We start from the raw sequence: 71,978 nt of genomic DNA, 5'->3' as shown, positions 1-71,978 counted from the left end.
TACTAACAAGTTTATTTTTATCTTTGCAAAAACTAATAATCTATGGTTTAATATGAAATCAGTAGCTCAATCAAAGGAAAGCATAGTCCTGCTTTCATCAGCAAAAACAAATGTCACGAAGTCAGACTGCAGTCTTAAAGCGTAACTCTCGCCAAAATGTATCCTAGGGTATTTTTGTGAATGCGTGAGTCAAGCTTTGGATTTAAAAGCATATTTAAAGACGAATGCATGCACTTTTAAGATTCACCAGGCTGGACTGGCCATCTGGCATACGGGCATTTTTCCTGGTGGGTGTACTTTGGGCGAATGCGATAAATTGGCGTTACGTTTTGGCGGCCGCCAAAGGCTCCACAGCGGCCCATTGGTTAATTTTCTTTATTGGCACTGGCTGGTAATCGAATCAGGAACCCTTCCCCTCCGGCCGCAAATTTCACGAAGATCCCACTATGGCCGCAGCGTCCGACCCTGAGACGCGAGCTCTAATGGTTTGCTGGAAGTTAAGCAACCAAGTTAAAATGGACAGCGACCACCAAAGCAAAGGGAGGTGCAGAGTGAGTGGGGTCGAGTGAGGGAAAGATGGAAGAGAGAGTAGATGACGATATTATGGTAAGGAGTAGGTTGAAATTAACAGGGACTCTCAGGAAGGGAGGGAGGGTGTATTGTGTGTGTGTGTGTGTGTGTGTGTGTGTGTGGTGTGTGTGTGTGTGTGTGTGTGTGTGTGTGTGTGTGTGTGTTATTATTTATTATTAGCGAGATGTTGTCAATGCTTTCCCCTTCATGTGTAGAGACCCCTGGTGATACTAGAGGCATAGTTTCGTATGTTGTAGCTAGGAGCCTTCTTGAGTATTTGAAAATAGCTATTTTGAGACTAGCATAAAAGTGCCTAGCACTCCCATTCAAAGAGCCGAACTGACCCAAAAGCGAGAGTACGGTTGAAGATCTTAGAAAGTGGCGATTGGTCCCTAAATATGCTTTTAAACTAAACTTTGAAGCTCCACGATACATTCCTACAAAATACCCTAGGATGCATTTTGGTGATGAGGATTATCGCTTTACTTCGATTTTTGACCAAGGGTGTCAGGGGCGCTCAACTCAGAAGAAATGCTATATGGGTCCAAGCCTTAGAGAAGGATTGCAGGTTGTTGAGGGCAGAAGAGGCCAACAACTAATCCTGTTAGCTTTTAGGGTTAATGAGAGACTAGGTATGTGAAGACAGAGAATAGTAAACAGAGATAGAGACAGAGATAATGTAGTAGAAGCAGAGGGAGGGTGTTGTGTTTTATACCTGCCGGATAATCTTTTCTTCTATAAAAATACAAATTGCTTTTAATAGAGTTTTTCTTTTTTTTTTTTTTTAGCAATTGCCTGTATTGTATCATTCAGTTTCAACATTTAAGTTAGTATGTTTTTATTATGTTAGCTGTTTCCTCTATCCTGCATGTCTAAAATGCTAACAGTTAGCTTGTGAACCTGCTATGTTAGCCCAAATATCAAAAGTTACAACTGGGGCCAACTGGTAATTTGACCTGCTGTTTGAGATTAAAGTCAGAGGATCATCAAAGTCCATTATTATTCATCTCTTAGGGAGCATGAATATCTTCTAAAATAAATGTTTGTTTTGAATTCTATAAGAATAAGAAAAAGGCCACTTATGTCTGAAAACTAAGATGGCAAACTAAAGGCTTCAAAATGTAGTCCACAAAGAAAGGGTGGCATAACTTTTTGCTACATCCACTTCTTTTTATACAGGATATATTGTGTGCCACTGCACCACCAGCTAAAATTGTCTGAAATCACAGTAAGCGTGAAACTATTCCCCTTCCGGTGGACCCCATGGACCTTATTTCAGACAAACAATATGTACAGTGAGTGAGGGGGAGGGAACCAAAATAATGATTTCTGTTTATGTTGTAGCCATAATTACACATATGATGTTTGTCTCGAAGTTGTAATTCCACTGCGCGTGCTTGGCGTGGGCTGTAAACTGAAGCGTTACCGAAGAAAGTTTGTCGTAAGTTTGTCGGAGTATCACTTAGTTTTGTGTGAAACCGCTCAGTGAGCTACATCTCTCATCTCACACAATATACGGCACCTTGCTCGCTAGCTAGCTAGCTAGCTAGCTAGCTAGCTTAGCTCTGTTCCACAACACACGTAACGTTATTTTACCTGTTTTTCATCCAGCATCTTCTAAAAACCAGGAAGCGAAAGGACTTCTTTCAACTTCTTTCTTTCAACTTTATTTTTGTCTCCAGAGGGGCAGTTGGTTTTGCAGCAAGGTACAATACATGAAAAAACAACATAGTCATTTACAATTCAGAAGGAGATGGGGCTGTACCAGTGGGCTAGAAGATCAACAATTGTTACTGGTGACTGGCTTTGGCATTTCAAGTGTACAAAGCACAGCATCAATAACATCTAAAAAAAGTGGCAGAATGAGGACACAGCCACAAATACCCACAGTATTTGGCGTTTTTCCATTACATGGTACCTGCTTTCGACTTCGCTCTCAAACTCTCTTGCGCCTTTTGTTTTCCATTATGAAAAAAGTCCCTGGAACTAACTGACGGGTACTTTTTAGTATCCCACTCATCAACGTCCCAAAGCGAGCTGAGGTTGATACCAAAAGGTGACGATGAAAACCACCAGACTACTGATTGGTGGGGGAGAATGCGTCACTAATCACTGCGTCATCATTGCTAGCGACAGGCGAGGGGGTGTTCTGAACAAACCCCGCCATTTTTTAATAGTTGAGCCAGCTGTGTTTTAGATTTTGCTGCCTCCAGCTTCTTTTGAAACAAAATTTGTCTTCTGGCAAACGCCACGTATAGAATCAAAAACAACACACCTTTGATGTTCTGTGTGTGTGTTGCGTCCAGGTCACTGCAGTTTCCTGCCGTGTCACTATGACGACCAGCCTACATTTCGACTCACGCGTGGTACTAAATCGCGATGTGGAAAATGGAGGGGGGCACCCGCGGCCGAGTCGGAAGCGAGCCGAGCAGAGCTGGAACTAGCAGTGGGTAAAGCACCATAAAGTGCAAAGTGAAGTTTGAATACATGATCAACATCTCTTCCATCGTAACACAAATTGGCCCCATCAGCAGCATAGACATCATCATTATCATCATCATCATCCCACCACCATTGTCACCGTCCACACAAACCACATCATATCAACTAAACTACACACTTTGCCAAGAGTGAATGAGGGTTACTACCTCACTCCGGCCGAGTTTACAAATTGAAATGGCTGTAGGAATGAAGGGGAGCTTGTACCTTTACCGTCCATTGCTTGTATAGTAGCGTAACATCCCGTACAAAACACACGGGATACGGTAGCTTCATCCGAGACATATCTTATTTCGTTTGGGCGAGTAGTCTTTTTAATTCGTTATTTTCACAGGCTTATACTTTTTGTGACTTGCAAAATTACCTTTTAAATTGACGAACATCATATTTGTAATTCATGGCTCAAATCAGGGGGGGATCAAATCATTATTTGTCTCTCCCTCTTCACTACTTTACATATTCTTTCCGAAAAAAGGTCCCAATGTGGTCCACATGAAGAGGACTTCTCCTCTCTATAGAAAACTACCACCAACAGTTGTACCTGCTCCTCCAGGGTTGCGATTCGATGGCCGTGGTTCCTCAGCTCTTCCTGCAGCTCTGACATTGTTTCGTCAAATTCGTCCAGCTGCTCTTTTCTGTTCTGGTTCACGTGGAGCCAATTTGAGATGTCGTCTGTGTGCGGAACATATCCGGGCAGCGTTTCTCGCGAGATTCCCACTGGCACGGAGGGGAAGCGTTACCATCAATCGGCAATGGCCGCTTGGCGTCAGATGGCTGCTGTACTCACCGCTTTCGCTGACAAAGGACCAATCTCTGGGGACAGGTCCGGTGTGTTTCGAGGGAGGAAGGAGGAGGAGGGGGGTGCCAGTCCTGGGTCCTCAAAGTTGTCCTTGTTTATATCCCAGTTTGTTTCAAAGTTTGTGTTCCGGTACATCCCTGCTTGTTTGGATGTTCATGTCCAGTTACATCTCCGTTTGTTTCTGTGAGGGTGTTGGGGTGTACATCCTCATCGTATCCAACGTCTGGACGTTCATCAGAGAGCATAAAGTCACCGGTGACAGGCTGGTGTAACCGGCGAGTCAGAAAGACAAAGTTAGTAAAATGAATCTCCACTTCATCATGAACATTCAGTAACTCACCCTCCCTGGTTATTGTTGACTTTTGTCCATGGCAACTTCAAGTGAAGTTCGCCATTAGGCTCCCTTTCAATTAGCGGATCAACATCAGGGTCACACGTCATAGCAGAAAGATGAGGTCCAGACTCCGCCCAAAGTTAGACTTGAGTTGTAGGCTTTGATTCAGGTTTGGAAAGAACTGCCAAAAACAAAGTCGGGATAAAGTTCATGGACCGACTGGACTGTTCTCAAACTCTGCAACATCCCGGCCAGGTTTCTGTAAAGTTGATCACCCTGGTCCAAGGGCAGGAGGGCTGGTGACCATTTATTGGATTGAAAGTGGAAGAGATCACTGAAGTTCTTGTGAACGTTTAACCTAGAAAACTTCTAGAAGTTCTGAAAAAATAAACTTGCTGGACTTTGTACCACCCGGTATCCTGCAAAGGTCCCAGCCAGGAAAGTTTCAGACCTTCTGGTTGGATCTACCATTTGGTTGGAAACAAAGCTGAAAACAAAGTCCAGATGATGTTTACACAAACTTTTGTCCACTTTTCAGAATAATTCCATATAAACATTCTTCTCTGGCAATATTGTTTTCACAATGTTTACGTCTTTTGTTCCTTATCTTTTAATGCGCCTTCAACAGTCCCTGCTTTCCAATGTATCACCACACGATGGCAATGCAACAAAACTAAAAAGGTGATTAAGTGTCTAGCACTGGCAATGAAACCAATGAGCTAAGACATTAAAAACGATCCTTTGCTTAACATAATTTTAAATTCAAGTTGAAACACACAGGGTATATTTGAATCATACATTCCTACCTGTCGCCGGATGTTCCATCATCACAGCTTAATCGCCTCAATGGAAAAGCATCGGGACATCCAGGAGCATGTTTGTTTGTGTGTATGTGAGTGTGTGTGTGTGTGTTCAGCACCGGTTATGACATCTTATCCTGATAATCCTCTAATGGGATTGGCAGCCTTTGGCCTGGAACGTAATAGATTACATATATTGGGATTACAATAATGTGTCCAAGTTACAGTAACTGAAATAACACGGCAGATGAAAGAGACAGAATGAATAACGATATGATTTTAACAATGTGTCTGAAGGTAATCACCACCTGAAGCACTAATCTGTTGATTTCATGATCAAATAGTAAATCAGGTTTAATAATATAAAATATGTATGTCAAAACTGTGGTAGACCTGTGGATTCCGGGATACAACAATGGATTTAAGCAGAGATAGCAGTAAAATTAGCGGTTCACAAGATAATGTAAGAGTTAGCAATTAGCAGAAGCAATATACAGGCTAATCAAAGTGTTAACAGATGCAATTTACAGTCAGTTAGAGTCAGTTAAGCCCAATAAAATGTTATAATAATGTAGTCCAACTCCAGCATCATATGGTGTTATTTTATAGTTTTTACTGTGACTTATTATCAGTGTTGTTAACATGCTAACAGACAGGAAGCTAGATGCTACCTGCATCAAAACAGAAAGGAAGTGGTAAAGCCCGCTTCTTGAACGTTTACTTGAACGTGCAATGGACTAAGAAGCGCATATAAAAAAAAAAAAAACACTAGAAAAACAGAACGTGCAGTGGAAGAACGAAGCGCATGCCAGGTGCGCTGTACCATAGAAAAACAATGGTTTTGCTGGCAATGCATTACTAATGACTCTTCTCGGTTTAATCGGCCCTTAGTCTCACAGCTGTGGAGGAGGGTCTGGCTAGTCCACACAACATTCTGTGATGGGAGAAAAACGTGCTCTGGTTTATTGGCATTTCTTTGAAACCAAACACAATCATCTTGGGCTAAGCCCTGATACAATGACGGTTACCTCTGCAAGATAGCCTCGGGAAGGAACTTGTTTTGGTGGAACATGTGTACGTTGTTTTAGTAGTGCAACAGAAATCTCAGATTGGACAGATATTCTAGCTAGCTGTCTGGATTTACCCGCAGAGATCTGAGGAGCAGTTAACCGTAGTCCTCATGAATCTACGGGTTTAAAATGCCAACACAAAGCGGATGACGGACATCGGCCTAAGAAGAGGGACATCCGACAGAATTTCAGGCGGCACCAGAACAATCCCCGATTGGAACGATATGAATATGGACTAATCGGGGCCTTAAGGTAACATGTAACTTGTTGTAGGATTAGCATCAATACTAATCCCTCTCCATGTTTATTACACCCTATATTGTGAAAATGTTGAACAGAACAAACCATATACTGATGAAATTGTTGAAATGTAAAGTTTGTCAAAAGAGTTGGACGAAATAGTCATTAAATCAAAGTGTTCTTTGAATTTACATATGTGGAACACTTGGCTTGCATACGTGAAGAACTGTGAATCTGTGAGTATTTATTCCAAGGTAATTAAACTTAATATAAAACATTATTTTTGTTCAGTGTAGACAAAAAAACAGAGACTGTGAATTTAATTGCAGGAGTTGGGGATAAAGTGCCTCCAGTTCTACGGTGACAATAATGTTTGGCTCGTCTGACTCTTGTGTCATTGGGCCATAACCTCTTTGTATTCTTCCCGAATATACTAAGAGGAAGAGTGTGTCTGTAATGGGCTGAATGGAGGCTCAAGGCTGTGTGAGGTGCTCTAATGGGTTTATATTTACCTGCCTGCCTCCACAAGCTGCTCTGTTTGTTCCATTAGAAAAACAGAAAAACAGAGCGCCAGTCAAGTCTTTGTCGAGGTATGAAACAGGCTTGAGACCAATAACCGACCATTACTTGAGTTTTTCCCTCAAGAACAACCTTATAATTTGAAACAAAAAATGAATGTCCTGCAACTAAGTTCTTTAGCTGTTTTCACATCTCTTCACATTTTGAGAACAAGGAAATATGAATACTTGTGGCCAGTTGGTCCTGGTATATTGACAGAATAATGTACCTGGAAACAAAGACAAAGTAATGTTTTTAGTTTTAATACAGAAGTAACAAAAGGCTCCTGGTGGATCAGCCTGTCCTCATTTGTTTAAAAATTTTTTAAACTGCGACTCCGTGTATCTGTGATGTGCACAGGACTCCAGCGAAATTGTTGTCACAACATGATACCAACGATGTACGCGTTTGCTAACAATTTGATGTTGGTGTTTATATATGTTTCTCTTTGCTGCTTTAAAGTGTGTTTTAGTTTAGTTCAAATAACGTGATGTACTGGTAGCAACCACCTAAATATATATAAAATATATATAAAAATTCAACAGGTATACCAACTGCCTGAAACCTTCCGCCAAGCTAGCGGTTAACATCCCTATAGTCACGACATTATCATAAAGTAGGCTGTATGAAGTTGCAATCTTTTAATTTGCATGGGATTTTAAATATAGCATGCGTGTGTACACAGGAGAATATATTGGAGGCATGTTTGCAAGTCTGCCCCCTCTTTTTTTTTTTAAAGGTTTTTTTTGTTTTATAGTGGTCTGAAAAAAAAAAGGAGAACCTTTTGAAAGGGCAGTCTAAGAGTCTAAGGTCGCTTTCACACATGAGCCGGTTTGGTTTGTTTTAACCGAATCTGGAGCATTTTGGTCGACGCCGATTCGTTTGGGGGTGTGAGAAACTCATCGAACTCTGGTGCGAGTACCAAAACAACCAAACTCTGGTCCGCTTGAACCACGGGGGCCCCGGGTTGAACTGGAGTTTGGTTCACTTCAGGTGAGAACGCGATCCGACCCAAATACAGGAAGTGAATCAAAACACGTGAATTTACTAGCCTGCAATTTCAACTTTTCACACAATTCACAGACTTATATATGATTTAAGGGATGATAACTTTCAGATCCATAACCTAATATGCCCATACATTGCTGATCGTCCGTGGGACAACACATGGTCATCATCTCTCTCCTTCACTTTCGCTGTCTGTCAGCTGCTCATATTGTTACGCCTTCCTTTAAAATATTAGAAACACTAAAGCAGAACCAGAAAACCCAAGACGTTGTTTTCTGAGACCAGAAATGTCGGAGGAGTTCCACTTTCGGATATTCTTGTCAATAGACCATCGACCGTTTCAACCGCGCTGACATTTGTTTTACGTATTTGGTGTTGTTTACAAAGTGCGAGTGTGAGCGCTAACCGAAACAAATGAAAAATGCAACAATGCTGCAGCTGCACCCTGAACCGCACCGAGTCCCCAGAACTATAGTTGTGAAAGCGCCCTTAACGAGAGGCGGGTGTTTGAGGCCCGGTTATTCCTCTTCTCCTTTTCCCCGGGGCCCGGTTACCAGTCCCTCCCCTTCAGCTTCATCATTAGTCATACAGAGGGCTCAGTCAATGGAAAGATGCTGCAGCAGGTGATTGTGTGTAACTGTAGACTCTGACCCACAGGTTTGAATCCCCTCTTTCCCCCCTGTGACGACATGTCGGTTTGGTGTTAATCTGCCAGATAGGTTGGCTGACATTTAACACTCGGCTGCAGCAAGATGGATGAATGGAGAGTTGCATGGCGTTTCTTTCTGTTGACTACGTTTTTTTGCCCTTGTTTTTGTCGTCTTGTTTCTGTCGTTGAGTCTCCAGTTTGACAGCTAATATGAACCTGCTGTGGTCACAAGGTGAAAACAGACTAATAAGATAAAACTATTCTACATACTAAGGAGACTGCCACATAAGTTGTTTGTTCAAGCAGCAATTACGACTTATATTTACATTTATAGTGGCAGCGCCCTCTAGTGGCTGTAGTAATTTTGACGGTAAGTAAGGTGACAAAGTATAAGAGCGCAAATCAAACAAGCACAGGACTTTCACCCAGGAGACCAGGGTTCATGTCCCAATTGTACATAAAAGTAAATGGCAAGGTATTTTTTTAACGGAAGAATCTGAGCTGTGCGTCAAGTGCATAACAACAAGTAATGTCGGCTTTGAACCCAAACCACGATCTTTTTCTAAACTTAACCAAGTAGTTTTGATGCCTGAACCAAATCAAACCGCGATCGTTTCACAACGTTAACGTGTTTAAAACTGCGTTCTCGGTCTACTGTCCTGCTAGTGTTCAACAAAATGTTTGCTGTCCTGGCTCCTAAATGGTGGAACGAGCTCTCCATTGACATCAGGACAGCTGAAAGACTACTCATCTCCTGCCTTATGTTAAAAATATTTTCCGGCTGCACCTTGGTTAAGAAGCTGATGTTTCTAAAAAATAATAATAATAATAATAATTGCAGTAGTTTGTCTTTTTAAAGCTAATGTACTTCTTCTATATGATTCTTGCTGTTCCGAGTGTGTACCTTCAAGTTGCTTTGGATAAAATTCAATGTAATGTTATGTAATGGCACTGCAAGACATTGAGCTAAATGCTCACAATGATAAGGCTTGACTATTGATGTTTAGCAGGAACACATTTCACTATGTTCACCATCCATCATGGAGGTGAGTGCCAGGCAACAGGGAGTGGACAAGCAAGTACAGGTTTCAGGGTAAAGGATTTAGGGTTTTAGGGGTTCCTGTGCAGTTTGCAGACGGCTGGAAAGCAAGGCACGTCCAGGAGCAATGGGAGGCTAGGTGGAGATGGGCTGGTATAAATACTGTGGCACTAATGAGGTCAATGGAGAACAGGTGAGCATGTGGGCGGGGAATGTCAGGTGATGGAGGGCGTGGCTGAATATGGGAGTCAGGGGCACGTTCAGCCCCGACAAAACGCAACACGTTTATTGGAACGTAAAGGAATTGAAATAAATTGGTAAGGTAGTCAGAGTTGTGTTTATATATTTAACGTTTTGTTTAAATTTCAAATAACTCATTCTTTATTAACCATTGAGCCCTGTGCCGCCCAAAATGTCTGTGCATGTTCCCTGCCAGTGAATACTAAAGAAGACCATGGTCTTTCTGTGAACTGATTATTTTTATAGAAAGAGTATTAAACAATTTCATGATTGTGAGGGAATTAAAATAAATTGGCAAGGTAGTCAGATTTGTGTTAATATATTTAACGTTTCGTTTAAAAAAAATTTTAAATTAATAATAATTTATAAATTATTTGCCCTTCACTTGAGCCCCTGCCCTCCAAAATGTCAATGCACGTCCCTGGTTGTAAGATGGATAGATGTCAGGCTCGATGGTGAACAATACAACTTCCTCACAATTTAGAACGACCAAACTCAAACAGATCGCAGTAATAAAAATGTCTGTCTTATATGTATATGTATTGGAACTGAAACAGGGGGTCGTTGAACAGCCTGTAATGTGTGCAAGCGCACTCCCTTTTCAATATCACAAGTTTACATATAGACACAGCTGATGGGGTATCACCTCTGATACACCCACCAAACGAGAGAAAACATACCCCAGTATCTGTTGTCACACCGCTTCCCACCGTTCTCTGGAACGATGCACACTGTGGAACGATGCACACTGTTTGAGGTTGAAGGCGTTACCCCAGGTGACTGGGACAGGTGGAAAGGTTATTAAGTAAAGCTTTAATTATATAGCACTTTTCAAACAGAGTTACAAAGTGCTTCACAGACGCACAATCATATAAATGAATAAACAAATGAGTAGATTTGAAATTTGAGTGAAAGTTGGCCCATAAACTGCTCAAGTGCAGAGGTCTTATTAAAAGAATTCAGGGCTTAAGAGGAGGGAATTAAGAGACAGATCAAGTCTGCAAAGGATCTGGTGTGCAAGTGGGAATGTGGCAGACAGGAGGGAAAGAGCGGCAGAATGAGCCAGAAAAAACAACAACACATTTTCGTTGCCTCACAGCCGGCCGGCCTTGTTTTTATAAGGAGTTATAAACAATTTGCACAAAAATGTACATGCCTGCAGTAAAAACTAGGGTTTGTGAGAATGTATTTTACAGACATTTGTATTGTCCCTCAGACAGCCAGTTTGTGTGTGTGTGTGTGTGTGTGTGTGTGTGTGTGTGTGTGTGTGTGTGTGTGTGTGTGTGTGTGTGTGTGTGCGGCATGTATGTGTGTAACAGGGGATGATATTTCATTGAATGTCCATTTTCATGCAGCTTTGTGTTTACAAGCATGAATGGAGAATGATGGGGAGATTTCAGGTAAAGACGTCATCATCTCTGTGTGTGTGTGTGTGTGTGTGTGTGTGTGTGTGTGTGTTTTTGTCCTTGGCTGACAGGCTATAAAGTCGTCTGGGTCAGTTGGAGGAACAAAAGTGGAGAGGAACAACAGAAAGCTCTGTCCAACGGCCAAACAACAAGAAAACAGCTGAGAGAAAGAGACAAGACAGTGTGGTGAGTTTCTTCATTATCTGTTTTATTATTATTAATATTATTATTATTTATTTATTTTTAAACCCCATCTTCATTTAAATGAGGCTATATTACAGATGTCTTGCCTGTGTTCTACTTGTTAAAAATAATATTAATTGATTTCGTACTCATACAAAAAAGTGCTTTATAAAAGGCAAATATAAGATAATAACTAAAAAGCAAGAAAGCAAAGATGGAATGATGAAAATGAAAACATTCAAAGAATTAAAACCTTGAGATGAGACATGACAATGTAGGTGTGAATACGTGAACTATAAAATAAATAAAAGAGTAAATACTTATTGCTAAATAAGTCAAACTTAAATGATAAAAAAGAAACATATATGCAAATAACATCATCTTCACAAAGAAGACCCTAAAACAGTTTTTCCTTGTTTAAAATATTAATATTGTCAATCGCGTTACGCAGCGTGTCAGATGTTCGAAATCTTTTCTATTCGATTCACTTTTGTATATTTTTCCATATACTTCTATCTATTATCATTATCTTAAATCTATCATTTTTTGTCGGTTATTAAGTCTATAAAATGTTTAAGCGGTGGGCCTTTGTTTGTTTGAGAAGTGCTTTACAAATAAAGATACATTATTCTCATGATTATTATTGTAGTTGTAGGTCTAATGGTAGAATTTGTAGAATATTTTGGATGATTCATTTCTGCACATAACTTTTAAAACCATTGTTTTGGGGCTTGGCTATGCAAATGAAAGCCAAAGAACTCATGTTATTTCTGCAGCAGTGATAAAAATATATTTTGTGTGTTGCATTAATTTGCTATTGAATCATATTACTCTCAAATTCATTGGGCAAAATCCCTTCACACAAAATAGAGCAAGCAACAATCTCAATAACCTGTCACACATACATTAGATAGATAACAGTTATGGGGTATTGTTGTAAACAGGCATGTGCACTAGAGCTGCAAAGATGAATCGATTAATCAATTAGTTGTCAACTCTTAAATTAATCGGCAACTATTTTGATAATCAATTAGTCGGTTTGAGTAATTTTTTAAGACAAAAGTAAAAATTCTCTGATTCCAGCTTCTTAAATGTGAATATGTTCTAGTTTCTTCTCTCCTCTGTTGCAGTAAAGTGAATATCTTTGAGTTAGGGACAAAACGAGACATTTTGAGGACGTCATCTTGGGCTTTTAGGAAACATTGGTCGACATTTTTCAACATTTTTTTAACATTTTATAAACCAGAATACTAGGGCTGGGAATCATTCAAACATTTTGGCTACCTGTACCGATACCAATACCTTGACTTTGATACCGGTTCCTGAACAGTCAATACTCATTTTATAGAATCCATTTAAACAGAAAGAAATGTCAACATTACGGTAGAAATCTTTTTATTTTATAGACCAAACAACTAATCGAATAATCGAGAAAACAATCAACAGATGAATCGACTATGAAAATAATCGTCAGTTGCAACCCTAACGTGCACACATAGACATGAGCACCTGCCCTTTTCTTCCTTGAGAAAAAGTGCCCTTTCTTTCTGCTTGGCTTAGACCAAAATCTCTGAATTGATCACAACATGAAAAAAGTGTCCAGCCTTACACAGGCTCCTCATCTAATGACAATGTTTTTTCATTATTGGTGCAATGGGGTTTCCTGTAAAATTAACAAAATTGCAGCAATGCCCTTTCTTTTAGTTTAGTGTGAAGATTTCTGTTGAGATTTTTCAACAAGATTTTTGGAAGTGTTATTTATTCCAATAACACCATAACAATTAAAATCCTGTATTTCCACTGGCAAAATAAACCAAACTATGTCCCTCTCCTTGATGCAGTCACTTATGCTAAATATATACTTGAAACTAGTAGCATAGAAAACAGTTTCCTTTGCTGTTTGTGATTATCCTGTTGAACACTAAGAAGCATCTGTGTGTGTGAACTGATTATTTTGTTGAGTACTATTGAGTATTAAATTGAGTATTAAATCTGTTGAACAAACGGTAAGGGAATTGAAATAAATTGGTAAGGTAGTCAGAGTTGTGTTCATATATTTAACATTTGGTTTAAATTTCAAATAACTCATTCTTTATTAACTATTGAGCCCCGTACGCCCAAAATGTCTGTGCACGTCCCGCCAGTGAATACTAAAGAGACCAACGGTCTTTCTGTGAACTGATTATTTTTATAGAAAGAGTATTAAACAATTTCATGAGGGAATTTTCGTATATGCGCCCTGGTTGTTAAAGTTGTCAGATGGATAGATGTCAGGCTCGATGGTGAACAATACAACTTCCTCACAATCTAGAGAGACCAAACTCAAACAGATCGCAGTAATAAAATGTCTGTTTATATGTGTGCCGCTGTCTCTGATTGGCCCGGCAGGAGAATGTGTCCTGCGTGGCTATTGGTCGCCGGTGAGCGATGGTGGGCGCGTGGCCAGAGGAGCTGCCAGCCAGTGCTGGGAACATCCGAGCTGTCAGGAGGTGAACTCTGAGAGCAGCATACTGGTAACACACACACACACACACACACACACACACACACACACACACACACACACACACACACACACGATGATGACGTCTTTACCTGAAATCTCCCCATCATTCATGTTTGTAAAGCTGCATGAAAATGGACATTCAATGAACTATCTTCCCCTGTTACACACAAACATGCGACGAACGTGTTGGAAGTATATTGTTTTAATTTTAATTATTATATTATAAATGTATTTATTTTTCAGCTCCTACTACATGAGCCCCCGTCTCTGTGTAACGTAAGTTTTTCCTGCATGTCTCTACAACGTGTAACGTTAGACAGCCAATCACAGACATTATGAGATCTTGGTAGAGCATGCTGCATGCTGATTGGCTCACTGATGCTGATAGGGATTTACTCCTTAGGTATTGAAATTGGGTAGAATGACAACTATTCTTTTCGATACTCAACCTAACCCTAACCCTTTAGGAGGAATTCAGTTGGTTGCCTAAAAGTATCAAATTCAATATCCAGCCCTAGATATCAGTGTCGAGGAAAAGCCTCCGATAACGCACAAAATAGGCTACTGGTATGGGCATTGGGTTTATGCGACACATCCTATCATGATTCAGCCCAGACGAAAATCTACTAAAAGTAGTTTATTTCTGTTCTTTTTCCTGACAAAACTGGATAATAAAAGAAAGTTCTGTGGCGTCATTGTTTATTTTTGTTCATGTTTCACAAAGAGTTTAACTTTAGCCAGGCCGACAACAACGATAGGAATCATATCGATCCATACAGGGGATAGTGGTACGGCTTGCGGCGATACACAAGTTCAGGTATTGGATTCCGGTATCGGGAAGCAAAAATTATACGCAGGTATACCGCGGTATACCCACTAAAAGACTCCAGGATTTCCATATACCCACTTAAAAATGCCAAATGACACGCAACAACATACTTTCTATTATATTTTTGATATATTTTGCATTGTCACCTCTGTTTTTCTTCTTCGCAAGACTTAATAAAGAGTTATTTCCAACGTAATTTGGTGCATAAAAAGTGTATCCGGATGCAGGAAATGAAGTCTTTGATGCTCAAAATAACCATGGGGGGGGAGGACACCCAGACCTCCCACTATGATATGCCCCCGTCTCCCCAAAAGGCAGATTCTGGCCCATATATATAGGCCAATATATTTATATACAGTACAGTATACCCACTACAATACACTAGACTACACCACTGACTTTATGTACATTTTCCTGATGATACTTACATCATTTTACTTAAGTAACATTTTCAATGCAGGACTATTTCTTGTAACAGAGTATTTTTGACAGTGTGGTATTAGTACTTTACTTAAGTAAAAGGACCTGAAAACTACTTCCACCCCCCTGCAGGAGTTTATCCAGCTCTGTCGCTCCGCCCTCACTGCCGAGGGCCCTGTCATCCCGAGGCGTGCCCACCTCCAGCCTCCCTCCTCCAGACACCGGTCTCTGCCTCCCCTCTCTCTTTTATCCCCCTCCTCCCTCCTTCCTCTCCCTCTCCTCAGGCCAAAACGCTCCTACTCCATGGAGCACCCCACTGCGCGAAGCCCGGTGAGCGCCCGCGGGGCAAAGTCTCCAGCCTCGACGGCGTGGAGGAAGAGGTCCGCCGAGCTGTTCCGAAGAGATGAGGAGGGCGGGAACTCGCCCGGCAAGATGACAGCGACAGAGGAGGAGGGGGAGAGGAAGAGGCAGGGGAGGTGGCGGAAGAGGAGCAGGACCAGCTGCCGGGCAACGTCCACGAGAAGAAAGACGGCACGTACAAGATGAAGCACTTCCGCTGGGGCAGCCCGCCGACCAGCAAGCGCTACGGCGGCTTCATGAAGAGCTGGGACGAGCGCAGCCAGAGGCCGCTGCTCACGCTCTTCAAAAACGTCATCAACAAAAGACGGACGGCAGCAGGAGAGCCGAAGCAGTGAGGGAGGACAGAAGAGAGAGAGAGGGAGGAGACAGACAGAAGAGGAGCACACGGATTGGCCAACAAGTCCTCCAAACTGAATACAAAGTCGTTTATCATTGCCTTCAAAGTATGACCCATGTGAGCGTTTTCAGCTCGATGGTATTTTAAGCCCCCAAAGTCGACTTCAAGGCAGCGCTGCGACTGTCGACTTCAAGGCACCTAACCCTAACCTTAACCCTAACCATTGCCTAATCCTAGTGCCTTCCAGGGAGCGCTGCCTGGAAGACGACGTTGGGGGCTTAAAACAGGCAAACACCACGGCTTTTTCCTCCTCTATCGGCGGAGGCAACCCTGTCTCCTAGAGATTACATTTATATTTTATGCATCAATTATTGTCATTATGATTAATTGGCAGATTATTGCCTTAATTGTTTCCCATTTTTTCCAGAGCCTTAATTGAGCCTAAGGTCTTTTTTTCTGTTCAACTAACTGTCCAAAACCGAAAGATATCCAGTTTGCAATGATTAAAGCAGTGATATTAGCAGTGAAATTAGGTTTAGGCAAAAGAAAGTATTATGGTCAAGTTTATAGGAAAAGATCATAGTTTGAGTTGAGTGAGTCTCACGGTCATGTCCCTAAACCCCTACGGGCCCTCTCAACCAGCTTCTTACTAGGAGTGAAGGGGGGTGGGTCCCCTATATGAAAACACACTTTTCTACTTCTCACTAGTTTGAAGTGGACAGGGTTCAATTGGAAAAAAATAGGTGATGTCATATACATCTTTGCACTAATCACAATTAAGCAGTGGAGTGTTAAACTCAATAAGTAACACCTATGCTACAAGTACAAAAAGTTAATATCTCATGAACGGCTCATCCGATTTTTATGGAATTTGGAGGGTACCATCTAGGGCCACTCCTGAGGCAGTGGGGGTACTGATTGGTCAAAGTGGGTGTGGCCTATGGGACCTACGTTTGGATTCACCACTTATACTAATGAGAGCAACTTTCAATTCATGTCTTTAACTTTGATTGTTGCTTATTTATGAATATACTGTAAAGTTACAAAGGCACACTTCAGATTTGGGCTTTGACTGTGTTGCCAATAAAAAAATAAAAAAAAATGTTTGAGCATGCTCTAATTGCTATGAATTTAGAGTGTAAAATTGTCAGTGAAAGTTTTGCAGATGCACTATCAGCAACGTTTTCTCATTATTTTGGCATAAAATGTAATCCAGGCGCCATTCTGTCACTTTTACAACATATTTTCTGTTATAATAAACTGTATAAAAGTCATTTCTAAGAGACAGGGTTAGAGCAGGGCGGCATTGTTTGTCAGTGTCTTCCAGAAACAGTTGTCATATATGAGTGTTTTCTTACTCTGCCACCTCTAAGGTTGAGGTTTGGTTAGTTTTAGGCAACTACTGTAAAACTCACAAATTTTTAAATGTTTACCGTCAGAAGGAAACAGTATTTTTAATGACCAATACAAAGCTCCATTCTTCTGCCTGTCTGAACTACCTAACCTGAGAGAAAAAGACATAGAGAGATATACAGAGAGAGAAAAGATGAAAGAACTTTTTTTTTCATATTGATTCATGTAAATAACTGTAAATGACAAGAAAACAAAGTTATTTGCAAGCAAAAGACATGAGTGTTGGTTCTTTTTACCATCCATCCATCCATCCTGCAAACCTTTGATGTAAATTCACAGCTAGAATCTCACAGTATCTTACTGTATTAATGTTATACAGCATCCTACTGTAAATGGCAATGCATTCTAGGTGAAAATAATAAGGTTACAGGACTTTCTGTTAATACCAATGCATCTTAGGAAAATAAAGGAAAAGGTGGAAATTACACTGCAGCCAGTATATTACTGTAAATTCAAATAATACAGTAAGAAACGGTAAAATACAAAAAAGAACAGTAACTGTACAGTATGCTTACTGTAAATAAACAGTAGTTTACTGGTGAAGCTGCTGCCAGTTTAAAAAAGTTGTACAGTCTATCTATCTATCTATCTATCTATCTATCTATCTATCTATCTATCTATCTATCTATAATCACTGAGTCTTTTTCTGCTCTGCAGGAGGAAAGAGCCTACATTAGTGACTCTAAAACTGGAAACGTGTGCTACTATAACTATTCCACAAGAGAGCAGCACTGTTACATCTGTAAGGACACTACACAGAGGGACATCCAAAAGGTGCCCATTGTTTTAGTTCTAAGTCTGTCATAAGTGTGTGAAAAAAAACTCTGTCTTTGTGGAGTATAAAAATATTTTTGGGGCTTATTTTGGCCTTTATTTTATAGGACAGCTGCAGACAGGAAAGGGGGGAGAGAGAGGTGGGGGGTGACATTCGCATGCACATGCTGTAAGGTGTTAAGCCAGGGTTGTCAAACTCAACTTCACTAAGGGCCACCATTGAAAATGAGAACCACATCAAGAGCCAGACGTTTGACGTTTGTTGCATTCTTCGTCATTTTTGTTGCTTTCTCCAGCGCTTTTTGTCTCGCATATTTGTTGATATTAAAGCCCTAGGAATGTCAGCAAAAAAGTTCCTTTGACGTCATGGAGCTTAGCAAACCAAGCAAAACAATGACTACATTTTTAAAAGCAGGCTACCACACATCTGACACACAGCCACCTGCTTCACAGCCTGAATATGAAAACTCTCTCCTTCTGGGGGAATTTCTGAGCCCTAAAGTCAGATCATCTGCCAAATTCTGCTTTGAGAGTTGTGCGTAATTGCAGTTTAAAAAAAAAGTTCCCGTCCATTTCGTTTGGCGCACAACTAGATTAAATTTATTGTGAACCTAAATTAATATGCGGGCCACATTAAAACATGCGAGGGGCCGGGTTCAGCCCGCGGGCCTTGAGTTTGACACGTGCAGGTTAATAAGCCACAGTAGATGGGGCGCACGCTCAACCAGGTTATGCCAAGTCTTTGTGGATTTAATGAATCTTTTGTTTTTCAATTAAAGAACAAATCTGGCACAAAATGAACCAAGGGGTTAATAACATGTCTACCGAGTTGACCGTTCTCTGAGATTTGCTTTCATGATCGAATGTGACCAGTTTTAGCGCAAACCTAATTAACCTAATATATATAGATATATATATAAACCTAATTAGCTTATAACGCTAGTTGTCGGAGCATGGGTAAAGTAAAAAAATCGCTCGAACGACGAACAGCGTGCAACCAGTAACATAGCTCAAGCACGGTGTTCATCGTTCGTCTGGTCGTGACTGTTTTCCCAAGATGGCGGGCCTGTATAGCTGAACGCTACTGTCTTTCTAATCTATCTTTTTAATAAACTGTCTGTACACTTACAAAGTTCTCAATGCTTCGGTTTACATGTAGGGACCCTCATTATGCTACCGTGGAAGTGTGGTGATATTTTGAGCCTTGTTAGTGGTGTAGAAATAGAGATTTCTTTTTACTTTACCCGTGCCCTGACGACTAGCGTTATAAGCTAATTAGCGTTTTGCGCTAAAACTGGTCACATTAGATTCGCATGAAAACATATCCCAGAGAACAGTCGACTTGGTACACGTGTTATTGACCCCTAGGTTCATTTTGCGCCAGATTTGTCCTTTAAGACAGCAACATATCACATCAGTTATTTGATGTTTCTTATTATGTTATTTATAGAAGATGGTCCGATATCATTTTTTGCTTCCCGATATCGATTCCGAGCCCTGAACTTGCTTATCGGCTGACACTGAGTACTGATCCGATACCAGTGTGTCATATCTTTTATGTTTTAAAGCAACATTATGTAACTTTTAGCTGCAGCTGTAGTTCCAATGAGACAACCTATAGGGGGACCGAAGCGTGAAAAGTTACATAGTGTTGCTTTAACAGCTGTATACTACTATCCCTGAATGGATTTGATATGTTTGCTTTCATTGTTGTACGGCCTGAGTCAGGATAAACTTTTTGTGAAACATGAACAAACACAAACAACGAATGCCATAGAACAGAGGACCCCCTTAGCTGAAAGAGAGATGATGTAAGGACCCCCTACTATATACACTATTTAAAATATAGTTGCATAATAAACAGAGCCAGATTAATGAAGATTAATGGATATCGTTTATACATCATGTTTTAATGTTAAACATACGTGTGGAAAGCACGGTGGATCCCTTAGCTGAACTGTGTGGCTACCTAGCTACCTTACCTATAGTAAGTGTATCTTCAATGTGTAAATCACATTTTTTCATTTTTATTATTAATAAGTTGAATTCATATTGATGTATATGTTGAAAAAAAACTATTAACTATTAAAAACATGTTTTTTTTGACATAATTTGGCACCCCCCGCCCCCTGTACTAACTCTGAGGACCTCCTAGGGGTCACGGACCCCCTGTTGAAGATCTCTACCGTTGAGCTTTCTTTTAATATCCAATTTGACAGTGAGTTATAATGGAAAAATAACACCAATAAACTACTTTAAAGTAGATTTTCTTCAGGGCTACATTGCGTGGTATTCAGTGGTGTAGTCTACGTGATAAGTAGGTTTACACAGTATACCCACTAAGAAAGCTCCAGGATTTCCATATACCCACTTAAAAATGCCCAATGACATGCAACAACATACTTTCTATTATATTTTTGATATATTTTTAATCATCATCTGTATTTTTATTCATCAAATATGCTAAATAAAAGGTATTTCCACCGTAAATTGGTGCATAAAAGTGTATCCAAATACCTGAAATGAAGACATTGATGCTCAGAACCCCCAAAAAGGTAGATTCTGGCCTATATATATATATATATATATATATATATATATATATATATATATATATATATATATATATATATATAAAGTACAGTATACCCACTACAATACATTAGACTACACCACTGTTGCATTTCTACAAGCAACGCAAAATGAACTTTCAAATTGTGATGAATCTGAGAAAAGAAAAGTTGCACAGTGCAGACTGAGATCAGGATCAGAGTGAAAGCAGTGAGTCAGGTCAGGACTGGGAAACACTCAGTGTCAGATTGGATGAAACTGGTTTTTAAACATTTCACTTCCCTCTCTCGGCTCAGTGACCATGGCAACAGATGTGCATCACTGCTTAACCATGACAACTGACAGGTTTCAATACTAAAGATAAAGATATATAAAAATGGCATTTTGTCACTGTGATGTGTTAACGTTTAATCCGCAACATTACCAGTGATCAGTTTTCAGTTTTTTTTTCACATTTTAGGAAAAATGTCAGGTTTGTTTTTACAGTAGGCCTTTCTTAGGCTACTGAGACAAACCTACAACATAACTGACTTTCTTTACTTGCAAAATTATCTTTTAAATTGACAAAACACCATGTACAGTGCCTTGCGAAAGTATTCGGCCCCCTTGAACGTTTCCACCTTTTGCCACATTTCAGGCCTCAAACATAAAGATATAAAACTGTAATTTTTTGTGAAGAATCAACAACAAGTGGGTCCCAATTATGAAGTGGAACGAAATTCATTGGCTATTTCAAACTTTTTTAACAAATAAAAAACTGAAAAAGTGGGCGTGCAAAATTATTCAGCCCCTTTACTTTCAGTGCAGCAAACTCTCTCCAGAAGTTCAGTGAGGATCTCTGAATGATCCAATGTTGACCTAAATGACTAATGATGATAAATAGAATCCAGCTGTGTGTAATCAAGTCTCCGTATAAATGCACCTGCTCTGTGATAGTCTCAGAGGTCCGTGTAAAGCGCAGAGAGCATCATGAAGAACAAGGAACACACCAGGCAGGTCCGAGATACTGTTGTGGAGAAGTTTAAAGCCGGATTTGGATACAAAAAGATTTCCCAAGCTTTAAACATCCCAAGGAGCACTGTGCAAGCGATAATATTGAAATGGAAGGAGTATCAGACCACTACAAATCTACGGAACACCCGGCCGTCCCTCTAAACTTTCAGCTCATACAATGAGAAGACTGATCAGAGATGCAGCCAAGAGGCCCATGATCACTCTGGATGAACTGCAGAGATCTACAGCTGAGGTGGGAGACTCTGTCCATAGGACAACAATCAGTCGTATACTGCACAAATCTGGCCTTTATGGAAGAGTGGCAAGAAGAAAGCCATTTCTTAAAGATATCCATAAAAAGTGTCGTTTAAAGTTTGCCAAAAGCCACCTGGGAGACACACCAAACGTGGAAGAAGGTGCTGTGGTCAGATGAAACCAAAATCGAACTTTTTGGCAACAATGCAAAAAGCAATATAAAAATAACACCGCTCAACACAACCATCCCCAGTGTCAAACATGGTGGTGGCAGCATCATGGTTTGGGCCTGCTTTTCTTCAGCAGGAACAGGGAAGATGGTTAAAATTGATGGGAAGATGGATGGAGCCAAATACAGGACCATTCTGGAAGAAAACCTGATGGAGTCTGCAAAAGACCTGAGACGACGGAGATTTGTCTTCCAACAAGACAATGATCCAAAACATAAAGCAAAATCTACAATGGAATGGTTCACAAATAAACATATCCAGGTGTTAGAATGGCCAAGTCAAAGTCCAGACCTGAATCCAATCGAGAATCTGTGGAAAGAACTGAAAACTGCTGTTCACAAACGCTCTCCATCCAACCTCACTGAGCTCGAGCTGTTTTGCCAGGAGGAATGGGCAAAAATGTCAGTCTCTCGATGTGCAAAACTGATAGAGACATACCCCAAGCGAATTTACAGCTGTAATCGCAGCAAAAGGTGGCACTACAAAGTATTAACTTAAGGGGGCTGGAATAATTTTGCACGCCAATATTTCAGTTTTTTATTTGTTTAAAAGGTTTGAAATATCCAATAAATTTCGTTCCATTTCATGATTGTGTCCCACTTGTTGTTGATTCTTCACAAAAAATTACAGTTTTATATCTTTATGTTTGAAGCCTGAAATGTGGCAAAAGGTCGAAAAGTTCAAGGGGGCCGAATACTTTCGCAAGGCACTGTATGTGTAATCCATGGTTTAATTCAAACAGGATCAAAAAAGATAAAAGAAAAATGTTTTTTGTTTCTCCCCATTCACAACCGTATGCTACATGTTTGTTTTCTGAAATAAGGGCCCATGGGGACACAACCCTCGCAAAATGACTTTCACTATCAGAATTTGATCTATATTGTCCGATAACATTTGAAAAGTCTAGAAGAGCTCTGCTGCTGCTTCACAGGTAAAGTCCAGAGAATCAAACTCCTCTCCTCTATCAACATCCGTCCCTCTGAAATGAAGCCGACTAAACTGTGAAGCTGCTTTATGTTTTTGTCTCTGTATCCTCAGAGTACAGAGGCCTGAGGCCTGTACTACAAAGCAAGATCAACATGGCCTGGATTTCTTTCAGTAATCCGTCTTCACCTAACCTAACAACCGTGGTCCCGAATAACCTGTACTACGACGCTGGTTATCAACTAGTTCAATCAAGCCAGGTTTGTCCAATCTAGAGACGCGCGCGTTCACATAAAAGGGGCGGCGATCACGCCGTATCCACTCGCAAACATGGACAAAACTAGAGCTGCATATTTTACTCAGGAGGAACAGACAATAATTCTACAGACTTATCAGGAATTTAAACACATAATACAGGCTAAAAGCAACACAGTCGCTGCTGCCAAAGCAAGGAGGGAAAGCTGGCAGAAAATAGCAGACGCTGTAAATGCGTGAGTTACATGACTTATTGATATAACTGTCACAGGAGAAAGATGTGACCATAATTACACTTGTCCATTCCATAACGTTTAACTTGTGTTGCTGTATTATTTTAGTTGCAACCCTGGCAGTGGCAGCAAATAAAAATTAAATATAAAAACATACTTCAAACCGGTAAGTAGCAGTAGCAATACTTGCGCATAAAGTGACTCAGCTTGGAACAGTGAGCTCTGCTCTGGGAGGCTCCGTCTCCATCAGCTGTAGGACCAGTGAGAAGGTTTATTCTGAACGCACCTACCACTTTTTAGCCTGGTACCAACAGAGAGACAGAGAAACTCCTAGAGTGCTCATTTACTCTGCTACTTTTTGACAATCAGGGATTCCAGGTCGTTTTACAGGCAGTGGATCAAACTCTGACTTCATTCTGTCCATCAGTGGAGTACAGACTGAAGATGCAGCAGTTTACTACTGTCAGAATCATCATGAAATCAAGAGTCAGTGTGTGTTCACACAGTGTAAAAGCGTCGTAATTTTAAGCCAAATTAAAGGGTTAACTGTGATGTACAGTGCAGAGTAGAGAACTAAATCAGACGGGAGAGGAGCAAAGCTGCAGCAGAGTGGAGAGTCAGCCAGAGAGAGGGCTGCACTGCATCCAGACTTAAATAACCTCCTGCAACTGGGAATATCCTCAGCTGTTCCCAGTTGCTCTAACCATCACCTGCAGAGAGAGCACAGACAGCTGAATCACACAGCTAACTCAAGATGACACCATCCATTCAAATCACATTAGAATCTCATGTTCTTATCGGATTCATGCGAAAGAATCAACAGGAGCCAAAAAGTATAATTTCAATTATTTGATAGGTTTAAACCACAAAGTATGATAACACATGAACACTAAAACTGTAAATATGATTTGATTACTTCATATCTAACCAGATTTCATAGAAACTCAAACATACTCATAGTTGAAATACATTACAAAATGGAATTTCATTCATGTTGTAAAGTTACTAATCACATCTATCACATATTTTAGTCATTGTGTTTTGTATTTTTTAGCGAACAAATGTATTTTATGATTGAAACCAAGCATGATTCATGGAGTGTGTAAATCAGAGATGTTTAAATTATTTCCTTTTCTCATCTCTTTATTTGTCTTCGTGGCTCTTCAGCAGAAACACAATGAAAATATTTCCAGAGTTTCAACTGAAGATCATAGTCATTTTATTTCTCTATATGCTGATGATATTGTGCTTTTTATTTCAGATTTAGCAAATATTGTTCAGACTTTTGTATTTTTTTCTAATAATATTGACAATTTTTAGAGAAACTTAAAGCATTTCCAATATAATAGTCCTTACTTTAAACACACTTGATGATGTATCATTGAAATGCTCTGACCATGAGTTTTGTTCCAAAGGTTTATTATTACAGACATTGTTTTATATAATCCTAAACTGTGTTTAGACAGTCATCATTGGAGAGCTTACAACATTTTTGTTAGATCAGTTACTCCTCAGGAATTCAAAAAGTCACTTACTCACTTAAGAAAAGATGTAAAGAGACACTTTGATAATAACAAACAACTGATTTGATGAACACATCTTTATTGTCTTTAAACACTGAAATAATATAGAAAGATTGCAACAAGCTGGTAAATATCGCTATTGAAAGATATACAATTAAAAACAGAGATAATTGCAGAGCACAGACTGAGACTTTCAGAGTGAAACCAGTAGCAGAGTTCCAGTGAGACAGGTCAGGACTAAGAACACTGATTTCTCCTCAGTGTCTCTGAGAGCGGAATCTGGGAGCCCTGGGTGGCCTCACAGGTCACAGAGCCCACCTTCTCCAACTGGTCTGCAGGGATCCTCAGGGTGCTGCTCCAGCTGTAGTGGCCATCATTCTCCAGCACCCCTGGGCTCCTGCTCTCCTCCCAGCTGCTGCTGCTGCTGCTGCCGTCGTCCACCTTCCAGGCCAGACTCCAGTCTGAGGGGAAGCCCTTGTTGGCCAGGCACATAAGCGTGGCATTCCCCTACAGCAGCTCCACACTGGAGGGGGGCAGCACTGTCAAGGTGGGACGGACATCACCTAGGAGACACCAATCAGATTAGAGGACAGGGACCACACAGCTGTCAATCAACCAGCAGACACTTGGACACCTTTACTGTGTGAGAGTTGGTTTTCTCCTTTAAGGAGTTTCTGTCAGATGGTTTTTCTGCTCCACCAGTCACTCACTCACACATTGTTTCACTTCCCTTTAAGAAGCCTCTCATGCAAATCAGCACAGAGAGCTGATATATATATATATATATATATATATATATATATATATATATATATATATATATATATATATATATATTTCTGGTTAGCAGCCTTGCAGCAGAATTCTAGACTAGTTGTAAACGGTCCTGGGACGATTTGCTGAGACAGGTGAAAATAGAGTTGCAGTAATCAAGCCGAGATGATATAAAAGCATGAATGATCATCTCAAGCTCAGAATGTGAGACAGCTCCTCTAATTTTGGCAATGTTTCTTAATTGAAAGAAACAAGTGTGGTTCAGAGATTTAATATGTTGATCCAAGTACATGTTATTAACAAATATTATACCAAGATTTTTCAGTTTGGACTGAACAGCTGAGGACAAGGAGCCCAGCAGCTGACTAATCTTGGAAGCTATAGTGTCCGGAGCAACAATAAGGACTTCGGTCTTATTTTCATTGAGCTGTAGAAAGTTGTTTGCGAGCCAATCCTTGATCAAATTGAAACATCTAAGCAATTTCAACACTTTGTCAGTGTCTTCTGGCTCAAAAGAGACATACAGCTGGATGTCATCTGCATATAAGTGATAGGAAATATCTCCAACTTGGCTAATTATATGTCCCAGGGGGAGCATGTACAATGCAAATAAAAGTGGACCTAACATAGAACCTTGCGGCATCCCACAGGAATAAATATAATATAATAAATCGTTGGACACTAAGAAGAGCGGTTTCAGTTGAGTGTTTCTGACGGAAACCAGATTGAAATTTGTCTAAAATGTTCTGTGCATTCAGGACAGCAGTGAGCTGTTTAGCAACAACTTTTTCTAAAATTTTGGAGATAAAAGGCATTTTCGAAATGTGCCTATAATTTTCCTGGAGTGATGTATCCAGGTTGGTTTTCTTTAAAGACAGAAGACTTTGATTAGATTGACTTTATTGCCCACCTAAGTGGACATTTGTGTTTGCCTTCTCCCAAAGTACAGCAAAGGTAAATACAATGCACATAACACAGCACACCATTAAAAACATACAGAATACAATATACAATAGTGTAAACGGGCAGGTAGCAGCAGAAATGTTCTATAAACAATACAAGAAATCAAATCTTATAAAATAACAAGTGTTCCCTGATGCAGTCATGCTGTGTTCAATGGCTGTATGGCATAGGAAATATTTTACTTTTTATATGTTACAGCAAGTCCCTGGGACCCTAAATCTAACATTTACTATACTCTGATAAAGTGATTGATCCATTGATGAACAGCATCATCAGAGTAATCCAAGTCCCTGTTGGAGTCAGTCAGAGCATTTCCATAGAGAGCCACTTTGCATCAGCAGCACCATGCTCCAGTGCTCTGGGAGAGTTTATAGTCCTGAGAGTTGAACACTGGATGACTGACAGCTGTCCTTCATGACAACAGAAGACACAGAAATCCTCCTCATCAAAAACATGACTTTGATCTCCGTCCTCATCTGGACTCTCCTCTGCTGCTGCTTCACAGGTAAAGTCCAGAGAATCAAACTCCTCTCCTCTATCAACATCCGTCCCTCTGAAATGAAGCCGACTAAACCGTGACGCTGCTTTATGTTTTTGTCTCTGTATCCTCAGAGTCCAGAGGCCAGGTCACAGTGACTCAGCCTGGAGCAGTGAGCTCTGCTCTGGGAGGCTCCGTCTCCATCAGCTGTAGGACCAGTCAGGATGTTTATGTTCTTCTCGACACCTACCACTATTTAGCCTGGTACCAACAGAGAGATGGAGAAACTCCTAAACTGCTCATTTACGATGCCACTGAGCAACAATCAGGGATTCCAGATCGTTTTACAGGCAGTGGATCAGACTCTGACTTCACTCTGACCATCAGTGGAGTCCAGACTGAAGATGCAGCAGTTTACTACTGTCAGAGTGTTCATGAAATCAACAGTCAGCTTGTGTTCACACAGTGAAAAAGCGTCGTACAAAAACCTCCCTCAGTCAGACTGAACAGAAACTGAACTGACTGCTGCAGCTGGAAGCTACTGCAGAGACTGATACACTTCACTGAGGACACACACACACACACACACACTTTTATATTTACATTTACACACTTCTACACACATTTTACAACAAAAGGGAGACCCTATGATCAAGTTTTTACAAAAGATATTCATTGAAACAAATTAACCTAAATTAAAGGGTTAACTTAAGTAATTAAAGTATGGGCTGTGGATATCAGTAAAGTCAGTTTGTGTGATGTGTATGAGTGGAAAATATGTGCATGTGGGCAGAGTAGAGAACTAAAGCAGACGGGAGAGGAGCAAAGCTGCAGCAGAGTGGAGAGTCAGCCAGAGAGAGGGCTGCACTGCATCCAGACTTAAATAACCTCCTGCTACTGGGAACATCCTCAGCTGTTCCCAGTTGCTCTAACCCAAACATGACAATCCTGCATTAATATTAATATTATGAATAATTATCAAAAAACAAAACAAAGACCATATTACCAAACAGGAAAAAAAAGAAAACCACAAGTCACTGGATCAGATTACTACCAGACTTTTCAATATCCTCTCCATATGAATATGTAAATATGTAGGTCCATCAGAGATGTTCACAAGTCCAAGTCGAATGAGCTCAAGTCCATGTCAAGTCTCAAGTCTTTTCGAATGAGTCCAAGTCAAATCGCAAGTCTCTGGCCATCTGATCTGTCCCTAACACTGGATTGTTAAATCTTATGAATTCAAAGCGTGTCCTGCATGTCACGATTCACTAGGACAGGAACCCAAAAGCAAACGAGGACAAGGTGAACAGAATGAGCAAAAAGGGGAGTCTTTAATAGGCTTTGTATGTGGAAGCAGAGGAGTCCAGCAAGTGAGGCAGTGGTGGAAGTGGGTCGGCTGACAGGTACACGCAGGTCCAATAATGATGGTGAAGTAGACAGCCCAGCAGAGGTGGAGAGGATTTCCCAGGTCGCCAAACTGCAGGCAGAGGAACAGGCAGATTAGCAACGGCACAACTTCCCAAACAAAACAGCAGAACAGACTTCTCAAACTTAGTAACTGATACTCACGCAAACGTACTGGTGAGGCTAACAATCCAGCAGAGAATGGATGTCAGTTCATGGCTTAAATGGTGGAGAGGTGATGATCAGGGCCAGGTGTGCAGATTACAGATGAGACACAGCTGTGGGTGGTTGCAGATCCTCCAGCCTTAAGCCTTAAACAGAATTAATGAACATTAAAGTTCAAGACGGCAACATGATTTTTATTAACCTGTTTGAAGTCATTTTAATTAATATTCTCATCCTCGCTCTTCCCTTGAAGGAGCTGAATATGTTAAGCTGCATATAAGAGACAATCTGGAGAAAAAAGTAAAATAATGTTGAAGTTTATTGATCTCGAGGAACTTTTAGCTTTGTGTTTAAATCCAGAATGTTTATTGCAGTTGGTTGTAATGACTTGTTCCTCTGTGTCACACAGAGCCGGCCCAGCCACTAAGCGACCTTTGCAATTGCAAAGGGCCCCGTGGCCAGCAGAGGGCCCCCTAGAGTCACTGCTAGCTAGTTGGCGTTCTAAATCATCCCGCTGCTGCGCGATCGCTGTCTGCACCCCGTCGTGACATATACTGTTGAAAAGCTGTCAGTACCCGATCCGTTCTGCGCATGTTCAAGATGACACGTATGCCATGACGTATGCGCAGATGATAACACTGTTTTACGACCTGCCCAATCTGTTCCACGCTAGCCTCCACCGGGATAGCTAACAGCTAATTCGGCTAACCGCTAGCCGACAGCCTTCAGTCTAAAATAACGCATGCGCAGAACGGATCGTGCAGGCAGAACGGACAACTAGATTCAGTCTAAAATAACGTTAAGTCAAATATATGGGAAAAGCAGGCTACAGCTAAATTAAGACTTTACAGTAATAACAATAAAGACAAGTATTGAGTGATTGTATTTTAAATGAGCACAAGTAGAACTGACGTAACAGCTGTTATATATGTTAACGTTTATTTTCAAGTTTTATTTTGAGGGTCTTTTAAAGTTTACATGCTGTCTCAGCTAGCGGTTAGCCGAATTAGCTGTTAGCTAAACTAACGTTAGCTTCCCGGTGGAGGCTAACGGCAGACCGCTTTAATCACCTAGCGGTCCGCCGAATTAGCTATTAGCTAAACTAACGTTAGCTGGAGGCTAGCATGCGAACAGATTGGGTAGTGTTGTAAATCCTCGTACCACAGCGCATGCGTGAACATCTTGCGCATGCGCAGAACGGATTGTGCAGGTGGAACGGATCGGGTACTGACACTCTCTCTCTCCTCTACAATGCTGTCGGATCCAAATATGGTCATTTCCTTTTCATCAGCAACCAATCGTGAAAGTAAAAGGGGGATTTAACTCAAAATGCACAATCTCACTGGCTGATGACAATTTCTGACAACGTGATTCGTTCAGAATCGTCACGTGACGTGCTGTGACATTTCCGCGGTAGTTCAGAATGTCGAAAGAAGTGCGTCGAAAACGGTCGAAAATCACCTCAGAGAAGACGAAAACATTTGTTATCAGCAAGAAGACACAGGGGATTACACACTAAGACAGCAGATGATGAAATGCCTTCACATAGTACGTCGATGTGTAAACTGTCGTTCAGAAAACAGGAGATTTCAGACAGCAGAGGTAATCAGACCCTCTCTCTCTCAACGCAGTTTACAGAAAGTCACAAAGCCTACATGTCATGTGTCACATATATACTACACTGTACTGATCACGATACAACACACTATATTACAAAACAATTACATTACACAACAGTTAAAATTGTTGTATAATATAATTACTATATATTATACAATATATATAAACAAATTGTAATTTTAGGATCCTAAGTGGTTGTGAGTCCCTCAGGCTGTGGCAGACAGATCCATATTTAGCTGTCAGTGGAGCTGCTGTTCCCTCTCCTAGGAGAACTACCAGCTTCTTTTCTGGGGTTAACTTTGGGAAGTTTTATTTTTTTGGCAATTTTTCCAAGGTGAAATTATCTTAGTGAAGATTTTTCCCAGTGGAGGAGGAAATGCGTCTCTGTCTGACCTAGTTGGGTCAAATAACAACTTAGTCTACTTTGTTTGCTTTCTCCAATGTTCTAAATATTGGTCTTTTGAATGATTCATAATTAGTTTAGTTCTGTTGTGTTGTTATGAACCAGTGCTGATGAGAGCCTGGTTAGTTAGCTTCACCATCGGCTGACTGAGGGGACTGTTTTGTGGGGAAAGTAAGCTTGAGGCAGCAGCAAGTATGGCCATCTCCACCTTCAATGAAGGTGCCTCTGCCATGCTTTCTGTTCTGGAGTTGTGGCTTCAGAGCACAGTTGTGATGGTCAATTCAATGAGAGAAACTGTAATACACAGGATCTCGAAAGCTGAGGCTGTCACAACTGCCAGTTATATATTATTATTGTTACTATTGATCTTGTTTGTGGTGTTTTAGATGTTATTGTTTTGTTTATTTGAAAAATTCTAACATTTGAATGTTCTATTTATTATTTTATATAATATTTTATTTAAATGTTATTCTATTTATTCTATTTAATTTAAATTATATATATGCGTGTGCCTCTTAAACTGTTGTCAGTTAAACATTTATATTTGGTCAGTGAAAATCACTTTATCTGTATTTTTATTCAGCAAGTTCATCAGTGTGTGTTCAATCTTGAACTGCCACTCAGCTCAGTGGTATCATCATTTTTTCTGTTAGACATCAAACATAGTAGATATAATAATTAAATTGTACCGTATAGTTATTAGGTAGTCATTGCCTTTCTTTAGGCCTTACTTAAAATGGTCAAAGGGGCCTCCAACCAAATTTTGCATAGGGCCCCCAAAGGTCTAGGGCCGGCTCTGGTGTCCCACATTGTTCATGTTTGTCAGGGCTTGTTTGAGGGAAACAGATGTTCTGCATTAGGGCTGATTACTGAAATGTCTACATACTCAAACAAGTCTCCCTCAGTCAGACTGAACAGAAACTGAACTGACTGCTGCAGCTGGAAGCTACTGCAGAGACACCCACCCACACACACACACACCCACACACACACACCCACACACACACACACACACACACACACACACACACACACACACACACACACACACACACACACACACACACACACACACACACACATCATTCATTTGATAGTAAAGACTACAGAGTTCACTTTCTGTGTTGATAATCACAAGTTAAAATCCACATCACTACAGTTGTATTTACAAAGATTGAGTAGCCAATAGAAACAGAGGAGATCTTGTACCTCCAGGATTTCTTTCATTGTAAATTGAACTCCTGGTTTCTTCCATCAAGAAATGCATCATCTCGTCATCTCAGACTTCTCATCTCAGAGTCACACGTCGTCAAATCAGCAGCAGGTTTTCTTGCTCCACTCACTCCTCTTTTACATGTACAGAAAAGTTAAATCCACAGTTTGGAGTTCATGAAAATATTTTACTTCAGTAAATGTTCTTACCAAGAGAAATAAAAGACACAAGCATTCAAACACTTCAGAACTACAGAACATATATTCTGACCTGCTCATATATGTGGAGCCGTGCAGATAATTTTGTTTTTATGTACCGACACTTATGCAGATTTTAAATCAACTTCCTTTGTAGAAATAATGTCCTGGTTACTTTGGAAACTCCACAGACTTCACTATCAACAGTTTTTACCGGAACTACTTTCTATCAAAGAAATAGACCATATCAAACCCACTGTGATGTGGCAGTTATGGACATTGCCACTTCACAAAAAATATAAAGGTTTACATTCAGAATAAGTCAAAGGTTTTCTATAAGACATGACATCACATGTTATAATAAGAGTTGTTTTAAAGTCTTTGTGACAAAGAGTGAGAAAGGCCATTAATCATCTGAAACAGAATTAATAAACATTAAAGTTCAAGACGGCAACATGATTTTTATTATCCTGTTTGAATTCACTTTAATGAATATTCTCATCATCTCTCTACCCTGTAGATTTGAAGGAATTGAATATGTTAAGCTGCATGAAAGAGACAATCTGGCAAAACAAATGTTCTGCATTAGGGCTGATAACTGAAATGTCGACATACTCAAACAAGTGTTCTCTCATTCTCTGTCAACCCTGAAAAAAAGATTTTACATCAATAAAACAAGTGCACAGATCCTTGTTGGTAGAATCTGTTGTTTTGTATTTTAATTTCTACATTTCACACCAGTAATTGTGTGTATGGATCTCAAATGTCTCTAATTGTCTCTAAAAGTAGACTGGGGGCCAGAGCCTTCAGCTATCAGGCTCCACTCCTGTGGAACCAGCTCCCAATTTGGGTTTGAGGGGCAGACACCGTCACCACATTTAAGAGTAAACTGAAAACCCTCCTCTTTGATAAAGCTTATAGTTAAGGAGTGAGGAGTTGCAGCGTCCGCCTAACCCGGCCCACCTGCTTCTTTTCGTAGTCATCAGATTTATTTATCATATAATCAATAATATAGCAAGAGTAGAGGGAGGCAGGCCAGTACAGCCTGATCCGGCAGGGGAGAGTTCAAGCCCGATCCGGCACCTCTCTCTAAGCTAACCTGCCTCTCTTAGCTATACTATTATAATTCTAGACTGCCGGGGAAGTTCCTTCCTTCCTATGACACACTGAGCTGCTCTCTCATCTCTGTTTTCACTTGTTTCCTTTTGTATGCATCCTGTCCCAGAAATGCTTGTTACTAACCTAGCTCTGAGGAGTTTACTCCGCGGAGTCCTTATGTTTCTTCTTCGCAGAGCTTAGCTCTGCAATTCCCTGCAATTCCCAGCCGCGTCCTGCTGGCGTCCTGCTGCATCCACCCATGCTCTGCAGCGCCACGTTACATCCCACAACGCCCTGCTGTGATGTTCATACGCACCGAGTAGTCAGGATCCGGTATTGGAGACTGCTCTACTCAGTATGACACGATGTGCCCTGCTATAACATGAACTTCCACGATGACCTTCGAAGTCACTGTTCCATTATCTTTATTATGACTATTATTTGCCACTGTTCATCACACCCCCAACCGGCCTCGTCAGACACCGCCTACCAAGAGTCTGGGTCTGCCGAGGTTTCTTCCTAAAAGGGAGTTTTTCCTCACCACTGTCGCAACAGCCACTGATAATGCTTGCTCTTGAGGGAATTACTGTAATTGTTGGGGTTTTCATAGAGGGGAATTCATAGAGTGTGGTCTAGACCTACTCTATCTGTAAAGTGTCTCGAGATAACTCTTGTTATGATTTGATACTATAAATAAAACTGAATTGAAATGAGAACACAAATGCACATTGGCTGTGTTATGAAGACTATGCAGTTTAATAGGTTTTAGTAATTCAACAGAATCAACTTCACCCAAATTGCCAATGTAAACCAATCCACTTTCTCAGTTTCTTTATGCATTATATCATGAATAATCTATAAAGTCAGTGTTCTCAGCACTGAAGAGGAAACCCCCTGTCCCTGTTGGAGTCAGTCAGAGCATTTCCATAGAGAGCCACTTTGCATCAGCAGCACCATGCTCCAGTGCTCTGGGAGAGTTTATAGTCCTGAGAGTTGAACACTGGATGACTGACAGCTGTCCTTCATCACAACAGAAGACACAGAAATCCTCCTCATCAAAAACATGACTTTGATCTCCGTCCTCATCTGGACTCTCCTCTGCTGCTGCTTCACAGGTAAAGTCCAGAGAATCAAACTCCTCTCCTCTATCAACATCCGTCCCTCTGAAATGAAGCCGACTAAACCGTGACGCTGCTTTATGTTTTTGTCTCTGTATCCTCAGAGTCCAGAGGCCAGGTCACAGTGACTCAGCCTGGAGCAGTGAGCTCTGCTCTGGGAGGCTCCGTCTCCATCAGCTGTAGGACCAGTCAGGCTGTTTATAATTCAGACTTTTTGGCGTGGTACCAACAGAAGGATGGAGAAACTCCTAAACTGCTAATCTACAGGTCAACATCTCGACAATCAGGGATTCCAGATCGTTTTTCAGGCAGTGGATCAAACTCTGACTTCACTCTGACCATCAGTGGAGTCCAGACTGAAGATGCAGCAGTTTACTACTGTCAGAGTGTTCACTATCCCAACAGTCAGTGGGTGTTCACACAGTGAAAAAGCGTCGTACAAAAACCTCCCTCCGTCAGACTGAACAGAAACTGAACTGACTGCTGCAGCTGGAAGCTACTGCAGAGACTGATACACTTCACTGAGGACACACACACACACACACACACACACACACACAGTTATGACCTGATTCAAGTGGCCACAACAAAAGGGAGACACACTATCATAAAGTTTCACAAAATATAGTTATTTAAAGAAATTAAACCAAATTAAAGGGTTAACTTTAACTAATGTATGGGCTGTGGATATTAGTAAAGCCTGTATTATGTGATGTGCATGAGTGGAAAATATGTGTGTGCAGGTGTTGTAAAGGCTGATAGGAGCAGAGTAGAGAACTAAAGCAGACGGGAGAGGAGCAAAGCTGCAGCAGAGTGGAGAGTCAGCCAGAGAGAGGGCTGCACTGCATCCAGACTTAAATAACCTCCTGCTACTGGGAACATCCTCAGCTGTTCCCAGTTGCTCTAACCATCACCTGCAGAGAGAGCACAGACAGCTGAATCACACAGCTAACTCAAGATGACACCATCCATTCATATCACATTAGAATCTCATGTTCTTATCGGATTCTTGCCAAAGAATCAACAGGAGCCAATTTGGAACTCATAAAAATAATAAAAAAGAAATCTTATAACTGCATCTATATAAAGTATATGCCAAAACACAATTTCTGCTACAAGCAAATAAAAATAAAAAATACATTGAGATCATTCTTGACTCTGGAAACAGCAAAACAATCTATTAACAACGTCCATCCAGTAGCTGTTCAGCTTTCAATCATACCACATGATCTTCAGAGGTGGGACCAAGTCACTAGCCTCGTTTAAGATGGACTGCGCATCGCCTGTAAAGTGGACGAGAGCAGGCCGGAGCAGCTGGGGGCGGTGACAAAATTACGCTGTCAAGTCGGACAGTTTCCAGCCGTTTCCAGTAGCCTTCAGGGTGAACAGGAAGTGACAGAAACACCGTGGTCGTTTCGATTTAATAAAATGTTATCAGACACATATATCAGCTCCTACACAGGCTCCAGTTGTTTTTATTATGACAGAGTAGCTGTCAGAATGCTCTACGCGATCTATTTGCTGATTTTAATTAAACAACACACTGTAAATGATCTGTAACCTGAACAGATTTAGTCTCTCTGACTTCTAAACATAACTATCAGCCTCACAACAGGTGTTCTGTACAGGATAAGCCTTTAAATCAGACAAATAGCAGTTAAAATCCATCCAAATCAAAATCAATAAAAGTGTGTATAAAACGCATCATGTTGAGTCGATTCTGAACCAATCAGCTGTTAGATCAGCTGAGAAGCCGGGCGTTCCCAGCATGCCCTGGGTCCGCGGTCTTGCAGTTGGTGAAAAGCAACTGCGCTGCCTGCGTCTCAGAACTCGCGCCACCTTGATCTCGTGAGATTATCGTTGCCACGTGTGCATGACGTCAGAGCAAGTCGGGATCAAGTCGGACACAAATCTAACCGGCACGCATTGGGCGCCGATCGCCGGTGATCGATTCTGCGCAGATCTGGATCATCTCAAACGAGCCTACTGTTTTGCAAGTGACAAGTAAGTCCAAGTCTTTCCACTGAAGTTACAAGTCAAGACTAACAAATCCCAAGTGAAGTCCCTAGTCATACACTTTGTATTTAGAGTCCTTTAACAAGTCACAATGCAATCTTCGAATTTCAAATTTAAATGAATGCCTTTGTAAAAGAAGTTGTATCACATGCTACTCGAACGTAATAACACGACACAGCAGTTTACTACTTTCATAATGTATTATGTCTTATTATATTATGTATTATGTTATGCATATTGCCATCCATTTATTTTTTCTTCCCATGTAGTCTTATCGCAACAAAATTATCTTTTGTGTCATCATTTCCAACTGGCACTCAGCAACATACTGTAACTTCACTTCTTCATGTTTATCTCCCGCATTTGCTGTCCAGTCTGCAGTCTGTCAGATCGGCTAACGTGGATCTAGGTAATGATGCATTCTTGAAGTATCGACTTGCTGGGAATTAATAGCGTTGATTCAGGAGATGAACGGAAATTTATTTTTACTCAAAAACTTTGAGACTGAGTCAAGACCAAGACCAGACCAGTGTGAGTCCCACACTGCATGACATGATAAAATGTGGAAAATATTGACCACAGGCACTCCCTCAAGTTGATCTGAAATATCCACATCCCCTAAAAAAAAACACCAACAGAAAAACAAATTTAAGATGTTTCTTCAATCACCTCTGTCGTTGCCATAAGTGTATCCAGATAATAAAATAATCAAAAAATCCAAAGGAAGTTGTGGCCTTGACCGCTCTTGAAATAAAATCCCATGTCCTCTTTGTCTGAGACAAGACAACACTGAGTTTAAAGTGCAGTCGATTCAGAGACGAAACAGAAAACCTTCAAAGAGTGGTCTTGAGACCAAGACCGATATTGAGAACTACAACACTGGCCTCAGCCTTCTATAAAGACTTATTAATGCTTCACTTGGTGAAATCTTCACATTACACCCAAGGGATGTCCAACCTGCATTAATATTAATATAACTATCATATATATATATCATTTAAAAAAAAAAAAAAAAAAAACATATTACCAAACTGGAAAAAAAACACAAGTCACTGGATCAGTTTACTACCAGACTTTTCAATATCCTCTCCATGTGAATATGTAAATATGTAGGTCCATGCTCTCAGCACTGAGGAGGGAAACAGCATGACATGTTGAGGACAGCTACAGTTCACTGACTCTGTGTGTTTGCATATGTGTCCTGCCTCTCTGCTCCCAGCCGTTAAGAGGCCAGTGTTGATCAGTGACTGTCCAGGACTTTCAGAGACACTGACACCGCTGGCAGCATGATGATGATGTCACTGATTCTACTGCTGGCGCACCCTGGGGCTCCTTGTTCAGGGTGAGACTCTCTTCTGAAAACTTTGCTTCAGGATGCAACCAGGTTCACCTCAATGATGATCTGCTATGATGGAGAAAGACTGGAACAAGCAGCATTTACCTTCCCATCTCTTCTCCATGTTAAAGAAATGAGACTCTTCTGTTTGGATGTTGATCATCTTTCTCCAAGCTGGATTTGTCTCAATAACCCTTCTGCTCTTTTCATGTTTTCCAGGTTCATCAGGAGAAATCATCCTGACTCAGTCTCCTGGATCTCAGTCTGTTGCTCCAGGACAGTCTGTCTCTATCAGATGTAAAGCTAGTTCAAGTGTTAGCTATGACTTGCAGTGGTACCTTCAGAAACCTGGAGAATCTCCCAAACTCTTGATTTATAATGCTCAATCCCGTCAGTCTGGAGTTTTCAGATCGCTGCAGTGGGACTCAGTCTGGAACTGACTTCACTCTGACCATCAGTGGAGTTCAGACTGAAGATGCAGGAGATTATTATTGTCAACAGGATAACAGCCGCCCGTTCACACAGTGATACAACGTCGTACAAAAACCTCCTCAGCTGGAGAGGAACTGATCTGACTCAACAGCTGCAGAAACCTACGAAACAGAGACACTTTAGAAGTTTGACTGACACTAAAGTCTATATAAGACAATAATGTCAGGAAATACTGCTCATACTATAGTAAGCTATAATAGTAATCTTGTTGAAAAGGTTGTACTTAACAGTGTATTTAAAATTAGATTATCTGAAAATTAGATAAGTCAATAAAGCTAATGCCAGTTTGTTTAGCTGTGAAATCAAATATTTAGTTCCATTTTAGTGTTTAAGTTAATTTTCACATTCAAATAAAATTTGAAATGTATTTAATTTATATTCAAGTCAGTTTATTTTCCATCACACCTTAAGACATGAAATGTTTTTAATGAACTTGTGTTGACAGTGAAATGCATATGTAATGTGATATTTTGAGATCACACAGCTGATAAAATTTTTAATGACATAATATGCTGATGATGTCCTACTTTATAATTCAATTGCAATGATTTCTTCTCAGGCTCTGCAGTTTACCTATACTCTATAAACACATCTAAAAACAATTCAATACAGTAAACACTTCATTTATGAGATACATAGTATATCTGAATTTCATAAAAATATTGATATAATCAGGTTTCCTACAAAAACAAATTTTAAATTACTCCAATGAAGCAGTTTCTAAAGTCACATAAGCTTTAAAGATTTTAGAATAAATGATGGATTTACTTCTATCTTGTCTGGGCACATTAATGATTCTCTGATTAGTTTTGTGTTTTCAAAATATATTAAAAGGTATTGTGGAGGATTTTCTTTTTCCTCGGGTGGATCATCAAAATAATTGGTCCTCCTAGTTTCAATCAGTCTGGTGATATGTATATACGTTAAGGCCGTCGTAACGTGTACGTCCCTAGGTAGTTTTCGCCGCATGAGCACTTTCAGGTGTATATGTGTTGTACTACGGTTTCAGCCGTTCATGGAAGCTCGCCGCTCTCAAGACGAGTGTTTTTGGGAGACCATTTCACATGCTGGCGGCGCTAAAAGCACAGGTTGGGCTTCCCACTGATGCCTCAGTCGCGAAGTTTCTACTGACAGGTAAAGTTTGGCATGCTATTTGGAGAAATCCTTTAAAAATCACTGCTACTAAAAGTGGATGTAGCCATGATTAGCCATGCTAGCCCTGGCACAAGTCACGACCGCACACACACGGTAAACATCTCAATTCTGAAAAAGTGCAAATCTTCTTTGGGAAGTAGGCTTGTATGAGCCATGCCGCACAGCAACTTGTAAACAGTGCACTCGCGCACGTGTTAATAGGCTTCCCTCTCGGAGCAGGCAGAGTGTTGCGCATGTGCATTTTTTCAAAAGTACAGAGGGCGGTTCTGTTCTAAAATTCGGGAAAATCCTCCACAATACCTTTAAACATGCTATTATATTACCTTTTATTTATTTATTTTTCGAGAAATGTCCAGGCAGTTTTACATTAAACTCAGTTGAGTTTAACATTTCTAGATTTATGGAATTATTAAGACAGAGATATCTGTTTCTTTTACAATAAAAGACATGGAAACAACTGATTTGATGAAGAGTACTTTATTGTGTTAAAATAATCAAAATTAAAACATGCAACACACTTTATCAATGAAACATGTAAGACAGTGAGTGAGGGAAAGAGATAAACAGAGAGAGAGTTGCAGACTGAGATCGGAGTGAAACCAGTAGCAGAGTCCCAGTGAGTCAGGTCAGGACTGGGAACACTGGTCTTCCGCAGTGTCTCTGAGAGTGGAGTCTGGGAGCCCTGGGTGGCCTCACAGGTCACAGAGTCCGCCTTCCTCCACTGGTTCGTAGATAGCCTCAGGGTGCTGCTCCAGCTGTATTTGCCGTCCTTCCCCAGCACCCCGGGCTCCTGCTCTCCTCCCAGCTGCTGCTGCTGCTGCTGCTGCCGCCCACCTTCCAGGCCAGACTCCAGTCTGAGGGGAAGCCCTTGTTGGCCAGGCACATGAGTGGGCCTTCCCCTTCAGCAGCTCCTCACTGGAGGGGGGCAGCACCGTCAGGGTGGGACCGGACATCACCTAGGAGACACCAATCAGCTTAGAGGACAGGGACCACACAGCTGTCAATCAACCAGCAGACGCTTGGACGCAACCTTTGACTGTGTGAGAGTTGGTTTTCTCCTTTAAGGAGTTTCTGTCAGATGGTTTTTCTGCTCCACCAGTCACTCACTCACACATTGTTTCACTTCCCTTTAAGAGCCTCTCATGTAAATCAGCACAGAGAGAATCATCTACACACTGACCCGAAATATATCAAACTATAACTATACTGGAAATAAAATGTCATATGTTTCACAAATTCTAAAACCTTAATCATACATTGCTTTACAGTATTTAGTGGAAACAAACAAATAATCAACTGACAACAATGAAATGTTCTTCATGTGGATTTCAGACATTATTTAGCAAACTGTTCAAAAGATTTCAAACATTTGCAACAATATATGACAATATATTTATAGTGTAACATTAAAGACTAACTTAAATATTTTAAGTAGAATATAAGTTTTGTGTTCACCATCAAGTTATTTAAATTGACAGAAATGTTTATTGAGGCTGCTCTGAGTTAGTCTCCATGATAAAGGAGAATGAATAAAAACATGAATACATTTCATCAAGAAAACATTTATCTGCCCATCCAAAAATGTAATTTAAAAACATTACTTCACAATAAGGTATTAACTATTGTTTTGCAGGAACTTACTTCCAAATTCCAGTCTGGTTCCTCCACCTCAACGTGTACCACAGTGATACAAAAGTCATTGAGCTACGTAACAAAACCTCTCACTGTAGAGAGACACGCTCTCTGACTTTGTCGCAGACTGAACTAAACCTACAGGCCCTCAAATGCTACTTTACCATTAAAGTTGGATAATAATGATGTATCCTCATTTAATGTTTTACTTACAATTACTTTTTTGAATTTCTGTTGCTAAAGTGGAACTTTGAGTCTTAAAGCAAACTTTTTTGTGGAAATCCATATCCATGAATATTGAAAGGCAACAATTTTTCTTAGACTGTTAAATATAAAAGAATACAAAGAAAAATAGCTCCTGAAATAAAAAAACATTTGACTTACTTCCAAATTCCAGTCTGGTTCCTCCCACCGAACGTGTACCACAAGTGATACAAAGTCAGCTGGCAGTCAAAAAACCTCTCACTGTAGAGAGACACGGCTCTCTGACTTTGACACAAACAAACTCACCTAAAAACATTCACAGTTTAACCAGTTTATGTCATAACTGGTTAAAATGTTTAAAACTTGATTCACAAAACTAGGAAAATGTGTTCAAATCTTTACTTGAAATGAAATGTTAAACATCTACTAACAATATCAATTTCTCTTTCAGTGAAAATAATTGAAATATTTCTGAAGAAAAATTCCCCAATATGTACGCCAAATGTAAATAATTATCAAAACCATTTTTTATTGTTGATGAAGAATGAAATATAAATAATTTTTCTTTAAATCTGTCTCACAGTGATTTGACTGATTTGTGTTGTAGTGAATCAGTGGTTCTGGGAGGGTGGCCAGTTCCCCTTAATATTACGCCTGAGCCCCTACTTTTAGCAAATATATTACATTTTTAAACCACCTTATCCTCAAAGAGGAGATATTATTCATGTACATCGATAAACAAAATGTAGGTACACTGAATTAGTGGCTTGTGTTTATTGTTGTATGAGTACTTACGTCTGTTGTAGAAGCAAACCTATGGAGGGTAGGTGGTTTGTAACAAATACTTAATATATATATTTGGTACCCCTAAAATAGCTTATGGACTCAAACCAAAGATTCCTGTACAAATGTACGCCACATATTCCTAATCAATACTCTGATAAAGTGATTGATCCATTGATGAACAGCATCATCAGGAGTAATCCAAGTCCCTGTTGGAGTCAGTCAGGAGCATTTCCATAGAGAGCCACTTTTGCATCAGCAGCACCATGCTCCAGTGCTCTGGGAGAGTTTATAGTCCTGAGAGTTGAACATACTGGATGACTGACAGCTGTCCTTCATGACAACAGAAGACACAGAAATCCTCCTCATCAAAACATGACTTTGATCTCCGTCCTCATCTGCTGACTCTCCTCTGCTGCTGCTTCACAGGTAAAGTCCAGAGAATCAAACTCCTCTTCCTCTATCAACATCCGTCCCTCTGAAATGAAGCCGACGAAACCGGGGATGCCGCTCTTATGTTTTTGTCTCTGTATCCTCAGAGTCCAGAAGGCCAGGCCTGACAGTGACTCAGCCTGGAGCAGTGAGCTCTGCTCTGGGAGGCTCCGTGCTCACTCAGCTGTAGGACCAGTCAGGATATTCCTTCTTACCACTATTTATCCTGGTACCAACAGAGAGATGGAGAAACTCTAAACTGCTCATTATACTATACTAGCACTTTCCACAATTAGGGGATTTCAGATCGTTTTACAGGCAGTGGATCAAACTCTGACTTCACTCTGAACCATCAGTGGAGTCCAGACTGAAGATGCAGCAGTTTACTACTGTCAGAGTGAACATCACATCAACAGCCAGTGGTTGTTCACACAGTAAAAGCGGCGCGTCACCAAAACCTCCCTCAGTCAGACTGAACAGAAACTGAACTGACCTGCTGCAGCTGGAAGCTACTGCAGAGACTGATACACTCTCACCTGAGGAGATAATCACACACACACACACACACAGCACACACACACACACACACACACACACACACACACACACACACACACACACACACACACACACACACACAGTAATGACCCATTCCACTGTGGCCACAATAAAGGGAGAACACACCATCACATTTTAACAAATTAAACCACATTAAAAGGGGTAAGGTTAATTGAATGTATAGGCTGTGGATATTAGTCAGTTAGTATAGTATTAGTATAAGTCAGTTTGTGTGATGTGCATGACTGGTAAATATGTGTGTAAAAGTTGATAGGAGCAGATTAGAGAACTAAAGCAGACGGGAGAGGAGCAAAGCTGCAGCAGAGTGGAGAGTCAGCCAGAGAGAGGGCTGTCACTGCATCCAGACTTAAATAACCTCCTGCTACTGGGAACATCCTCAGCTGTTCCCCAGTTGCTCTAACCATCTCCTGCACAGAGAGCACAGACAGCTGAATCACACAGCTAACTCAAGATGACACCAATTCATCCACACATCACATTACAATCTCATGTTCATTCTTGACTTTGGAAACAACAAAAAAACAATCTCTCACAACGTCCATCCAGTAGCTGTTGTTGAGCTTTTAATCATATCACATACTTTTCCTCAGCAGATGTTATTAAAATGTGGATTTTCAAATCCCCATTCCTCTCAGCATTTGTGAGACTTCTTGTCCACGTTGGCTTAGAAGTTAAAATATTGCATCAGAACCTGGGAGAACTCTGTCTGCTGAGGAAGATCATGGGATTGGATCCAAAGATCTGAGACAAGACAAGACCGAAAACATGCAGATTCTGGGGAGGACTAAACCTTCAAGAGTGGTCTTCTTGAGACCATGACTGATATTGAGAACTACAACACTGGCCTCAGCCTTCTATAAAGACTCATCCTTACTTCTTCACTTGGTGAAATCTTCACATTAGAAACATGTCAAACCTGCATTAATATTAATATCACTAATCATTATCAAAAAGACCATATTACCAAACTGGAAGGACAAGAACAGAACGTCCACAAGTCACTGGATCAGTTTACTACCAGACTTTTCAATATCCTCTCCATGGCGAATATGTAAAATACAGTGGCAAGAAAAGTATATGTGAACCTTCTGGAATTTCATGTTTTCTGAATAAGTGGTCATAAAATGTGATCTGATCTTCTTCTAAATCAAAGGGGATTGACAAACAATGTCTAAAATAAACAAATTCAGATATTTCGTAATAACAGTGAACCTCCATCTTGGTGTCATTCTGACTTGAAGCCCACTTCTTAATTAGAGTAGCAATAGTCCCAGAATTAATCTCCATTTGTAGATTGTTTACACTTAACTTTGTAGACAATTTGAATTTCACAAAGTCTTTGAAATAACTTTGTAACCCTTGCCAGCTTTCATGTAAATCAACAATTCTTGATCCTTAGATTATCACAAGAAACTCTTTTGGCGAGACATGGCTCACATGGCGTGTTCTTCTTGGTACGGCATAAATCAAAGTTTGAGGGGCTTTTTATCAGTCAAAGTAGCTGTAGTCCACACCTCAAACTCATTATCTTACTTGGAGACTCCGTGTGCTGAAAGCTGACTCAATTAGCTTTTGGAGGTCATTAACTCAGGAGTTCACATACTTTTTTCCCAAACACGATGCAATTTTAGTTGTTTCTCAATGAGAGACATGGAAGATCAAAAATGTTATTGTTATTATTTTAGACACATTATATTTGTCGTACTTTTGTAAAGATGAAGATTAGATCAGATTTTATATCAAATTTATTCGAAAACCATTAAATTCCAAGAAGAAACTTCATTATTACTTTTCTTTGCCTGTATGGCAGGTCCCGTATACCAGTACCTGAGGGAAACAGCATGACATGTTGAGGACAGCTACAGTTCACTCTGTGTGTTTGCATATGTCCTGCCTCTCTGCTCCCAAGCGTTAAGAGCCAGTGTTTGATCATTTAAAACTATACAAAATTATACAGAAATACAATATAAATAGAATTTTTGTTACATTTCTGGTGCTTTTTTATTTTATTACAATTTTTTGGTCATTTTGATGCCTTTTCGTTTATGCGGGGTTTTTTCTCAATGCTTTAGGCACTTTGTTTTAACGTTTTGGACCGCTTTTACTCAATGTTTTCCCACTTTTTCTGAGTTGTTGGCACTTTTAAGGATGTTTTGCCACTTTTTTTCAGACAATTTCTTCGGCCTTTTTCAACTTTTTGGCGTTTTTTCAACTTTTTGGGGCTTTATGAGGCCCAAACTGTTAAGTGGAAGACTACAGTATATGAGACATGCAATAATACAGTTAAAATATTTGACTTTTCCTCTTAAATAAAAGCCATGACAATAAACTCTGTCACATGTCTGCCCTTGATGTGATTCTCAGTTTCCAGTGTGGCCCTCTGGGGAAACGGAGTTTGGCGCCCTGATATAAAACCACTAAGATCACATGTCTGCTGGTGACAGCTGCCTGTTCACATTAAATATTTGTATAAAGGAGTTTCCACTTGTAAAACTTAGACAGTGACGCCTCAGTCCACATCATGCCGGTATTCTAGAGACAGATGCGAGAATTAGCTCTTCATCGAAATAAACAGTCGGTAAAACTAAATGCTGGAAACCTTTCAGGTGATGGGATATTGAAAGAAAAAAACGCATGTAATGGCTAGTTTTTTTATGCGTATAAACAAGGCGGGTATGAATGACTCAACAGAGCACAAGTATGGTGGCTGTTTGGGTTCAAATAATTCCTCCCATGGTGACATTTACACTGTGCTGGCTTTTCTGTTTTGCTAAAGCGTGAGGGTGCACTTAAAATGTAACCAGCTTTAATGGGTATATATTTGCAGCAGGTATAAACATGCAGGCGTATATTTTGTAACTGATGGAGGGCTCTACAAAGAAACTGGAAACTTCAACGACTAGTGTTAGGGTTAGGGTTCCAAAGGTTTTACTTTCTGTAAAAGCAGGGAGGATCTCGGTGTTTTTCCTTTCAGAGCCAAAATAAATGTCTGTTAACAATCAAAGAAAGCTAAAAGTGTAAATGCCTATACTGTATCTTCTTATTTGTTTTCTGTGTAATGAAGGTGCGCTATGAAATAAAATTGCCATTGCCAAATCCTCACAACAACCTCTGAGCGATAAATGGACCTAAACAATCCCAAAAAACAAGGTCCGAGTTCAACATTGATGTTCATATTTGTTCAATATGTTTCAAGTTTGATCCAGTTATATGATCTATGAGTCACTGTTGTCGAGGATGTACTACAACCATTCCAACCATGCAGATCCAATTCTTCCTTCTTTGAATTAGGCTTTTGGCATCATGGTGTTTGACGCATGTAGGAACCCCGCTATGACTCACTGTAGCCGTCCGTTACTATCTGTCGTTAATAACAATGCTTGGACAGCATCGCGTCAGTTTGGACTGTGTTTATGTACGGTCACGCTCCACTTCAGTGATAAACCCCAAGACAGTAGGCCTGCGATAATCGCGCACAAACTGACATTGCTATTTTTTCTTTTCTTTTTTCATACGATGACACAAAAAGACTGGGGTGATTTTGTAGGGGAGTGCATCTACACAGAAAATAAAAAAATGAAAAAGGAACTTTTATTATGTGAACTAGTCTTTGTTGAAATTTAATGCTTTACAAACACCAAAGCAAGTAAGCGCCCGTGACTACTCTTCTGGAGTGATTTTGGAGAGGGACATTAGATGGTTAAATACACTGGCTGAATGACATGACACCACTGTATTCATATAATACTATCAATCCAGGCTGAATTGAATGATAGTAATAATGCATGTAGGGCTGCTCCCTCTTAGTCGATTAATTCGACTAATCGGTTGTTTGGTTTTAGTCAACTTCGATTTCTTTAATTGATTAGTCATGTCTGATGCTGTTTTCATGCTGAATGACTTATTTCCAAAGCGTGTATGAGCACATCTCTGGTAAACACAAGAATTAAAGTGGTGCTTTTGCATGACTCTTGCATGAAACTCAGATTTACAGATCTGTTGATGAAATCAACTAATCGATTAGTCGATACAATTGAATGAGTGTTAGTTGACTAAGAATTTCTTCAATCGGCACAGCCCTAAATGCGTGCATGCTGCTTCCTCTAAATTTTCAGGTTGCGGTTCGACTAGCTGGGCCTGCTTTGGTTGTTTTGATAAATTGATTAACAGCGATCGATGATTGGTGGTTGGCTGTGCATGCAGAGCCTGCATGTCCGCACTAGCAACAAACTGTGAAAGAACACTTAAATCAGTGTAAATGGCGTTATGTAAGAGACACAGACTGCTGCTGTAGATTCAGGGTTCATCCGATTTTAAGCAATACTTTTCCATGACATTTTCATGACTTTTACGCCGAGAATTTCCATGACTATGTGTTCCTGAAAATGTCAGTCGGCATTATACAATAAGAATACAAATCTGTGTTAAAGTTTACCCTCAGATGTTTAACTATAAAATGAATTACAATTTATGTGGTTCATAGTGGGATTCATAATATCGCTCCCCGAATAGAATGTTGAGGTTAAAGGCGGCGTGAATACATTTATTAATGACATATTATTATGCTGTGTTAAAAAAATTCCATGACTTTTCCAAAACTTTCTGGGTCTTTTTATGTTTCCAAAACCTTTCCAGGCCTGGAATTTGCATTTTTCAAATTCCATAACTTTTCCAGTTTTTTCAAAGCGTTATGATCCCTATAGATTAAGCGTTACGTTTCCAGCGTGCGGCTCCAAACCGTAACGTTGGTTTGGGACAGACCCTTTGTTTCTTTAGGCTAACTATATTAGCTTTAGCCTGGCTGGTAGCAGCTTTCTGCGGTGAAAAATGGCCGGAGGCGCCGTGATTAAGTTGCATTAATCAGGTGATTTAGTTTGTCTTTGCAGCGAACATCAAACACTGACTACTGTAGCCGCTACCCATGGAAAAGTATGTGCATCACTGTGTCGCGGCGCGCTACCGTTACTTTTCTACACAAAAAGCCTCACTCCCCGTAATAAACCCATGGCCCATGGCCCATGTCCTATCCACTAAAATGGAGCGGCGGGTTTATGACCCATACTGCAGCCAGCCACCAGGGTGCGATCCAGATGTTTTTGGCTTCAAAGAGTCTCACACTGCCCACAGCTGTGGAGTGGCTACACCACAGGTGCATTCTGGGATAGAAGAAAACAGCGCCGCGTTGCTTGCATTTCTTTAAACCAATCGCGTAATGCGTCTTGGGGGCTAAGCTCGGAGCCGCAGCGGTGGCTCTGCTGAATCGTCTCGGGGAGGAGCATTTGCACCCCGCCAAAGCGCCACATGCACAACATTAAATGAAGTTAACTCTTCACCAAAGCAATAGCGTGAGCTATTTAAATGAGCAGGATACATGGTTAGAGTATCCGCCGTGTGAACCGTTTTCGGCAATCTAACCCGATCTTCCAAAATCGTCCCAGAGAGTAAATGCCGTGAACATATTCTCCGTCGATCTTTACAATCATTCCCCGAAAAAACCAAGCAGGACCGCCTAGTTGCACGGGCCACATTTTCTTCAAAACTTGACATTTTTGGCGTGCAGCTTGCTAGGTCCAAGTTTGTTGTTGTTTCCCGAAGTGAACGGAGTTTGGGAACGGCAACACACGGACCTAGAGAGCGGAATATGGGGGGCCAAACTGGTTGTCAGGCTTTATCCTGGAAATGTACTTTCACACGCAGACTATGACAGTCGACGCATCAACCCTGGCTTAAAAGTCCATTTTGTCAGTGCTCATCAAAAGCATCCACTAAAATGTAAAAAAACGATTCCTGAATGTACTGAAAAACCTTGGAACTGAAAGACCAACTGGTCGTAAACTGTACGGGGGCCTTACTCTCAGCTCTTTTAAATCAAGGCTGAAGACATTTCTTTAATGATAATTTAAATAAAGCTGCCTTGCCTTGCCTTACAGTGATCTTCAACCCTTGTGTTGTCTTCGGGGTCAAATCTGACCCATTGTTTAGATGTCTATATCAAAAATATGGGTTTCTTTTTAACTACCTAATTTTGATTACCCCAAAAATAACATGGATCAATCCATAGCAACGTTTGCAAGTACAACAAAATCTATACTTTCATTGAATTTTGTGTGTTTTGTTGAATTTTTAGCATTTGAAAAAATATTGAAATTTTTCAAAACAGTATCCTGACTGAATGACATATGCCATTCTGTGATTATCCTTCCTTTAATTTTAGTCTAAAAAGGTATAATAGGCATAATTTCCTATAATAACGTCAAAAATTGCCAAAAGGCGTTGAAAAAAGCACCAAAGAGAGACAAAAACGTTAGTAAAGGGATTTTTAGTTTTGACCGGGAGGACGATGCATGGTCCAATGGAAGACAACACAAGGCTTAAATCTGACTCAAAAGAAAACAGTGGTAAGGTGTCTCTAACCACAAGCGCTGAGTTATAGCGACCGCCTCACCAAAAATAAAACATGACCTTGACCTGTTTTTATTACTATTGACGTTAAAGCCTTTTTACTGCGACACAATGAATTTCCACTTTCACAGGAAATACGCCTCAGACACATTTTACCAGCTGTCAGAGTTTAATATTCCTAGAGATCAGTGGTGGACGCCGAGTATTCAGTTCCTTTACTTCAATAAAAGTACTGATACAACACTGAGAATAGACTTTGTTACAAGTGAAAGTCCTGCATTGGAAATAGTCCTAGAAGTTGAATGGCATGGTCAAAAGTCAAAATATTTGGTGACACTTTACTTGAAGGCATCTACATAAGAGTGACATAACACTGTCATGAACACATGACACTGTCATGACACATGAACTCTAACCCTAACCTAACTCTAACCATAACTTGTCATGACAAAACCCAATAACACTTACTAAAAAGGCGTTATGTCATAAAGGTTTAGGACTTGTTTATAATGTTTATGACACGTTCACAACAGTGTCATGTCACTCTGTAGTAGTAAAGTGTAACCAAATATTTAATGCCGAGAAAAGTGTCCGGTTGACTCTTATACTGTAGCATTAGATTATTATTACTCACGCATTAATGTAGCAGGAGTTGACTGTTGACCATGGATTGCTTTGTTTGTGAAACACGTGAACATTGCGAGAAATGTCGATAAAATTACCGACATAAAATTACAGAGAGCATAAAGTGAAACCTTCTAGGGTTTTTTTTTCAACCAACATTCCAAGATCTTCCAAACCATCAAGTTTACTTTAGTTTAAGACCACGAAAAGCAGACAAACTCCCCATATTTGGCGATCTGAAATCATGAAATGTTTGCATGAAAAATGAGTCAAAGGACAATTTTTCAAGTAGTTAGAGGAGCATATGAATACTGATTGCTGTCTTTATCGCTCTTGTTTAGACCAGCCATTACAAGATCCCTTCCTAATGCACTTCAAATCAATAATCAGTCATCAAGTTGCAAAGGGTTGCAGATACATTTTCTGATAACTGACTGATGGACAAACCGACATTCACATACAGTTAGTAGTTTCATATTTCAAATGAAATGCATCATATTTTAAAGATCTTCATTCGGGCCCCGAAATGTAGTACTGAAAAGTACAAGTACCTTAAGCGTGTACCTTGTTACAGTATTTACAGTTACTTTCCACATGTGACAGAGATCATCTCACAGTGTCCCCTCTTGCTCATCTTATTTTATCACAGACCAGTGGTGGAATGTAACTAAGTTACATTTACTCAAGTATTGAACTTTTTTGGCTATTTCCAACGTTTTTGGCCGCTTTTTGAAACGTTTTAGTCACTTTTTCGGCGCTTTTTAAATACATGGTCAATAAACATAATTTAAATGACATAATGCCTATATTTTTGTTTAAAAAAACTGAAATTGTGGATTATTTTGACTGCTAGTTAAGATCAGAGGATGTTGAGTGGATCACAGTTTATTTCAAATGCTATAAAATAAAAAAATAAATAAAAAACACCCCCACAATTCAATGAATGAATGAATGAATTAATAATTAATTTGTAATAATTGATTAATTTTACCTGCCAAAAGAATGTTACATGGCTTCCATACAACGTACAGCCAGCATTCATGTTATTTTGGGGCAATTTAGTTCAAAGAAACCCATCATTCTCATATAGAAATGGGTCAAATTTGACCAAAGGACAACCTACAGGTTAAAGTACCTAATTCCTAAAAGTACCTAAGTCACTGACTGATCTGAACCGATTCATGCAGCCAGCTGCAGTGACAGCTGGGACAGCGCTGCCCCTGCTGGGGACGGTTTGAACTCACGTTGCAGGCCTCACTGTTGTCCGGTCTGTGTGGAAGCAGATAGGAAAAGACCCTGAGTGGGCCGTCACACTCCTCCACCGTCTGGTTCAGCTCCTGGCAGCTCGTCACCACCGTGTAGAAGTGGGAGGGGACGGGTGGGGCGTCGGCCGAGAACCTGGACAGAGGAGGTGGAGGTGGGGGGGAGGATGAAATTTTTTTAATATTCATATGGGCACCTCACCGTTGTTGTAAGACAGACATTTAAAAATATGAACCATTTACCATGACAGCATACATTGAGAGATATTGGAATGTGTGCACTAGGGGCTGAAGGCGATATTAGGGCCCTCTGATTGCGCGATGAGCGGAAAACACGAGACGGAATCAGGGAATCTACACACGAAAATGGAATTCTGTTATACCGCGCGGAATCGCGCGAATTTGCATATATTGCATTTTATAATAATTATTGGGGCCAGCAGCCTCAGGACGAATCACCTGCCGCGGTTCTTTGACCAGCAACCGCAAACAGTGCTGCAAGAGATCCGCGAAGAAAATCTTCGTTGCTGTTGACGAAGCCTCTGACAACCGAGATCGCAGTGTCCTCAACATTGTTATAGGTGAGCACCCAATTAGCTTTTATTTAGGTCATTTTGAATGTGCTCTGCTGAATATATTAACAGTTTAAATGAAAAAGCTGAATTGTGAGTTTGTGTCACTGAGTTTTTAAAGGTCAATACTGCTTAGAAGAGAAAAGAAAACAAGCAAATCCGAAAAATCCAAAAGCGGCTAAAAATAAATCCGGGAAAACAATTAAGTGGAATTTGAAAAAAAATGAAACAGATTTCATAGGGCCCTAGGATATGGAGAAAATCAGATATCACAATATTCTCGACCACATACATCAATGTCAATATTGCGACGATATTGTAGGGTTGAGAATTGGTGCTTTACAAAATAGTTTACCAATGAGATTTTAGATAAATAATCATCAATAATTGACAACAATGTGGATACAATGACTAAGTGGGTAAGGGCAAATAATAGAACAGTTACAACAGTCTGGTAAATTCAGAAAATGACATCACTTTACTGTAATGCAGCCTTTAAAACCAGGAGAAGACAAGACTTATGCCATATTGAGATATAACGATATCCAAAATCTAAGACGATATCTAGTTACATATATTGATATCGATAAAATATTGATATATTGCCCAGCCCTAGTGTACACTCCCTATAGAGTAGTGGGTGTACTAGCCAAAGGTTCCCCCCACCATTATAAGACTTAGTAATTAGTAAGTAAAGTTTATTTATATCGCACTTATCACAGACAGAGTCGCAAAGTCACAACAAATCACAGGAAATCATAATGAAACACAGAAAGCATAAGATAAATAGTAATACAGTCGAGAATGTTGCTCAACAAATGCCTGACTAAAATTATGTGTCCCTTTTTATTGCTTTTATAATGTTTTGGACACAGATGTGAAAAAAAAAAAAAAAAAAAAAGAATGGTCTAAAATGATGTGAAATTGCATTTTTGTTGAGGTTATGAATCCTGGCCCTAACAAAAATAAATAAAACTAAATCTGTAAAAAGTAAAACTGAGATCTCTCCATTTGTGCATGTATGAGTCCAGAGCATGTGTGTATTTTTAGGCCAGTGTGTGGTGTGGTCTAACATGCAATGCCATGTTACTAACTTAGCTCCTCACGCTTTCTCGCCTCATAGATTTGGTGGTTCAGGTGGTTAGTTTTTTTGGGCAGCTGCTGCCGTGGTCCTGCTCGAACACCCGCCACTGCTACACAACTGTTATTTATAGTCATAGTTCTATTATCTTCATTGCTACTACAATTGCCACGGCGCGTCAAGCCAACATGCAGTTATTCTGAATCATATTTCAGTCCCTCCAGAAAAACGCGATTATGCGATTGCATAATTCAACGCATAATCAGCCAAAGTCTGCATATTCATGCGGGTGGGCCGCATTTTTTCAAATACGCCGCACTTTCGCCGCATAAATTGCCGATTTCCACGCAAAATATGCGGGGCTTGCATGATTTCATAATCCCCGCGTTTTCGTTGCAAAAAAGTCACATATATATCTTAGCAGAAAGTTGAAAAAATGTTGTGTTTACTTCACGTAAAGGGCAGCCATTTCACCCTGTTGCCATGGGAACGTTACGTTTTCGTGAACATCATCGAAAAGCAGGGTGTTGGAGGTTGAATTTGACAGGGACTTTGAGTCTCTTAAGTTGGTATCCAATAAGAAAGCTATCTTAATATCTGATGTCTACTCAGATCTCTTTGTTTGTTTCTGCTGTCTATATTATTAACGATTTTTGAAAGTCTGTCTCTTTTTTGTCTTTTATATCCCTCTGTTTAGACTATTACTTTTATTTTTACTTTCATATTGTATTATTTGTATATATTTCTGTAAAGTGTCCTGAGATACAGTGCCTTGCGAAAGTATTCGGCCCCCTTGAACGTTTCGACCTTTTGCCACATTTCAGGCCTCAAACATAAAGATATAAAACTGTAATTTTTTGTGAAAAATCAACAACAAGTGGGTCCCAATTATGAAGTGGAACGAAATTCATTGGCTATTTCAAACTTTTTTAACAAATAAAAACTGAAAAAGTGGGCGGGTGCAAAATTATTCAGCCCCTTTACTTTCCGTGCAGCAAACTCTCTCCAGAAGTTCAGTGAGGATCTCTGAATGATCCAATGTTGACCTAAATGACTAATGATGATAAATAGAATCCAACTGTGTGTAATCAAGTCTCCGTATAAATGCACCTGCTCTGTGATAGTCTCAGAGTTCCGTGTAAAGCGCAGAGAGCATCATGAAGAACAAGGAACACACCAGGCAGGTCCGAGATACTGTTGTGGAGAAGTTTAAAGCCGGATTTGGATACAAAAAGATTTCCCAAGCTTTAAACATCCCAAGGAGCACTGTGCAAGCGATAATATTGAAATGGAAGGAGTATCAGACCACTACAAATCTACGAAGACCCGGCCATCCCTCTAAACTTTCAGCTCATACAATGAGAAGACTGATCAGAGATGCAGCCAAGAGGCCCATGATCACTCTGGATGAACTGCAGAGATCTACAGCTGAGGTGGGAGACTCTGTCCATAGGACAACAGTCAGTCGTATACTGCACAAATCTGGCCTTTATGGAAGAGTGGCAAGAAGAAAGCCATTTCTTAAAGATATCCATAAAAAGTGTCGTTTAAAGTTTGCCAAAAGCCACCTGGGAGACACACCAAACATGTGGAAGAAGGTGCTGTGGTCAGATGAAACCAAAATCGAACGTTTTGGCAACAATGCAAAACGTTATGTTTGGCGTAAAAGCAACACAGCTCATCACCCTGAACACACCATCCCCACTGTCAAACATGGTGGTGGCAGCATCATGGTTTGGGCCTGCTTTTCTTCAGCAGGGACAGGGAAGATGGTTAAAATTGATGGGAAGATGGATGGAGCCAAATACAGGACCATTCTGGAAGAAAACCTGATGGAGTCTGCAAAAGACCTGAGACTGGGACGGAGATTTGTCTTCCAACAAGACAATGATCCAAAACATAAAGCAAAATCTACAATGGAATGGTTCACAAATAAACATATCCAGGTGTTAGAATGGCCAAGTCAAAGTCCAGACCTGAATCCAATCGAGAATCTGTGGAAAGAACTGAAAACTGCTGTTCACAAACGCTCTCCATCCAACCTCACTGAGCTCGAGCTGTTTTGCAAGGAGGAATGGGCAAAAAATGTCAGTCTCCGATGTGCCAAACTGATAGAGACATACCCCAAGCGACTTACAGCTGTGTAATCGCAGCAAAGGAAGGTGGCGCAACAACAGTATTAACTTAAGGGGGCTGAATAATTTTGCACGCCCAATATTTCAGTTTTTTATTTGTTTAAAAGGTTTGAAATATCCAATAAATTTCGTTCCACTTCATGATTGTGTCCCACTTGTTGTTGATTCTTCACAAAAAAATACAGTTTTATATCTTTATGTTTGAGGCCTGAAATGTGGCAAAAGGTCGAAAAGTTCAAGGGGGCCGAATACTTTCGCAAGGCACTGTAACTCCTGTTGTGATTTGACACTATAGATAAAATAAAATTCATAAAATTGAATTAACAAAAGAGTGAAAGTAAATTATAATTTAATAATAAAAAAAAAAAAATGTAATTAAACCTTTCTGAAAAACAGAAACTAAACTAAAACTTGGAAACACTCTGAAAACTAACTTAAACTAAAATGAAATCAAAAAGTCAAAACTAAATTCCCAAAAATTCCAAATTTAAAACCTTGGTGCGAACCACTTTTGTCAAACTAAGTGACAGACCTTCGAGCTCGACTTCAGCTTTAAGGAATCCAATCACACAGGAACAGATGTTGCGTTACGATGTTTTTCTCACATGGGGCCACTATAATATTACTACACCTGCACTTATACATAGCCATATTCTACTGCTCTTCATACTAGCCATCCTGCACATCCCCTTATTCTTACTACTCTTATAATGTTACTGTTTTTGCACTGAAAAGGTACTGTTACCACTTTTTTTTTTTTTTTACACTGAATATATCTATTTCTATTCTACTATTTTACTTCCATTACTACAGCGCACATATGTGTACATGTTCATACATTGTTCATATTACATAGCCATATTTATTCTGCCCTTATAAGGTAACTGCTAGTACACTGCACATATTTATATTTAATTTATTTTACTCTAAACCACCTTCTGTAAACCAACTGTGTACTACACTGACTGCACTATATTTCTTGTATATTGCATTGCACTTTTTTGCTCTTCTTGCACTTCTGGTTGGACGCAAACTGCATTTCGTTGTCTTTGTACTTGTACTCCTGTACTGCACACTGACAATAAAGTTGAATCTAATCTAATCTAACATTATAGGGACTGTTCAGTCCGTGTGTGTTCTCTATAAACAGGGAAACTGCCGGGTGAGAACGGTGGCCTTACTCTTTTATCTCCTCTGTGGTGTCCCGGAGGCCGTCGTAGTTGTAATCGAAGATGGGTCCTGAGAGGACGTTGACGCCGTTGTTTTCCTCTGCGTAACGCCTCAGCAGCGTCCCCTGCAGGTAACTCCACATTCCTGCAGACAGAAAGAAAGAAAATGGATCAGATGCAACACAGAGCAAAAACTAACCTTTTTTTTTTAAGTACCAGGTACAAGTCCCAACGAGGGCTGTGCAATTAATAGACTTTTGATGGTGATTACGATTTCGTCTCCTAGCAATCACAAAAATAATGTAATTATTTTGCACATTATGTTTTGCAAAAAAAAAAAAAAGTTAAATGGGAGAATATTATGCTCATTTTCAGGTTCATAATTGTATTAGAGGTTATATCAGAATAGGTTTACATGGTTTGATTTTCAAAAAAACACCATCTTTTTGTTGTACTGCACATTGCTGCAGCTCCTCTTTTCACCCTGTGTTGAGCTCTCTGTTTTAGCTACAGAGTCTGTTCCATCTTCGTTGGGAGTCACACGTGCAGTACTACTGTACAGTACTGCAGGACTACTAGCCAGTCAGAAGCAGAGTAGCCCACTTTAAATGAATTAACTTTTTTTGGTTATAGATCAAATAAAAACACCAGACACAGATGATCTGCAAATTGCCAAATATCGGTATATCGGTACTGAGGGAGGGATAAGCGCTGCTCTTTCACTTTCCCCAACCTGGGGATTAAACCGGCAACCTCCCGGTCCCAAGCTCGCTCCTTCAACCACTAGCCCACCACTAGCCGATCACAATGCCGTTATCGTAAATTTTTAACCAGCATTTGGATTAGTGACCGTCAAAAGTGTTTAAAGTTTAAAAAAAAAAAATTTCAATTAATTAGAGGTTTACTAACTGAGCAGCTTTGTATGAGAGAATTTTAAATAACAACAAAAAAAAATATTCTGTATTTTTGATATAGCTACACACAATATTTCTGTTTTTAATCACGGGACTTTTACTCATTTATTTCTTAGAGTGTGGATTAAATATCAGCAAAGGATGTCTGCGTGTCATGCTTCTGGTATCAGAACAATTCAGCCTTTCCTCTGACTTTTAAAAGTTGTCAGGGAAATATTATTTCTAGCTTTACACTTTCCCCCTTTTTTTTGGATTGTGGTATTAGTCACTGGATATTGCAAAAGTTGGGGGGAAAAAAATGAAGCTTATTCACTAAAGCTGCTCACATCAGATGACAGTCCTTAAAGTGTAACTCTCGCCAAAATGCAACCTAGGGTCTTTTTTGTGAATGTACCCGAGTCAAACTTTAGTTGAAAAGCATAATTAGTAAGGAATCGCCACTTTTAAGATTTACCGTATTTTCGTTTTTCGGTCAAACAGCCTTTTGAATGGGAGTGCTAGGGGCACTTTTATGACAGCATCAAAATCACTATTTTTAAAACACTAAGAAGGCTCGACACAACACAAAAATTTGCTTGAAGTATCACCAGGGGCTCTACACCTTAATGAAAGCATTGACAACATTGTTTGAGTTTACTAAAAAGAAAGGTTTTCAACAACTCACTGTAGCTCTTGTTCTTCAGGTCGCCGTCTATCGAGCCAGTCAAAAATAGTCGAGGGTGGAGAGTAAAGATGGAAAGCTTCTAAAGCTTAGTTCCATATAAATGCATGGATAATTTATTATTTTGTTGTTAGTGAAAAACAATATTGACCTTGTAGTTGAAAAAGGAGTCTCATATAAGAATGACATTTCCTCCTATGGAGGCCGTTCATTCACATTCGGAGATTGACTATTTTAGATAGATTTGACTGAGAAAATGGCGGATAGCGTAAACAACAACTGCTAACGTGAGTTGCTCAAAACCTTTTTTAATAAACTCTGTGAACACAAATAATGTTCTCAATGCTGGAGATCATGTGTAGAGACCCTGGTGATCCCCTAGCTCTCCCATTCAAAAGGCCATTTGACCGAAAAACGAAAATACGGTAAACACGCGATATCAATACCGTGACTTCGATACCGGTTCCTAAACGATACTTTTTTCGATGCCAATTTTATAAAACAAAAAGAAATTGCACCATTAAACTTTACGGCCCTACTAGGTTACTGTGAAACGTAGAGTTTTTCCTGCGTATCTCTGCGATGTGGAAAATTAGCCAGCCAATCACAAGCATTGTTAGATCTTGGTAGAAGCATACTTCATGCTTATTGGCTCACTGACCCTGATGAGATTTTACTCCTTAGGTACTGAAATTGCGTATTGAATGACGAGGCATTTATAAATTATATACTCAATACTTTAGAGGCAATTCAGTCTGTACCTGCAAATTTGGTACCCAGCCCTAGTCCAGAGCATTCTTATACAGCAGCAGTCACTCTGGTGCAGCAAAACAATACATGGAATACATATGAGTTACAGTGTTTTACTTTTCTTAACTACTGTATATGTAAGAATGAATAGCCTGGTGTATCAAAACCCAATATATCCTTTTCCTCTGAGCTATAAAGCTCCATCGTCATCCAAAAACTATTAAAAACCCATAAAAGAGCCACACTGTCCCACGAGGTGACATCCCAGACAGCAAAATGTATTTGGGCCAGATTTGGACCAGGTCTTCATTAGCATTTGGCGCAGATCCGCTAAACGGACCTGGGCCGGGCTCATCTGTTCCAACGGCCCAATACCGGAACAGGTTGGAATTACGGATCAGAGACAGATCTGGGCCAGAATTGGCCCAGTACAGTTATTTATGCCATGACGTGTGGTGCGGATCTGGCCCAGACTCATATTTTACATCTGGGGCTCATCTGGCCCTGATCTGTGATTCATATTTACAAATATGCACGCAATTTGTAATTTTCAAAATAGTTTTTATTTTTTATTTTAAAAAGGCATAAGAGAAAACTACAGCATGAACAACCATCTGACGTGAATCCAGATGCACAAAAAGAGAAAAAGCATATGATTAAAGATCATTGTTAATTATTCAAATTACAAAAAAAAATACAAAACCAAGTAACCTAATGTGAACACTGCGCCTACTGTATGTATATTTACTGCTCATTAGTTGGGTGAGACCGGGCACGGCGTCCACCCCCGCAGTCGCAAGGCAGATCTGATGGCTATTGATTGATCTCCGTGTCCGTGGCTTTGTCAGACATGCGATTCTTCCTCATTGCTCCTGTAAGACGTAGCCTACAAAAAGCACACAAAGCAAAGAAACAAACAGTATGTTAGATTAAGTATTCAAAGATTATTTATTACATGACATCATAGTAAAATGCTTGCACAAATAGGCTAAATGTGACGTGGTGTGTAGCCTAGTGAGTGAATGAGTGAGAGAGTGATTAAGTAAAGACTAACAAAACTAACAAAAGACGGTTTAGCCTAGTGGGTAGCGCTAACAAACGATTTTGCAGCTAACACACAATGGACACGATATTCAGTAATTTTGGTGAATAATAAGCAAAGATCGCTGATTCAGCCTTAAAGCCTGTTCACATTAGTTGTGGATGTTTAAAAGAACCTATAGCTACTACAAGCATAGCCTAGCTATAGGTCTACTAGCTTCCTAGCGTATTGTCTGACACGTCTCAGGTTGTCAGAATGTCAGTGTAAACTAAGTTTGTAAACGTTTATGTTTAGCCTATACATATTTAACAGATTAACATGACATCAACAGCAGTTTACTTTTACAATTTTACTTGTATAATGCACTTACCAATAATCACAAAGACGGTGCAGCCTGCAGTCTTCCTCTCTGCATTTCAAATAGAGTTGCGGGTTTATGCAGGAAAAAAGCGTTCCGTTAGTTGTGGCGCGTCCGGTCTGCGCAGCTCCTGCGGATCTGGCCCACACCCGCCAGGCGGACTCAATTCAGCTGTGGCGTGTCCGGCCCTGGAACTCTGTCAGGGCAGCGGTGTTGGTAGTCCATTCTGTGGGCTGCAGCCGTGACGGAGCTCCAAGTACCTCATAGCAGGCCGGGGTCTGTGAAAGAAGGCAGGCCGGGCGGCGAGGCAGATTAGATTCAACTTTATTGTCATTGTGCAGAGAACAAGTACAAAGACAACGAAATGCAGTTTGCGTCAAACCAGAAGTGCAAAAAAAGCAGAAAAGTGCAATGTGATATACATATATCCATTCATTTTTATCCATCCGGCCCAGTTTAACATGCAACTTAGTTTTATACAATATATTTAGAGTAGTAGGGGGCCCCTATACTCTATACTTCTCTCTTTCAGTTAAGGGGGCCTTGGCCTAAAAAATGTTTACTCCCTGATTTAGGCAATTACAAAATTGGGCTAATTTGTACCACATGGGCAGATGTAAACTAAAGGAGCTTCTACACAGTGTCTATTGGGCCTTATTTTGGATATGTCCTAATAAGACACATCTATGCTTCATTTTCCAGTAATGTTACACCAGAAGCACAGAAGCAGCCCAAAGCTGCCCAAGTCAGTCTCTGGTTTGAACCAAAAATTAAACCCCTTGAACTGGATTTCTAGTTGAACGGATTCTACCTTATAATTATTATTAATATTATTGGCTTGGCATGTGTCTCCTCGAAGCTGTAACCACACGTCAGTGCTGGGATTGCTCATCCAGCTGCATGTGTTCTCTTTTACAATTTCATGCTGTACAGAAAAGGGTATTTTTAATGGCGAGTTCAGTTTGAAAGCCTGAAGTTTGCAGTTATCCTGGAGAATATTCTTTTTTTTGTCATTTTTTTGGATTGTTGCAGTACTAATAAACATTTGCATAAAGCACGCATATTTGCTTGCTCCCATGTTGATAAAACCATTAAAAACTTGAAAAATATCTCTTTTAAAGTACATTCAGAACAGATAAAAAAATGTGTGGTTAATCGCAAGTTAGCTATGGACAATCATGCAATTCATCGCAGTTGAATATTTAAATTGACAGGCCTAATTTATATATATGAAAGTATGTATATATATATATATATATATATATATATATACATACTTTCAACCTCTATAAACATGATTCAAATATCATCCAAATATCTGAAACATCTGCATCACTTTGTGATGAGATGGGAAGTAACAAATACTTTGTTACTGTACAAGTAGATTTTTCAGACATTTTTACTTTCCTATTCATTTTTGTGCCGACTTTTTAATTTTACACATTTTTAACACGAATATCAGTCCTTTCTACTTTTTACATTTTACAAAATTGGCTCGTTACTTTAGTTTCAAATAATTTCAGTGGAGTTACCGTTATTATTTTTCGCGTCAATACCGAATTCAATCTAATTGCATGGGAACATTTGACGCAAGATAACTCGACGGATTCGGCGGCATTCATTCGCGGCAAATCATAGCGACTCGATGGCGGTAACGTTAGCACTAGTAGTATGGACGCCGACATGATTGAAGATGAAGAAAACGGAGATCCCAGAGATTCGGCAGACAAGCAGCAAGACATTCCCAATCATCCTCGGCCTTATCTGAGAGAGATGTTTGAGCTAGTAGGCATCCAGAATGGCTGTTAGTTGTAACTCTAAAAGTATGGGAAACTTTTCAATTAATGTCTGTTTAGTAATTCATATTTTATCCTATATTTTCTTTCCAGAAGACATATTTGAGCACACGCACATACATGTAGATTCCTTTAAATGTTAAGGGGAAGATTAAAAAAGGGAAACCGGATCTGTGAATTCTCACAGAATCGCAACTGAATTCATATCTCGCTACTCAGTCGGAATCTTATTAACGTGGAGTCCCAGTCTCTGTCACAATAATCATATATGGGATGTTTTAGGCCTATTGGCAGACACCCATTTAAAATGTAGACAAAGGCATATAAAGAGCCTTTTTTTCCATGGCCACTGAAGTTTCTCAGCTTGTACTCTAGTAACATTTGTGTGGTCCAGGTAGCTTTGCATAAAATCATGGTTTTCATTCACAAGGCTACTTTTACTTTTATACTTTAAGTAAATGTACAAGCCTGTACTTTGTGACTTTTACTTGAGTAAAGCAGTTAAATCAGTACTTCTACTTTTACCAGAGTATTATTTTTTCAACACAAGTATCTGTACTTTTACTTGAGTACGGGAAGTGAGTACTTTTGCCGTCTCCTGACCGCGGAGTTGTGGTCACATACCGCGGTACTGGCAGCTTCTCTCTGTCACTTTCCAGAGAAAGTGAAATTCATCTGGAATGACCTCGGAGGAAGTTGAGTTACACTTGCTGCATTGTGCCAAATGCCGTAATGATGATGGGAACCACAGATTCAATCACAGACTGAGATGGAATGTACATCTCTTGTCTGGGAATGTATACACAGCCCACTGTTTACTGCCACACTTCTGAACTATTGCATTCACAGGCAAATGAAGACTTGGCCTGTATCCAAAAGTGTACACACATGTTAGGGCACTGTGAATATGGACATGTAACAGTGCAAAACCAAAGGAGCTTTTTATTTAGCCAATTTATGTATAAAATGTTTTTGAAAGTTTCTTTTTTCAGAGATTCAAATGTGTGAAAATATCCAATAATACAAATCCAACATAATATTGGAAAGATACATTGGCATGTTTGTGAAAAACAAACCCCAAAAAATATATTTGAAAAATATTTATTCTCTGTTTCCTTGTTGTTTGACGTCTCATGTCTTCTGTGTGTTTGATTTGTGCTTAGCTTCCTGTTTTATTGTGTAGTCTATCTGTTCTCCCATGTCACGTCTTGTTTTACTTCCTGCCTTGTGTTTTCCCGCCTTTGCGATTGTCTGCCCCGCCCTGATGTGTTCCACCTGTTCTTCAGCCCTCGGGTCACCTGTCCCTCGTTTTCCCCCCGTTGTGTATTTAGTCTTTGTGCTTTCTTTCTTTCTTGTCGGTACGTTGTCTTCTCTTCCTGTCATCCCCTGCGTCGCTTCTTCCTGGTTCCTGGTTCCATTATCTTTATTTTGACCGTTATTGCCACTGTTAGTCATTCCCCCAACCGGCCCCGTCAGACACCGGCCACCAAGAGCCTGGGTCTGTCCCAGGTTTCTCCCTAAAAGTTTTCCTCACCACCGAAGGTTTCTCCCTAAAAAGGAGTTTCTCCTTGCCACCGTCGCACTGAATGCTTGCTCTTGGGGGGAATTACTGGAATTGTTGGGTCTTTGTAAATTAGAGAGTGTGGTCTAGACCTACTCTATCTGTAAAGTGTCTTGAGATAACTATTGTTATGATTTGATACTATTAATAAAATTGAATTGAATAGGTTTTTTTCTTGTGGTTTTTGGATTTGTGGTTTTTCTGCGTTTGTGCTTGCCTGCCTGCCTTCCTGAGGACACCTTATGTTGTAAGTCTTTTGTTTAATAAAATTCCTCTACTCTGCATTTTGGGTCCAAACATTGAAAAAAACGTACTATAGGAAAATAGCCATATGGTAGCCATAAAGTTAAGTTTAAGGATTCACTGTGCCTTCCCCATGTATGTTTAACATTAAAATATGATATAAAAATAAAAATAGATTAGATTCAACTTTATTGTCATTGTGCAGAGAACAAGTACAAAGACAACAAAATGCAGTTTGCATCCAACCAGAAGTGCAAAAAAAGCAGAAAAGTGCAATGTGATATACATGTATTCATTCATTTTTATCCATCCGGCCCAGTTTAACATGCAACTTAGTTTTATACAATATATTTAGAGTAGTAGGGGGCCCCTATACTCTGTCTCTCTTTCAGTTAAGGGGGCCTTGGCCCAAAAATGTTAATAATCCCTGATTTAGGCAATTACAAAAGTTGGGCTAATTTGTACCACATGGGCAGAGGTAAACTAAAGGAGTTTCTACACAGTGTCTATTGGACCTTATTTTGGATATGTCCTAATAAGACACGTCTCGCTTCATTTTCCCGTAATGTTACACCAGAAGCACAGAAGCAGCCCAAAGCTGCCCAAGTCAGTCTCTGGTTTGAACCAAAAATGAAACCCCTTGAACTGGATTTCTAGTTGAAGTTGAATTATACCTTATAATTTATTAATATTGCGGACTTGGCTTGGCATGTGTCTCCTCGAAGCTGTAACCACACATCAAGGCTGGGATTGCTCAACCCGTGTTTTCTTTTACAATTTCATGACCGAAAGGGTTATTTTAATGGCGACAACAATTCAATCAGGAAAGACTTAAGTTTGCAGTTTTATCCTGGAGAATATTCTTTTTTGTCATTTTTTGGATTGTTGCAGTACTAATAAACATTTGCATAAAGCACGCATATTTGCTTGCTCCCATGTTGATAAAACCATTAAAAACTTGAAAAATATCTCTTTTAAAGTACATTCAGAACAGATAAAAAAATGTGTGGTTAATCGCAAGTTAGCTATGGACAATCATGCAATTCATCGCAGTTGAATATTTAAATTGACAGGCCTAATTTATATATATGAAAGTATGTATATATATATATATATATATATATATATACATACTTTCAACCTCTATAAACATGATTCAAATATCATCCAAATATCTGAAACATCTGCATCACTTTGTGATGAGATGGGAAGTAACAAATACTTTGTTACTGTACAAGTAGATTTTTCAGACATTTTTACTTTCCTATTCATTTTTGTGCCGACTTTTTAATTTTACACATTTTTAACACGAATATCAGTCCTTTCTACTTTTTACATTTTACAAAATTGGCTCGTTACTTTAGTTTCAAATAATTTCAGTGGAGTTACCGTTATTATTTTTGCGTCAATACCGAATTCAATCTAATTGCGCAGGGGAACATTTGACGCGCCCAAGATAACTCGGCGAATTCGGCCGGCATTCATTCGGCAAATCATAGCGACTTCGATGGCGGTAACGTTAGCACTAGTAGTATGGCGCGGACATGATTGAAGATGAAGAAAACGGAGATCCCAGAGATTCGGCGACAAGCAGCAAGACATTCCCAATCATCCTCGGCCTTATCTGAGAGAGATGTTTGAGCTAGTAGGCATCCAGAATGGCTGTTAGTTGTAACTCTAAAAGTATGGGAAACTTTTCAATTAATGTCTGTTTAGTAATTCATATTTTATCCTATATTTTCTTTCCAGAAGACATATTTGAGCACCGCGCACATACATGTAGATTCCTTTAAATGTTAAGGGGAAAGATTAAAAAGGGAAACCGGATCTGTGAATTCTCACAGAATCGCAACTGAATTCATATCTCGCTACTCAGTCGGAATCTTATTAACGTGGAGTCCCAGTCTCTGTCACAATAATCATATATGGGATGTTTTAGGCCTATTGGCAGACACCCATTTAAAATGTAGACAAAGGCATATAAAGAGCCTTTTTTTCCATGGCCACTGAAGTTTCTCAGCTTGTACTCTAGTAACATTTGTGTGGTCCAGGTAGCTTTGCATAAAATCATGGTTTTCATTCACAAGGCTACTTTTACTTTTATACTTTAAGTAAATGTACAAGCCTGTACTTTGTGACTTTTACTTGAGTAAAGCAGTTAAATCAGTACTTCTACTTTTACCAGAGTATTATTTTTTCAACACAAGTATCTGTACTTTTACTTGAGTACGGAAGTGAGTACTTTTGCCGTCTCCTGACCGCGTGAGTTGTGGTCACATACCGCGATTCTGGCAGCTCTCTCTGTCACTTTCCAGAGAAAGTGAAATTCATCTGGAATGACCTCGGAGGAAGTTGAGTTACACTTGCTGCATTGTGCCAAATGCCGTAATGATGATGGGAACCACAGATTCAATCACAGACTGAGATGGAATGTACATCTCTTGTCTGGGAATGTATACACAGCCCACTGTTTACTGCCACACTTCTGAACTATTGCATTCACAGGCAAATGAAGACTTGGCCTGTATCCAAAAGTGTACACACATGTTAGGGCACTGTGAATATGGACATGTAACAGTGCAAAACCAAAGGAGCTTTTTATTTAGCCAATTTATGTATAAAATGTTTTTGAAAGTTTCTTTTTTCAGAGATTCAAATGTGTGAAAATATCCAATAATACAAATCCAACATAATATTGGAAAGATACATTGGCATGTTTGTGAAAAACAAACCCCAAAAAATATATTTGAAAAATATTTATTCTCTGTTTCCTTGTTGTTTGACGTCTCATGTCTTCTGTGTGTTTGATTTGTGCTTAGCTTCCTGTTTTATTGTGTAGTCTATCTGTTCTCCCATGTCACGTCTTGTTTTACTTCCTGCCTTGTGTTTTCCCGCCTTTGCGATTGTCTGCCCCGCCCTGATGTGTTCCACCTGTTCTTCAGCCCTCGGGTCACCTGTCCCTCGTTTTCCCCCCGTTGTGTATTTAGTCTTTGTGCTTTCTTTCTTTCTTGTCGGTACGTTGTCTTCTCTTCCTGTCATCCCCTGCGTCGCTTCTTCCTGGTTCCTGGTTCCTGGTTCCATTATCTTTATTGTGACCGTTATTGCCACTGTTAGTCATTCCCCCAACCGGCCCCGTCAGACACCGGCCACCAAGAGCCTGGGTCTGTACCAGGTTTCTCCCTAAAAGTTTTCCTCACCACCCAAGGTTTCTCCCTAAAAAGGAGTTTCTCCTTGCCACCGTCGCACTGAATGCTTGCTCTTGGGGGGAATTACTGGAATTGTTGGGTCTTTGTAAATTAGAGAGTGTGGTCTAGACCTACTCTATCTGTAAAGTGTCTTGAGATAACTATTGTTATGATTTGATACTATTAATAAAATTGAATTGAATAGGTTTTTTTCTTGTGGTTTTTGGATTTGTGGTTTTTCTGCGTTTGTGCTTGCCTGCCTGCCTTCCTCAGGACACCTTATGTTGTAAGTCTTTTGTTTAATAAAATTCCTCTACTCTGCATTTTGGGTCCAAACATTGAAAAAAAACGTACTATAGGAAAATAGCCATATGGTAGCCATACAGTTAAGTTTAAGGATTCACTGTGCCTTCCCCATGTATGTTTAACATAAAAACATGATATAAAAATAAAAATAGATTAGATTCAACTTTATTGTCATTGTGCAGAGAACAAGTACAAAGACAACAAAATGCAGTTTGCATCCAACCAGAAGTGCAAAAAAAGCAGAAAAGTGCAATGTGATATACATGTATTCATTCATTTTTATCCATCCGGCCCAGTTTAACATGCAACTTAGTTTTATATAATATATTTAGAGTAGTAGGGGGCCCCTATACTCTGTCTCTCTTTCAGTTAAGGGGGCCTTGGCCTAAAAAATGTTAACAATCCCTGATTCAGGCAATTACAAAGTTGGGCTAATTTGTACCACATGGGCAGAGGTAAACTAAAGGAGTTTCTACACAGTGTCTATTGGACCTTATTTTGGATATGTCCTAATAAGACACGTCTCCGCTTCATTTTCCCCTAATGTTACACCAGAAGCACAGAAGCAGCCCAAAGCTGCCCAAGTCAGTCTCTGGTTTGAACCAAAAATGAAACCCCTTGAACTGGATTTCTAGTTGAAGTTGAATGATACCTTGTACTGTAGTAACCTTGCCGGAGGCTTGGCTTGGCATGTGTCTCCTCGAAGCTGTGACCACACATCAGGGCTGGGATTGCTCAACCGGCTGCATGTGTTTTCTTTTACAATCTCATACCGTTTGAATGACGACAACAATTCAATCAGGAGAGACTTGTTTGCAGATATGCAAAAGGTTTTAATATACCACAGCATGTAGTGTACAATGTATTGGAGATTGGACTCCATCGTTATTAATACATTTAATATATTAATAAATTAATGTAGGGGTAGTGAACCAAGATGTAAATCCCCCAATGGAATCCAGACACCGGTGGTGGCGGAGAAGCCGGAAAACCAGACCTAGGAGGCATCGGAGCGACAGCCGGAGAACCACCAGGACGGGAGGTGGAAGGGGAGGAGGAGGGACAACGTCTTCCTGAAATGACAGCTGATAGCACAGGGAGAGAAGCAGCTTTTTAAACCAGTGATGAGACGCTGTGATTGGCCTATGGGATCCTTAGCCGTTCCTGATTGGTTTATCAGAAGGTGAACCGCCCAGCGCTGATTCGCTTTAGGAGGGATTGATTACTTGTTAGGTCTTCCTGAAAGAATTTTCGCTGAGGTACATTAATGAAGTTCAGTAATTTGCTGCTTCTCAGTGACCCACATTTTGATTGCAAATCCTTCTGCTGTCCCCAAACACTATATTAAAAACAAACAACTGGTTCATTACTTTGTAACACGGGTAATTCTTTTTCTTTACCTCATGATTGTCAAGCAGGAGGATGAAATGAATCACCATGGTAACTTTCCAGAGTTGTACAATTCTGCCTCAAGGTATTTCTGTATAAAGCCATGTCATGTTTTAGTTTCTCATGTGCCTTTATTAGTGCAGTGCGGTTTCATTCTGACGTGCCTCTAATTAACTGTAATTCTTGGCCTCTCCTCTTAGGGTGTGTACACAACGCAGGAAATTAGAAATTAAGCTTATGTTACGTGCTCATTCTCATTCCCCTCACTTGCCCTCTTATCAGAATCAGAAATCAGAAAACGGTTTATTGCCAACGAAAGTTATACTTGTGAGGAATTTGCCTTGGTGGTTGGTGCATGCATACATGAACAAACAAATAAACAAACAAACATATTGAACATGAATATGAAAAACACAGATAAAATACAACATAATAAATGAAAAATAGAATCCCGCTTCCCCTCATCCGCTGATTAAGGGTGTTTACTCTTTTAGTTTAAACAGTCAGATTTAGGAACAATCTCTTTCAGCCAACCACATCTTTTCTGTCAATGTTTTTCAAACCCCCCCTCCCTCCACACACACACACACACACACACACACACACACACCCTTTAAATAGGATCCCAATCACAGGATCACAATGGGAATTTGATGACTTCACAATGTGGTACCAAAGACTTTCCTCATTCCCCCCCCCCGTGATTACGTTGTTTTTCCGACTGCCAGTGTTCATGTGCTTTACTGTCTGTGGTTGGGAATGCATGTTCTTCTTCTTCCGTTATATTGCCGTTTGGCATACCAACTTGTTGCATGACTGCAAGCTTATGTCAGCCTAACTCCTGACTGTTTGCACAGCACTCTTCCCCCATTACAGTTGTTGCTGGTACACTGCAAAGAAATCCAAAAGACTGTAAGGAGAAATATCCATTGAGTGATATCATTAGATCCCTTTGAGGTTTAATGGCCTGGGGACAAGAGAGGGGAGACATTACCTCATGTAAAAGAAGAAACAGCTGCAGATATCGGCTGCAGATGTTTCAGCACCTTGGACAGATCATCTCCCACAAACAGGATTTCAACTGTTCTGAAAACCTAAATCTTCCTAAATGTTGTAATCCAGTATCTTTGTAATGAAGCGTTGAAACTCTCCAGTTTTCAGCAAGATGAGATAAGATGAGAGTTTAAGGTCACATACAGTAAATACATTTCAAAAATGTGTCATACAGGATGACACCCCCAGGTCTTAGTATCAGTGAACTGCATTTTGCACAGTTTCTCTAAAACTATACATCACCATCTATTGGCTGAAGTTAAGCATTGCAACATTTCAAGACAGTCAAATGAGTGTAGGAGTCATCACACGGACTGACTAATAAAAACAGGCACAAATATTTAATATATTTTATTTTTGTTTATTTAATTAATAAATATTTGAAAATATTGGTACAGTATGTAAACATTAAAAGCCCTTCACAAGAATCAGTTTCAACCTCAGTTTGTTTTCAAGTTCATTCCAGTAGTAAAACACTTTTTAATCTCATAGCATTACATTTTACTGCAGGTTTGCTGATGCCTTCTCGTTCACAGTGGTCAGTGTGATAGCTGCTGTCTTGAGTAAGAATTAAATAGCACCCAGTGGTTTAAGAGAAGTGGCAGCAACATGAGTGAAGACATGTTATCTCCATAATCCAGTGTAGACCGTAGTAAAAAATATGGATATTGTTTTTTCTGTTCTTTGTTACGGTTGTTAAGTTACAATGATCTAATTGAACTTTTAGCTTTTGAGTACGATGTTTAACGTGAGTTTTGTAGGACAGACTGCTGTCTTTATCTAACCAAACTCGGAAGTATTAATGATGCTGTACTGCATCTATAAGATGTCCATTATAAGAACAGACCAGAGTAGGAACATCAAAGATCTGTGCTCTTGTAAAATGCATATATTTTGTCATATTGGAGTTTGGTACAATGTTTAAATGAATAAGAGAGGGCTCATCAAAAGCAATAAACAACAGGGGACCTAATGCTGATCCTTGTGGGACACCTTTATCTTCAACCATTTGGGGACATGATTTTTAACCATTGGCAATAGTCTGAACTACCAAAAGATCTGATTTGAACCAGATTTAAGTTTTAAAAAACTGCAGCTGGTATTGTGCTATGACGACAGTCTAATGTCTGACTGTTGGGGCTGATAGACATTATTTTCCTCCAGAAAGGCATGTATACGTTTCATGTGGTAACTCACCATGTTACTCAGGTGTTTCCAATTAGCCTACACAGAAGGGGAAATTGTTTGTCTGGGATGCACACCCTGAAGAAGGCTGTCTGTGCCGCTACGCGTGGGTTGCATCTCCCTATGTCTTTTAAACTTTCTATTATGAAATAGCCAGTAAAATAAAGGCTTTCTAAGTCATTTTGAAGAAGAGTGCCTTGTACGTTCCTTTTTTTTCTACACTTAATTGAATTCCCAACCCCAAAGAGCACCTTCAAACATTTGACTGAAATTCCTGAGCACCCTGGACTTTATTGTCTTTCCAGGCATGTACAGTAGTTGTGAGTTGACCAGTGAAAACATACCCCAGTGTGCATATAATACAGAGTGTGTTACTGGGTCCAGTAAGACAATATGTTTGGTTCAGGACTAAATCCAGGTCCAACAAACCAGCAGCTGGTCTACTTACTGGTTAGTGTTCACAGTGACACTGATGGCTAAATGGCTCCATCTAGTGATTGAACCAGATTCACACACTGAACCTGATTCAACCAGATCAGTGATCAGCTCTCCTCACTTGAACAACAGTACCTAAGCTGACTCAGGGAACACAAACTGTCACCACATTAAAGCCCTTATTTGTAGGATTTGAACAAAAATTGTCTTGGGTGTAAACTGCAATCCACATCTATACAACCCCAGATCAACACTGTCTCTTAGAAATTAGTAGTGAATGTACACCTGATCCATGTGAAATATAACTATACAATTTGTAGAAAGTGAATTCCTGAGAAAGAGCACAAAATGTAGCCCTAACAGATCAAAGTTGTGCAATACAGATGTTGAGGCTCATCAGCAGGCTGTATTAGGCTGTATTTCTGACAACAGTCCAGTCAGTAAATGAGAATGCGTCAGGCCCCCAATGTTTCCTCTTGCAACACTTCCACCGTGAGGACATTGTCTGGTGAATGACGACAGTTGGAAGGGTTTCTTCATAGTAGTCAGCTTCATCTGCAATAAATTTAAAAAATGATACTGAGTCACAATACAGTCTGCGTGGAGTGCTGCTTGGGTGTGTAAATAAATAGTGTCCCTCTGATTCTCTTCAGTTTGTGGATCCCACTTGAAGGAAACTGAGGCAACTGAGACGGTAACGTTTTATTTCCTGTAATTATTGCATCAGGGATTATCTTTTAAAGAACTTTTAAGACAATTCTCTGTATTGTTA

At 39.9% G+C, this 71,978-nt stretch overlaps 1 long non-coding RNA gene, 2 pseudogenes and 2 gene segments (V, D, J or C); 4 read left to right on the top strand and 1 right to left on the bottom strand.

The window, feature by feature from the left end:
- The first annotated feature begins 11,320 nt into the window (after positions 1-11,320).
- LOC120570926 lies at positions 11,321-15,924 on the top strand (annotated as a pseudogene).
- An 11,284-nt stretch (positions 15,925-27,208) lies between these two features.
- On the top strand, positions 27,209-27,771 carry LOC120571956. The segment is given in 2 exon segments: positions 27,209-27,260; positions 27,368-27,771. Coding segments are annotated over 2 exon segments (387 nt in total).
- Positions 27,772-28,544: 773 nt separating this feature from the next.
- On the bottom strand, positions 28,545-28,942 carry LOC120571960. The gene is made up of 2 exons (XR_005641326.1): positions 28,806-28,942; positions 28,545-28,713 (listed from the first exon to the last, which is right to left on the bottom strand). It is a non-coding gene; the product is annotated as an uncharacterized LOC120571960 (long non-coding RNA).
- A 5,457-nt stretch (positions 28,943-34,399) lies between these two features.
- Positions 34,400-34,881, top strand: LOC120571957. The segment is given in 2 exon segments: positions 34,400-34,451; positions 34,559-34,881. Coding segments are annotated over 2 exon segments (375 nt in total).
- Positions 34,882-37,759: 2,878 nt separating this feature from the next.
- Positions 37,760-38,397, top strand: LOC120571959 (annotated as a pseudogene).
- Positions 38,398-71,978: the final 33,581 nt, after the last annotated feature.

The sequence above is a fragment of the Perca fluviatilis genome, chromosome 13, assembly GCF_010015445.1.
Source record: "Perca fluviatilis chromosome 13, GENO_Pfluv_1.0, whole genome shotgun sequence".
Taxonomy (NCBI): Eukaryota; Metazoa; Chordata; class Actinopteri; order Perciformes; family Percidae; genus Perca; species Perca fluviatilis.
Note: the sequence above shows the minus strand (reverse complement) of the source record. Positions and strands in the feature narration are given on the sequence as shown.